Here is a 70,827-nt window from a genome sequence, read left to right as displayed (position 1 = left end):
TTTCCCTCACCCCAAAAATGTCCCTCATGCCCTTAGTTATCATTCCCTCCACTCCCCAGCCCCTGAAAACCAGGAACCAACTCTGCCCCTTTGGATCTACCAGTTCTGGACGTTTCTCCTAAGTGGGTTCTTACCCTGTGTGTTCTTCTGTGTCTGACTTCTCCCGCTGAGCATCGTGTTCCCAGGGTGCATCCACGTGGCCGCGAATGTGTGGGCTTCATACCTTTGCATGGCTGAGCGCCGGAAAATGCACAAACGAAAAGAAAGGCACGTTGCCTGCGACTCTGGTGACAGACGGTGATGAGAACCAGAGGCTAGGCTCCTGGGCCAGGAGCACTGTGCCCTGTGAGGTCCTGAGGCTGCTGTCACTCTCAGTGGAAGCTCAGCAAGTCCCATTGACTTACCCACGGAGTGGACCCCAGCTGAGCGTCTGAGCCCAGGACCCAGTGGTAGTTCAGTCTTCCTGCGGTCAGCCATTCTTCCTGAGATCAGCCCTCCGTCCTGAGCGAGTTGCTCTCACAGGCTGCACCGGCGAGCGTGGGGACAGTATACTGAGCTGTGCAGCCGTCACTACTGCCCTGTTTTGGAACATTTCCCTCTCCCCTAAAATGTCCCTGACGCCCTTATTTATCATTCCCTCCCCTCCCCTGCCCATGACAACCAAGAACCCACTCTGACTCTGTGGTTCTACCTGTTCTGGACGTTTCCCTTCAGTGGGGTGACACCCTGTGTGTCCTTCTGTGTCTGACTTCTCTCACTGAGCATCGTGTTCTCAGGGTGCATCCACGTGGCAGCGAGTGTCAGGGCTTCACACCTTAGCATGGCTGAGGGCCGGAAAAAAGTCAAATGAAAAGATAGGCACGTTGCCAGCAACTCTGGTGACAGCCTGTGATAAGAACGAGAGAGTAGGCTCTGGGGGCCGGGAGAGCCGTGCCCTGTGAGGCCCTGGGGCTGCTGCCAGTCTCGGTGGAGGCTCAGCATTCTGACTGACTTATCCACAGGGGGGTCCCCAGTTGAGCATCTGGTCCCGGGACCCAGTACTCATTAAGTCTTCCTGTGGTCAGCCCTGCATCCTGAGAAAGCTGCTATCACAGGCTGACCCGGACAGCGTGGGGACACTTTACTGAGCTGTGCAGCCGTCACTACTAACCTGTTTTGGAACATTTCCCTCACCCCAAGAATGTCCCTCAGGCCCTTAGTTATCATTCCCTCCCCTCCCCTGCCCTGAAAACCAGGAACCAACTCTGACTCTGTGGATCTACCTGTTCTGGACGTTTTCCCCTCAGTGGGTTCACACCCTGTGTGTCCTTCTGTGTCTGACTTCTCCCGCTGAGCATCGTGTTCTCAGGGTGCATCCACGAGGCAGTGAATGTTAGAGCTTCATTCCTTTGCGTGGTGGAGCGTTGGAAAACATACAAACGAAAAGAAAGGCACGTTGCCTGCGACTCTGGTGTCAGCCGGTGATGAGAACCGGAGACTAGGCTCTGCGGCCGGGAGCGCTGCACCCTACGAGGCCCTGGGGCTGTTGCCAGCCTCAGTGGAGGATCAGCAAGTCCCAGTGACATACCCACGGAAGGGTCCCCAGCTGAGCATCTGGGCCCAGGACCCAATGCTACTTCAGTCTTCCTGTGGTCAGCCCTTCATCCTGAGAACGATCCTCTCACAGGCTGCCCCGCAGCTCGTGGGGACACTTTACTGAGCTATGCAGCCGTCAGTACTGCCCTGTCTTGGAACATTTCCCTCACCCAAAAAATGTCCCTCAGGCCCTTAGTTATCACTCCCTCCCGTCCACTGCCCCTGACAACAAGGAACCCAGCGTGACTCTGTGGATGTACCTCTTCTCGACGTTTCCCCTCAATGGGGTCACACCCTGTGTGTCCTTCTGTGTCTGACTTCTCTCATTGAGCATCGTGTTCTCAGAGTGCATCCACGTGGCAGCGACTGTCAGGGTTTCAAACCTTTGCGTGTCTGAGGGCCGGATAAAAGTCAAATGAAAGGAAACCCATGTTGACTGTGAATCTGGTGACAGCCTGTAATGAGAACGAGAGGGTAGGCTCCAGGGCCGGGAGACCCTCATCCTGTGAGGCCCTGGGGCTACTGCCAGTCTCAGTGGAGGCTCAGCAAGTCCCAGTGACTTACCCATGGAGGGGACACACCTGAGCGTCTGGGCCAAAGACCCAGTGCTCGTTCAGTCTTCTTGCGGTCAGCCCTTCATCGTGACAGCGATGTTCTCACAGGCTGCACCGTTGCACGAGGGGACACTTTACTGAGCTGTGCACCCGTCAATACTGCCGGGTTTTGGAACATTTCCCTCACCCCAAAAATGTCCCTCATGCCCTTAGTTATCATTCCCTCCACTCCCCAGCCCCTGAAAACCAGGAACCAACTCTGCCCCTTTGGATCTACCAGTTCTGGACGTTTCTCCTAAGTGGGTTCTTACCCTGTGTGTTCTTCTGTGTCTGACTTCTCCCGCTGAGCATCGTGTTCCCAGGGTGCATCCACGTGGCCGCGAATGTGTGGGCTTCATACCTTTGCATGGCTGAGCGCCGGAAAATGCACAAACGAAAAGAAAGGCACGTTGCCTGCGACTCTGGTGACAGACGGTGATGAGAACCAGAGGCTAGGCTCCTGGGCCAGGAGCACTGTGCCCTGTGAGGTCCTGAGGCTGCTGTCACTCTCAGTGGAAGCTCAGCAAGTCCCATTGACTTACCCACGGAGTGGACCCCAGCTGAGCGTCTGAGCCCAGGACCCAGTGGTAGTTCAGTCTTCCTGCGGTCAGCCATTCTTCCTGAGATCAGCCCTCCGTCCTGAGCGAGTTGCTCTCACAGGCTGCACCGGCGAGCGTGGGGACAGTATACTGAGCTGTGCAGCTGTCACTACTGCCCTGTTTTGGAACATTTCCCTCTCCCCTAAAATGTCCCTGACGCCCTTATTTATCATTCCCTCCCCTCCCCTGCCCATGACAACCAAGAACCCACTCTGACTCTGTGGTTCTACCTGTTCTGGACGTTTCCCTTCAGTGGGGTGACACCCTGTGTGTCCTTCTGTGTCTGACTTCTCTCACTGAGCATCGTGTTCTCAGGGTGCATCCACGTGGCAGCGAGTGTCAGGGCTTCACACCTTAGCATGGCTGAGGGCCGGAAAAAAGTCAAATGAAAAGATAGGCACGTTGCCAGCAACTCTGGTGACAGCCTGTGATAAGAACGAGAGAGTAGGCTCTGGGGGCCGGGAGAGCCGTGCCCTGTGAGGCCCTGGGGCTGCTGCCAGTCTCGGTGGAGGCTCAGCATTCCGAGTGACTTACCCACGGGGGTTCCGCAGTTGAACATTTGGTCCCGGGACCATGTACTCTTTCAGTCTTCCTGTGGTCAGCACTTCGTCCTGAGAACGATACTATCACAGGCTGCCACGGAGCACGTGGGGGCACTTTACTGAGCTGTCCAGCCGACACTACTAAACTGTTTTGGAACATTCCCCTCACCCCAAAAATGACCCTCATGCCCTTAGTAATCATTCCCTCCCCTCCCCTTCCCCTGAAAACCAGGAACCAACTCTGACTCTGTGGATCTACCTGTTCTGGACGTTTTCCCTCAGTGGGTTCACACCATGTGTGTCCTTCTGTGTCTGACTCCTCCCGCTGAGCATCGTGCTCTCAGGGTGCATCCACGTGGCAGCGAATGTGAGGGCTTCATATCTTAGCGTGGCTGAGCGCCGGAAAAAATACAAACGAAAAGAAAGGCACATTGCCTTCGACTCTGGTGACAGATGGTGATGAGAAACAGAGGCTAGGCCCTGGGGCAGGGAATGCCATGCCCTGTGAGGCCCTGGGGCTGCTGCCAGTCTTGGTGGAGGCTCAGCAATCCGAGTGACTTACCCAAGGTGGGGGTCCCAAGCTTTGCATCTGGGCGCAGGACCCAGTGCTCGTTCAGTCTTCCTGCGGTCAGCCCTTCGTCCCTAGAACAATCCTCTCAAAGGCTGCACCAGAGCTCGTGGGGACACTTTACTGAGCTGTGCAGCCGTCACTACTAACCTGTTTTGGACTATTTCCTTCACCCGAAAAATGTCCCTCACGCCCTTAGTTATCATACCCTCCCCTCTCCTGCCTCTGACAACCAGGAACCCACTCTGACTCTGTGGATCTACCTGTTCTGGTCGTTTCACCTCAGTGGGGTCACACCCTGTGTGTCCTTCTGTGTCTGACATCTCTCAGTGAGCATCGTGTACTCAGGGTGCATCCACATGGCAGCGAGTGTCAGGGCTTCACACCTTAGCGTGGCTGAGGGCCGGAAAAATGTCAAATGAAAAGATAGGCACGTTGCCAGCAACTCCGGTGACAGCCTGTGATAAGAACGAGAGAGTAGGCTCTGGGGGCCGGGAGAGCCGTGCCCTGTGAGGCCCTGGGGCTGCTGCCAGTCTCGGTGGAGGCTCAGCATTCTGACTGACTTATCCACGGGGGGGTCCCCAGTTGAGCATCTGGTCCCGGGACCCAGTACTCATTAAGTCTTCCTGTGGTCAGCCCTGCATCCTGAGAAAGCTGCTATCACAGGCTGACCCGGACAGCGTGGGGACACTTTACTGAGCTGTGCAGCCGTCACTACTAACCTGTTTTGGAACATTTCCCTCACCCCAAGAATGTCCCTCAGGCCCTTAGTTATCATTCCCTCCCCTCCCCTGCCCTGAGAACCAGGAACCAACTCTGACTCTGTGGATCTACCTGTTCTGGACGTTTTCCCCTCAGTGGGTTCACACCCTGTGTGTCCTTCTGTGTCTGACTTCTCCCGCTGAGCATCGTGTTCTCAGGGTGCATCCACGAGGCAGTGAATGTTAGAGCTTCATTCCTTTGCGTGGTGGAGCGTTGGAAAACATACAAACGAAAAGAAAGGCACGTTGCCTGCGACTCTGGTGTCAGCCGGTGATGAGAACCGGAGACTAGGCTCTGCGGCCGGGAGCGCTGCACCCTACGAGGCCCTGGGGCTGCTGCCAGCCTCAGTGGAGGCTCAGCAAGTCCCAGTGACTTACCCATGGAGGGGACACACCTGAGCGTCTGGGCCAAAGACCCAGTGCTCGTTCAGTCTTCTTGCGGTCAGCCCTTCATCGTGACAGCGATGTTCTCACAGGCTGCACCGTTGCACGAGGGGACACTTTACTGAGCTGTGCACCCGTCAATACTGCCCTGTTTTGGAACATTTCCCTCACCCCAAAAATGTCCCTCATGCCCTTAGTTATCATTCCCTCCACTCCCCAGCCCCTGAAAACCAGGAACCAACTCTGCCCCTTTGGATCTACCAGTTCTGGACGTTTCTCCTAAGTGGGTTCTTACCCTGTGTGTTCTTCTGTGTCTGACTTCTCCCGCTGAGCATCGTGTTCCCAGGGTGCATCCACGTGGCCGCGAATGTGTGGGCTTCATACCTTTGCATGGCTGAGCGCCGGAAAATGCACAAACGAAAAGAAAGGCACGTTGCCTGCGACTCTGGTGACAGACGGTGATGAGAACCAGAGGCTAGGCTCCTGGGCCAGGAGCACTGTGCCCTGTGAGGTCCTGAGGCTGCTGTCACTCTCAGTGGAAGCTCAGCAAGTCCCATTGACTTACCCACGGAGTGGACCCCAGCTTAGCGTCTGAGCCCAGGACCCAGTGGTAGTTCAGTCTTCCTGCGGTCAGCCATTCTTCCTGAGATCAGCCCTCCGTCCTGAGCGAGTTGCTCTCACAGGCTGCACCGGCGAGCGTGGGGACAGTATACTGAGCTGTGCAGCCGTCACTACTGCCCTGTTTTGGAACATTTCCCTCTCCCCTAAAATGTCCCTGACGCCCTTATTTATCATTCCCTCCCCTCCCCTGCCCATGACAACCAAGAACCCACTCTGACTCTGTGGTTCTACCTGTTCTGGACGTTTCCCTTCAGTGGGGTGACACCCTGTGTGTCCTTCTGTGTCTGACTTCTCTCACTGAGCATCGTGTTCTCAGGGTGCATCCACGTGGCAGCGAGTGTCAGGGCTTCACACCTTAGCATGGCTGAGGGCCGGAAAAAAGTCAAATGAAAAGATAGGCACGTTGCCAGCAACTCTGGTGACAGCCTGTGATAAGAACGAGAGAGTAGGCTCTGGGGGCCGGGAGAGCCGCGCCCTGTGAGGCCCTGGGGCTGCTGCCAGTCTCGGTGGAGGCTCAGCATTCCGAGTGACTTACCCACGGGGGTTCCGCAGTTGAACATCTGGTCCCGGGACCATGTACTCTTTCAGTCTTCCTGTGGTCAGCACTTCGTCCTGAGAACGATACTATCACAGGCTGCCACGGAGCACGTGGGGGCACTTTACTGAGCTGTCCAGCCGACACTACTAAACTGTTTTGGAACATTCCCCTCACCCCAAAAATGACCCTCATGCCCTTAGTAATCATTCCCTCCCCTCCCCTTCCCCTGAAAACCAGGAACCAACTCTGACTCTGTGGATCTACCTGTTCTGGACGTTTTCCCTCAGTGGGTTCACACCATGTGTGTCCTTCTGTGTCTGACTCCTCCCGCTGAGCATCGTGCTCTCAGGGTGCATCCACGTGGCAGCAAATGTGAGGGCTTCATATCTTAGCGTGGCTGAGCGCCGGAAAAAATACAAACGAAAAGAAAGGCACATTGCCTTCGACTCTGGTGACAGATGGTGATGAGAAACAGAGGCTAGGCCCTGGGGCAGGGAATGCCATGCCCTGTGAGGCCCTGGGGCTGCTGCCAGTCTTGGTGGAGGCTCAGCAATCCGAGTGACTTACCCAAGGTGGGGGTCCCAAGCTTTGCATCTGGGCGCAGGACCCAGTGCTCGTTCAGTCTTCCTGCGGTCAGCCCTTCGTCCCTAGAACAATCCTCTCAAAGGCTGCACCAGAGCTCGTGGGGACACTTTACTGAGCTGTGCAGCCGTCACTACTAACCTGTTTTTGACTATTTCCTTCACCCGAAAAATGTCCCTCACGCCCTTAGTTATCATACCCTCCCCTCTCCTGCCTCTGACAACCAGGAACCCACTCTCACTCTGTGGATCTACCTGTTCTGGTCGTTTCACCTCAGTGGGGTCACACCCTGTGTGTCCTTCTGTGTCTGACATCTCTCACTGAGCATCGTGCTCTCAGGGTGCATCCACATGGCAGCGAGTGTCAGGGCTTCACACCTTAGCGTGGCTGAGGGCCGGAAAAATGTCAAATGAAAAGATAGGCACGTTGCCAGCAACTCTGGTGACAGCCTGTGATAAGAACGAGAGAGTAGGCTCTGGGGGCCGGGAGAGCCGTGCCCTGTGAGGCCCTGGGGCTGCTGCCAGTCTCGGTGGAGGCTCAGCATTCTGACTGACTTATCCACGGGGGGGTCCCCAGTTGAGCATCTGGTCCCGGGACCCAGTACTCATTAAGTCTTCCTGTGGTCAGCCCTGCATCCTGAGAAAGCTGCTATCACAGGCTGACCCGGACAGCGTGGGGACACTTTACTGAGCTGTGCAGCCGTCACTACTAACCTATTTTGGAACATTTCCCTCACCCCAAGAATGTCCCTCAGGCCCTTAGTTATCATTCCCTCCCCTCCCCTGCCCTGAAAACCAGGAACCAACTCTGACTCTGTGGATCTACCTGTTCTGGACGTTTTCCCCTCAGTGGGTTCACACCCTGTGTGTCCTTCTGTGTCTGACTTCTCCCGCTGAGCATCGTGTTCTCAGGGTGCATCCACGAGGCAGTGAATGTTAGAGCTTCATTCCTTTGCGTGGTGGAGCGTTGGAAAACATACAAACGAAAAGAAAGGCACGTTGCCTGCGACTCTGGTGTCAGCCGGTGATGAGAACCGGAGACTAGGCTCTGCGGCCGGGAGCGCTGCACCCTACGAGGCCCTGTGGCTGTTGCCAGCCTCAGTGGAGGACCAGCAAGTCCCAGTGGCATACCCACGGAAGGGTCCCCAGCTGAGCATCTGGGCCCAGGACCCAATGCTACTTCAGTCTTCCTGTGGTCAGCCCTTCATCCTGAGAACGATCCTCTCACAGGCTGCCCCGCAGCTCGTGGGGACACTTTACTGAGCTATGCAGCCGTCAGTACTGCCCTGTCTTGGAACATTTCCCTCACCCAAAAAATGTCCCTCAGGCCCTTAGTTATCACTCCCTCCCGTCCACTGCCCCTGACAACAAGGAACCCAGCGTGACTCTGTGGATGTACCTCTTCTCGACGTTTCCCCTCAATGGGGTCACACCCTGTGTGTCCTTCTGTGTCTGACTTCTCTCATTGAGCATCGTGTTCTCAGAGTGCATCCACGTGGCAGCGAGTGTCAGGGTTTCAAACCTTTGCGTGTCTGAGGGCCGGATAAAAGTCAAATGAAAAGAAACCCATGTTGCCTGTGAATCTGGTGACAGCCTGTAATGAGAACGAGAGGGTAGGCTCCAGGGCCGGGAGAGCCTCACCCTGTGAGGCCCTGGGGCTGCTGCCAGTCTCAGTGGAGGCTCAGCAAGTCCCAGTGACTTACCCATGGAGGGGACCCACCTGAGCGTCTGGGCCAAAGACCCAGTGCTCGTTCAGTCTTCTTGCGGTCAGCCCTTCATCGTGACAGCGATGTTCTCACAGGCTGCACCGTTGCACGAGGGGACACTCTACTGAGCTGTGCACCCGTCAATACTGCCGGGTTTTGGAACATTTCCCTCACCCCAAAAATGTCCCTCATGCCCTTAGTTATCATTCCCTCCACTCCCCAGCCCCTGAAAACCAGGAACCAACTCTGCCCCTTTGGATCTACCAGTTCTGGACGTTTCTCCTAAGTGGGTTCTTACCCTGTGTGTTCTTCTGTGTCTGACTTCTCCCGCTGAGCATCGTGTTCCCAGGGTGCATCCACGTGGCCGCGAATGTGTGGGCTTCATACCTTTGCATGGCTGAGCGCCGGAAAATGCACAAACGAAAAGAAAGGCACGTTGCCTGCGACTCTGGTGACAGACGGTGATGAGAACCAGAGGCTAGGCTCCTGGGCCAGGAGCACTGTGCCCTGTGAGGTCCTGAGGCTGCTGTCACTCTCAGTGGAAGCTCAGCAAGTCCCATTGACTTACCCACGGAGTGGACCCCAGCTGAGCGTCTGAGCCCAGGACCCAGTGGTAGTTCAGTCTTCCTGCGGTCAGCCATTCTTCCTGAGATCAGCCCTCCGTCCTGAGCGAGTTGCTCTCACAGGCTGCACCGGCGAGCGTGGGGACAGTATACTGAGCTGTGCAGCCGTCACTACTGCCCTGTTTTGGAACATTTCCCTCCCCCTAAAAATGTCCCTGACGCCCTTATTTATCATTCCCTCCCCTCCCCTGCCCCTGACAACCAGGAACCCACTCTGACTCTGGATCTACCTGTTCCGGACGTTTCCCTTCAGTAGGGTAACACCCAGTGTCCTTCTGTGTCTGAGTTCTCTCGCTGAGCTTCAGGCTCTCAGGGTGCATCCACGTGGCAGCGAGTGTCAGGGCTTTACACCTTTGCATGGCTGACGGCTGGATAAAAGACAAATGAAAAGAAAGGCACGTTGCCTGAGACTGTGGTGACAGCCAGTGATGAGAAACAGAGGCTAGGCTCTGGGGATGTGAGCGACGCGCCCTGTGAGGCCTTGGGGCTGCTGCCAGTCTCAGTGGAGCCTCAGGATGTCCAAGTGACTTACCCACGTAGGGGTCTCCATCTGAGCGTCTGGCCCCAGGACCCAGTGCTAGTTCAGTCTTCCTGCGGTCAGCCCATGTTCCTGCAGTCAGCCCTTCGTCCTGAGAGCGATGCTCTCACAGGCTGCACTCGAAGGCTTGGGAACACTTTACTGAGCTGTGCAGCCGTCACTACTGCCCTGTTTGGGAACATTTCCCTCTCCCCTAAAATGTCCCTGACGCCCTTATTTATCATTCCCTCCCCTCCCCTGCCCATGACAACCAAGAACCCACTCTGACTCTGTGGTTCTACCTGTTCTGGACGTTTCCCTTCAGTGGGGTGACACCCTGTGTGTCCTTCTGTGTCTGACTTCTCTCACTGAGCATCGTGTTCTCAGGGTGCATCCACGTGGCAGCGAGTGTCAGGGCTTCACACCTTAGCATGGCTGAGGGCCGGAAAAATGTCAAATGAAAAGATAGGCACGTTGCCAGCAACTCTGGTGACAGCCTGTGATAAGAACGAGAGAGTAGGCTCTGGGGGCCGGGAGAGCCGCGCCCTGTGAGGCCCTGGGGCTGCTGCCAGTCTCGGTGGAGGCTCAGCATTCCGAGTGACTTACCCACGGGGGTTCCGCAGTTGAACATCTGGTCCCGGGACCATGTACTCTTTCAGTCTTCCTGTGGTCAGCACTTCGTCCTGAGAACGATACTATCACAGGCTGCCACGGAGCACGTGGGGGCACTTTACTGAGCTGTCCAGCCGACACTACTAACTGTTTTGGAACATTCCCCTCACCCCAAAAATGACCCTCATGCCCTTAGTAATCATTCCCTCCCCTCCCCTTCCCCTGAAAACCAGGAACCAACTCTGACTCTGTGGATCTACCTGTTCTGGACGTTTTCCCTCAGTGGGTTCACACCATGTGTGTCCTTCTGTGTCTGACTCCTCCCGCTGAGCATCGTGCTCTCAGGGTGCATCCACGTGGCAGCGAATGTGAGGGCTTCATATCTTAGCGTGGCTGAGCGCCGGAAAAAATACAAACGAAAAGAAAGGCACATTGCCTTCGACTCTGGTGACAGATGGTGATGAGAAACAGAGGCTAGGCCCTGGGGCAGGGAATGCCATGCCCTGTGAGGCCCTGGGGCTGCTGCCAGTCTTGGTGGAGGCTCAGCAATCCGAGTGACTTACCCAAGGTGGGGGTCCCAAGCTTTGCATCTGGGCGCAGGACCCAGTGCTCGTTCAGTCTTCCTGCGGTCAGCCCTTCGTCCCTAGAACAATCCTCTCAAAGGCTGCACCAGAGCTCGTGGGGACACTTTACTGAGCTGTGCAGCCGTCACTACTAACCTGTTTTGGACTATTTCCTTCACCCGAAAAATGTCCCTCACGCCCTTAGTTATCATACCCTCCCCTCTCCTGCCTCTGACAACCAGGAACCCACTCTGACTCTGTGGATCTACCTGTTCTGGTCGTTTCACCTCAGTGGGGTCACACCCTGTGTGTCCTTCTGTGTCTGACATCTCTCACTGAGCATCGTGTACTCAGGGTGCATCCACATGGCAGCGAGTGTCAGGGCTTCACACCTTAGCGTGGCTGAGGGCCGGAAAAATGTCAAATGAAAAGATAGGCACGTTGCCAGCAACTCTGGTGACAGCCTGTGATAAGAACGAGAGAGTAGGCTCTGGGGGCCGGGAGAGCCGTGCCCTGTGAGGCCCTGGGGCTGCTGCCAGTCTCGGTGGAGGCTCAGCATTCTGACTGACTTATCCACGGGGGGGTCCCCAGTTGAGCATCTGGTCCCGGGACCCAGTACTCATTAAGTCTTCCTGTGGTCAGCCCTGCATCCTGAGAAAGCTGCTATCACAGGCTGACCCGGACAGCGTGGGGACACTTTACTGAGCTGTGCAGCCGTCACTACTAACCTGTTTTGGAACATTTCCCTCACCCCAAGAATGTCCCTCAGGCCCTTAGTTATCATTCCCTCCCCTCCCCTGCCCTGAAAACCAGGAACCAACTCTGACTCTGTGGATCTACCTGTTCTGGACGTTTTCCCCTCAGTGGGTTCACACCCTGTGTGTCCTTCTGTGTCTGACTTCTCCCGCTGAGCATCGTGTTCTCAGGGTGCATCCACGAGGCAGTGAATGTTAGAGCTTCATTCCTTTGCGTGGTGGAGCGTTGGAAAACATACAAACGAAAAGAAAGGCACGTTGCCTGCGACTCTGGTGTCAGCCGGTGATGAGAACCGGAGACTAGGCTCTGCGGCCGGGAGCGCTGCACCCTACGAGGCCCTGGGGCTGTTGCCAGCCTCAGTGGAGGACCAGCAAGTCCCAGTGGCATACCCACGGAAGGGTCCCCAGCTGAGCATCTGGGCCCAGGACCCAATGCTACTTCAGTCTTCCTGTGGTCAGCCCTTCATCCTGAGAACGATCCTCTCACAGGCTGCCCCGCAGCTCGTGGGGACACTTTACTGAGCTATGCAGCCGTCAGTACTGCCCTGTCTTGGAACATTTCCCTCACCCAAAAAATGTCCCTCAGGCCCTTAGTTATCACTCCCTCCCGTCCACTGCCCCTGACAACAAGGAACCCAGCGTGACTCTGTGGATGTACCTCTTCTCGACGTTTCCCCTCAATGGGGTCACACCCTGTGTGTCCTTCTGTGTCTGACTTCTCTCATTGAGCATCGTGTTCTCAGAGTGCATCCACGTGGCAGCGACTGTCAGGGTTTCAAACCTTTGCGTGTCTGAGGGCCGGATAAAAGTCAAATGAAAGGAATCCCATGTTGACTGTGAATCTGGTGACAGCCTGTAATGAGAACGAGAGGGTAGGCTCCAGGGCCGGGAGACCCTCATCCTGTGAGGCCCTGGGGCTACTGCCAGTCTCAGTGGAGGCTCAGCAAGTCCCAGTGACTTACCCATGGAGGGGACACACCTGAGCGTCTGGGCCAAAGACCCAGTGCTCGTTCAGTCTTCTTGCGGTCAGCCCTTCATCGTGACAGCGATGTTCTCACAGGCTGCACCGTTGCACGAGGGGACACTTTACTGAGCTGTGCACCCGTCAATACTGCCCTGTTTTGGAACATTTCCCTCACCCCAAAAATGTCCCTCATGCCCTTAGTTATCATTCCCTCCACTCCCCAGCCCCTGAAAACCAGGAACCAACTGTGCCCCTTTGGATCTACCAGTTCTGGACGTTTCTCCTAAGTGGGTTCTTACCCTGTGTGTTCTTCTGTGTCTGACTTCTCCCGCTGAGCATCGTGTTCCCAGGGTGCATCCACGTGGCCGCGAATGTGGGGCTTCATACCTTTGCATGGCTGAGCGCCGGAAAATGCACAAACGAAAAGAAAGGCACGTTGCCTGCGACTCTGGTGACAGACGGTGATGAGAACCAGAGGCTAGGCTCCTGGGCCAGGAGCACTGTGCCCTGTGAGGTCCTGAGGCTGCTGTCACTCTCAGTGGAAGCTCAGCAAGTCCCATTGACTTACCCACGGAGTGGACCCCAGCTGAGCGTCTGAGCCCAGGACCCAGTGGTAGTTCAGTCTTCCTGCGGTCAGCCATTCTTCCTGAGATCAGCCCTCCGTCCTGAGCGAGTTGCTCTCACAGGCTGCACCGGCCAGCGTGGGGACAGTATACTGAGCTGTGCAGCCGTCACTACTGCCCTGTTTTGGAACATTTCCCTCTCCCCTAAAATGTCCCTGACGCCCTTATTTATCATTCCCTCCCCTCCCCTGCCCATGACAACCAAGAACCCACTCTGACTCTGTGGTTCTACCTGTTCTGGACGTTTCCCTTCAGTGGGGTAACACCCTGTGTGTCCTTCTGTGTCTGACTTCTCTCACTGAGCATCGTGTTCTCAGGGTGCATCCACGTGGCAGCGAGTGTCAGGGCTTCACACCTTAGCATGGCTGAGGGCCGGAAAAAAGTCAAATGAAAAGATAGGCACGTTGCCAGCAACTCTGGTGACAGCCTGTGATAAGAACGAGAGAGTAGGCTCTGGGGGCCGGGAGAGCCGCGCCCTGTGAGGCCCTGGGGCTGCTGCCAGTCTCGGTGGAGGCTCAGCATTCCGAGTGACTTACCCACGGGGGTTCCGCAGTTGAACATCTGGTCCCGGGACCATGTACTCTTTCAGTCTTCCTGTGGTCAGCACTTCGTCCTGAGAACGATACTATCACAGGCTGCCACGGAGCACGTGGGGGCACTTTACTGAGCTGTCCAGCCGACACTACTAAACTGTTTTGGAACATTCCCCTCACCCCAAAAATGACCCTCATGCCCTTAGTAATCATTCCCTCCCCTCCCCTTCCCCTGAAAACCAGGAACCAACTCTGACTCTGTGGATCTACCTGTTCTGGACGTTTTCCCTCAGTGGGTTCACACCATGTGTGTCCTTCTGTGTCTGACTCCTCCCGCTGAGCATCGTGCTCTCAGGGTGCATCCACGTGGCAGCGAATGTGAGGGCTTCATATCTTAGCGTGGCTGAGCGCCGGAAAAAATACAAACGAAAAGAAAGGCACATTGCCTTCGACTCTGGTGACAGATGGTGATGAGAAACAGAGGCTAGGCCCTGGGGCAGGGAATGCCATGCCCTGTGAGGCCCTGGGGCTGCTGCCAGTCTTGGTGGAGGCTCAGCAATCCGAGTGACTTACCCAAGGTGGGGGTCCCAAGCTTTGCATCTGGGCGCAGGACCCAGTGCTCGTTCAGTCTTCCTGCGGTCAGCCCTTCGTCCCTAGAACAATCCTCTCAAAGGCTGCACCAGAGCTCGTGGGGACACTTTACTGAGCTGTGCAGCCGTCACTACTAACCTGTTTTGGACTATTTCCTTCACCCGAAAAATGTCCCTCACGCCCTTAGTTATCATACCCTCCCCTCTCCTGCCTCTGACAACCAGGAACCCACTCTGACTCTGTGGATCTACCTGTTCTGGTCGTTTCACCTCAGTGGGGTCACACCCTGTGTGTCCTTCTGTGTCTGACATCTCTCACTGAGCATCGTGTACTCAGGGTGCATCCACATGGCAGCGAGTGTCAGGGCTTCACACCTTAGCGTGGCTGAGGGCCGGAAAAATGTCAAATGAAAAGATAGGCACGTTGCCAGCAACTCTGGTGACAGCCTGTGATAAGAACGAGAGAGTAGGCTCTGGGGGCCGGGAGAGCCGTGCCCTGTGAGGCCCTGGGGCTGCTGCCAGTCTCGGTGGAGGCTCAGCATTCTGACTGACTTATCCACGGGGGGGTCCCCAGTTGAGCATCTGGTCCCGGGACCCAGTACTCATTAAGTCTTCCTGTGGTCAGCCCTGCATCCTGAGAAAGCTGCTATCACAGGCTGACCCGGACAGCGTGGGGACACTTTACTGAGCTGTGCAGCCGTCACTACTAACCTGTTTTGGAACATTTCCCTCACCCCAAGAATGTCCCTCAGGCCCTTAGTTATCATTCCCTCCCCTCCCCTGCCCTGAAAACCAGGAACCAACTCTGACTCTGTGGATCTACCTGTTCTGGACGTTTTCCCCTCAGTGGGTTCACACCCTGTGTGTCCTTCTGTGTCTGACTTCTCCCGCTGAGCATCGTGTTCTCAGGGTGCATCCACGAGGCAGTGAATGTTAGAGCTTCATTCCTTTGCGTGGTGGAGCGTTGGAAAACATACAAACGAAAAGAAAGGCACGTTGCCTGCGACTCTGGTGTCAGCCGGTGATGAGAACCGGAGACTAGGCTCTGCGGCCGGGAGCGCTGCACCCTACGAGGCCCTGGGGCTGTTGCCAGCCTCAGTGGAGGACCAGCAAGTCCCAGTGGCATACCCACGGAAGGGTCCCCAGCTGAGCATCTGGGCCCAGGACCCAATGCTACTTCAGTCTTCCTGTGGTCAGCCCTTCATCCTGAGAACGATCCTCTCACAGGCTGCCCCGCAGCTCGTGGGGACACTTTACTGAGCTATGCAGCCGTCAGTACTGCCCTGTCTTGGAACATTTCCCTCACCCAAAAAATGTCCCTCAGGCCCTTAGTTATCACTCCCTCCCGTCCACTGCCCCTGACAACAAGGAACCCAGCGTGACTCTGTGGATGTACCTCTTCTCGACGTTTCCCCTCAATGGGGTCACACCCTGTGTGTCCTTCTGTGTCTGACTTCTCTCATTGAGCATCGTGTTCTCAGAGTGCATCCACGTGGCAGCGACTGTCAGGGTTTCAAACCTTTGCGTGTCTGAGGGCCGGATAAAAGTCAAATGAAAGGAATCCCATGTTGACTGTGAATCTGGTGACAGCCTGTAATGAGAACGAGAGGGTAGGCTCCAGGGCCGGGAGACCCTCATCCTGTGAGGCCCTGGGGCTACTGCCAGTCTCAGTGGAGGCTCAGCAAGTCCCAGTGACTTACCCATGGAGGGGACACACCTGAGCGTCTGGGCCAAAGACCCAGTGCTCGTTCAGTCTTCTTGCGGTCAGCCCTTCATCGTGACAGCGATGTTCTCACAGGCTGCACCGTTGCACGAGGGGACACTTTACTGAGCTGTGCACCCGTCAATACTGCCCTGTTTTGGAACATTTCCCTCACCCCAAAAATGTCCCTCATGCCCTTAGTTATCATTCCCTCCACTCCCCAGCCCCTGAAAACCAGGAACCAACTGTGCCCCTTTGGATCTACCAGTTCTGGACGTTTCTCCTAAGTGGGTTCTTACCCTGTGTGTTCTTCTGTGTCTGACTTCTCCCGCTGAGCATCGTGTTCCCAGGGTGCATCCACGTGGCCGCGAATGTGTGGGCTTCATACCTTTGCATGGCTGAGCGCCGGAAAATGCACAAACGAAAAGAAAGGCACGTTGCCTGCGACTCTGGTGACAGACGGTGATGAGAACCAGAGGCTAGGCTCCTGGGCCAGGAGCACTGTGCCCTGTGAGGTCCTGAGGCTGCTGTCACTCTCAGTGGAAGCTCAGCAAGTCCCATTGACTTACCCACGGAGTGGACCCCAGCTGAGCGTCTGAGCCCAGGACCCAGTGGTAGTTCAGTCTTCCTGCGGTCAGCCATTCTTCCTGAGATCAGCCCTCCGTCCTGAGCGAGTTGCTCTCACAGGCTGCACCGGCCAGCGTGGGGACAGTATACTGAGCTGTGCAGCCGTCACTACTGCCCTGTTTTGGAACATTTCCCTCTCCCCTAAAATGTCCCTGACGCCCTTATTTATCATTCCCTCCCCTCCCCTGCCCATGACAACCAAGAACCCACTCTGACTCTGTGGTTCTACCTGTTCTGGACGTTTCCCTTCAGTGGGGTAACACCCTGTGTGTCCTTCTGTGTCTGACTTCTCTCACTGAGCATCGTGTTCTCAGGGTGCATCCACGTGGCAGCGAGTGTCAGGGCTTCACACCTTAGCATGGCTGAGGGCCGGAAAAAAGTCAAATGAAAAGATAGGCACGTTGCCAGCAACTCTGGTGACAGCCTGTGATAAGAACGAGAGAGTAGGCTCTGGGGGCCGGGAGAGCCGCGCCCTGTGAGGCCCTGGGGCTGCTGCCAGTCTCGGTGGAGGCTCAGCATTCCGAGTGACTTACCCACGGGGGTTCCGCAGTTGAACATCTGGTCCCGGGACCATGTACTCTTTCAGTCTTCCTGTGGTCAGCACTTCGTCCTGAGAACGATACTATCACAGGCTGCCACGGAGCACGTGGGGGCACTTTACTGAGCTGTCCAGCCGACACTACTAAACTGTTTTGGAACATTCCCCTCACCCCAAAAATGACCCTCATGCCCTTAGTAATCATTCCCTCCCCTCCCCTTCCCCTGAAAACCAGGAACCAACTCTGACTCTGTGGATCTACCTGTTCTGGACGTTTTCCCTCAGTGGGTTCACACCATGTGTGTCCTTCTGTGTCTGACTCCTCCCGCTGAGCATCGTGCTCTCAGGGTGCATCCACGTGGCAGCGAATGTGAGGGCTTCATATCTTAGCGTGGCTGAGCGCCGGAAAAAATACAAACGAAAAGAAAGGCACATTGCCTTCGACTCTGGTGACAGATGGTGATGAGAAACAGAGGCTAGGCCCTGGGGCAGGGAATGCCATGCCCTGTGAGGCCCTGGGGCTGCTGCCAGTCTTGGTGGAGGCTCAGCAATCCGAGTGACTTACCCAAGGTGGGGGTCCCAAGCTTTGCATCTGGGCGCAGGACCCAGTGCTCGTTCAGTCTTCCTGCGGTCAGCCCTTCGTCCCTAGAACAATCCTCTCAAAGGCTGCACCAGAGCTCGTGGGGACACTTTACTGAGCTGTGCAGCCGTCACTACTAACCTGTTTTGGACTATTTCCTTCACCCGAAAAATGTCCCTCACGCCCTTAGTTATCATACCCTCCCCTCTCCTGCCTCTGACAACCAGGAACCCACTCTGACTCTGTGGATCTACCTGTTCTGGTCGTTTCACCTCAGTGGGGTCACACCCTGTGTGTCCTTCTGTGTCTGACATCTCTCACTGAGCATCGTGTACTCAGGGTGCATCCACATGGCAGCGAGTGTCAGGGCTTCACACCTTAGCGTGGCTGAGGGCCGGAAAAATGTCAAATGAAAAGATAGGCACGTTGCCAGCAACTCTGGTGACAGCCTGTGATAAGAACGAGAGAGTAGGCTCTGGGGGCCGGGAGAGCCGTGCCCTGTGAGGCCCTGGGGCTGCTGCCAGTCTCGGTGGAGGCTCAGCATTCTGACTGACTTATCCACGGGGGGGTCCCCAGTTGAGCATCTGGTCCCGGGACCCAGTACTCATTAAGTCTTCCTGTGGTCAGCCCTGCATCCTGAGAAAGCTGCTATCACAGGCTGACCCGGACAGCGTGGGGACACTTTACTGAGCTGTGCAGCCGTCACTACTAACCTGTTTTGGAACATTTCCCTCACCCCAAGAATGTCCCTCAGGCCCTTAGTTATCATTCCCTCCCCTCCCCTGCCCTGAAAACCAGGAACCAACTCTGACTCTGTGGATCTACCTGTTCTGGACGTTTTCCCCTCAGTGGGTTCACACCCTGTGTGTCCTTCTGTGTCTGACTTCTCCCGCTGAGCATCGTGTTCTCAGGGTGCATCCACGAGGCAGTGAATGTTAGAGCTTCATTCCTTTGCGTGGTGGAGCGTTGGAAAACATACAAACGAAAAGAAAGGCACGTTGCCTGCGACTCTGGTGTCAGCCGGTGATGAGAACCGGAGACTAGGCTCTGCGGCCGGGAGCGCTGCACCCTACGAGGCCCTGGGGCTGTTGCCAGCCTCAGTGGAGGACCAGCAAGTCCCAGTGACATACCCACGGAAGGGTCCCCAGCTGAGCATCTGGGCCCAGGACCCAATGCTACTTCAGTCTTCCTGTGGTCAGCCCTTCATCCTGAGAACGATCCTCTCACAGGCTGCCCCGCAGCTCGTGGGGACACTTTACTGAGCTATGCAGCCGTCAGTACTGCCCTGTCTTGGAACATTTCCCTCACCCAAAAAATGTCCCTCAGGCCCTTAGTTATCACTCCCTCCCGTCCACTGCCCCTGACAACAAGGAACCCAGCGTGACTCTGTGGATGTACCTCTTCTCGACGTTTCCCCTCAATGGGGTCACACCCTGTGTGTCCTTCTGTGTCTGACTTCTCTCATTGAGCATCGTGTTCTCAGAGTGCATCCACGTGGCAGAGACTGTCAGGGTTTCAAACCTTTGCGTGTCTGAGGGCCGGATAAAAGTCAAATGAAAGGAATCCCATGTTGACTGTGAATCTGGTGACAGCCTGTAATGAGAACGAGAGGGTAGGCTCCAGGGCCGGGAGACCCTCATCCTGTGAGGCCCTGGGGCTACTGCCAGTCTCAGTGGAGGCTCAGCAAGTCCCAGTGACTTACCCATGGAGGGGACACACCTGAGCGTCTGGGCCAAAGACCCAGTGCTCGTTCAGTCTTCTTGCGGTCAGCCCTTCATCGTGACAGCGATGTTCTCACAGGCTGCACCGTTGCACGAGGGGACACTTTACTGAGCTGTGCACCCGTCAATACTGCCCTGTTTTGGAACATTTCCCTCACCCCAAAAATGTCCCTCATGCCCTTAGTTATCATTCCCTCCACTCCCCAGCCCCTGAAAACCAGGAACCAACTGTGCCCCTTTGGATCTACCAGTTCTGGACGTTTCTCCTAAGTGGGTTCTTACCCTGTGTGTTCTTCTGTGTCTGACTTCTCCCGCTGAGCATCGTGTTCCCAGGGTGCATCCACGTGGCCGCGAATGTGTGGGCTTCATACCTTTGCATGGCTGAGCGCCGGAAAATGCACAAACGAAAAGAAAGGCACGTTGCCTGCGACTCTGGTGACAGACGGTGATGAGAACCAGAGGCTAGGCTCCTGGGCCAGGAGCACTGTGCCCTGTGAGGTCCTGAGGCTGCTGTCACTCTCAGTGGAAGCTCAGCAAGTCCCATTGACTTACCCACGGAGTGGACCCCAGCTGAGCGTCTGAGCCCAGGACCCAGTGGTAGTTCAGTCTTCCTGCGGTCAGCCATTCTTCCTGAGATCAGCCCTCCGTCCTGAGCGAGTTGCTCTCACAGGCTGCACCGGCCAGCGTGGGGACAGTATACTGAGCTGTGCAGCCGTCACTACTGCCCTGTTTTGGAACATTTCCCTCTCCCCTAAAATGTCCCTGACGCCCTTATTTATCATTCCCTCCCCTCCCCTGCCCATGACAACCAAGAACCCACTCTGACTCTGTGGTTCTACCTGTTCTGGACGTTTCCCTTCAGTGGGGTAACACCCTGTGTGTCCTTCTGTGTCTGACTTCTCTCACTGAGCATCGTGTTCTCAGGGTGCATCCACGTGGCAGCGAGTGTCAGGGCTTCACACCTTAGCATGGCTGAGGGCCGGAAAAAAGTCAAATGAAAAGATAGGCACGTTGCCAGCAACTCTGGTGACAGCCTGTGATAAGAACGAGAGAGTAGGCTCTGGGGGCCGGGAGAGCCGCGCCCTGTGAGGCCCTGGGGCTGCTGCCAGTCTCGGTGGAGGCTCAGCATTCCGAGTGACTTACCCACGGGGGTTCCGCAGTTGAACATCTGGTCCCGGGACCATGTACTCTTTCAGTCTTCCTGTGGTCAGCACTTCGTCCTGAGAACGATACTATCACAGGCTGCCACGGAGCACGTGGGGGCACTTTACTGAGCTGTCCAGCCGACACTACTAAACTGTTTTGGAACATTCCCCTCACCCCAAAAATGACCCTCATGCCCTTAGTAATCATTCCCTCCCCTCCCCTTCCCCTGAAAACCAGGAACCAACTCTGACTCTGTGGATCTACCTGTTCTGGACGTTTTCCCTCAGTGGGTTCACACCATGTGTGTCCTTCTGTGTCTGACTCCTCCCGCTGAGCATCGTGCTCTCAGGGTGCATCCACGTGGCAGCGAATGTGAGGGCTTCATATCTTAGCGTGGCTGAGCGCCGGAAAAAATACAAACGAAAAGAAAGGCACATTGCCTTCGACTCTGGTGACAGATGGTGATGAGAAACAGAGGCTAGGCCCTGGGGCAGGGAATGCCATGCCCTGTGAGGCCCTGGGGCTGCTGCCAGTCTTGGTGGAGGCTCAGCAATCCGAGTGACTTACCCAAGGTGGGGGTCCCAAGCTTTGCATCTGGGCGCAGGACCCAGTGCTCGTTCAGTCTTCCTGCGGTCAGCCCTTCGTCCCTAGAACAATCCTCTCAAAGGCTGCACCAGAGCTCGTGGGGACACTTTACTGAGCTGTGCAGCCGTCACTACTAACCTGTTTTGGACTATTTCCTTCACCCGAAAAATGTCCCTCACGCCCTTAGTTATCATACCCTCCCCTCTCCTGCCTCTGACAACCAGGAACCCACTCTGACTCTGTGGATCTACCTGTTCTGGTCGTTTCACCTCAGTGGGGTCACACCCTGTGTGTCCTTCTGTGTCTGACATCTCTCACTGAGCATCGTGTACTCAGGGTGCATCCACATGGCAGCGAGTGTCAGGGCTTCACACCTTAGCGTGGCTGAGGGCCGGAAAAATGTCAAATGAAAAGATAGGCACGTTGCCAGCAACTCTGGTGACAGCCTGTGATAAGAACGAGAGAGTAGGCTCTGGGGGCCGGGAGAGCCGTGCCCTGTGAGGCCCTGGGGCTGCTGCCAGTCTCGGTGGAGGCTCAGCATTCTGACTGACTTATCCACGGGGGGGTCCCCAGTTGAGCATCTGGTCCCGGGACCCAGTACTCATTAAGTCTTCCTGTGGTCAGCCCTGCATCCTGAGAAAGCTGCTATCACAGGCTGACCCGGACAGCGTGGGGACACTTTACTGAGCTGTGCAGCCGTCACTACTAACCTGTTTTGGAACATTTCCCTCACCCCAAGAATGTCCCTCAGGCCCTTAGTTATCATTCCCTCCCCTCCCCTGCCCTGAAAACCAGGAACCAACTCTGACTCTGTGGATCTACCTGTTCTGGACGTTTTCCCCTCAGTGGGTTCACACCCTGTGTGTCCTTCTGTGTCTGACTTCTCCCGCTGAGCATCGTGTTCTCAGGGTGCATCCACGAGGCAGTGAATGTTAGAGCTTCATTCCTTTGCGTGGTGGAGCGTTGGAAAACATACAAACGAAAAGAAAGGCACGTTGCCTGCGACTCTGGTGTCAGCCGGTGATGAGAACCGGAGACTAGGCTCTGCGGCCGGGAGCGCTGCACCCTACGAGGCCCTGGGGCTGTTGCCAGCCTCAGTGGAGGACCAGCAAGTCCCAGTGGCATACCCACGGAAGGGTCCCCAGCTGAGCATCTGGGCCCAGGACCCAATGCTACTTCAGTCTTCCTGTGGTCAGCCCTTCATCCTGAGAACGATCCTCTCACAGGCTGCCCCGCAGCTCGTGGGGACACTTTACTGAGCTATGCAGCCGTCAGTACTGCCCTGTCTTGGAACATTTCCCTCACCCAAAAAATGTCCCTCAGGCCCTTAGTTATCACTCCCTCCCGTCCACTGCCCCTGACAACAAGGAACCCAGCGTGACTCTGTGGATGTACCTCTTCTCGACGTTTCCCCTCAATGGGGTCACACCCTGTGTGTCCTTCTGTGTCTGACTTCTCTCATTGAGCATCGTGTTCTCAGAGTGCATCCACGTGGCAGCGACTGTCAGGGTTTCAAACCTTTGCGTGTCTGAGGGCCGGATAAAATTCAAATGAAAGGAATCCCATGTTGACTGTGAATCTGGTGACAGCCTGTAATGAGAACGAGAGGGTAGGCTCCAGGGCCGGGAGACCCTCATCCTGTGAGGCCCTGGGGCTACTGCCAGTCTCAGTGGAGGCTCAGCAAGTCCCAGTGACTTACCCATGGAGGGGACACACCTGAGCGTCTGGGCCAAAGACCCAGTGCTCGTTCAGTCTTCTTGCGGTCAGCCCTTCATCGTGACAGCGATGTTCTCACAGGCTGCACCGTTGCACGAGGGGACACTTTACTGAGCTGTGCACCCGTCAATACTGCCCTGTTTTGGAACATTTCCCTCACCCCAAAAATGTCCCTCATGCCCTTAGTTATCATTCCCTCCACTCCCCAGCCCCTGAAAACCAGGAACCAACTGTGCCCCTTTGGATCTACCAGTTCTGGACGTTTCTCCTAAGTGGGTTCTTACCCTGTGTGTTCTTCTGTGTCTGACTTCTCCCGCTGAGCATCGTGTTCCCAGGGTGCATCCACGTGGCCGCGAATGTGTGGGCTTCATACCTTTGCATGGCTGAGCGCCGGAAAATGCACAAACGAAAAGAAAGGCACGTTGCCTGCGACTCTGGTGACAGACGGTGATGAGAACCAGAGGCTAGGCTCCTGGGCCAGGAGCACTGTGCCCTGTGAGGTCCTGAGGCTGCTGTCACTCTCAGTGGAAGCTCAGCAAGTCCCATTGACTTACCCACGGAGTGGACCCCAGCTGAGCGTCTGAGCCCAGGACCCAGTGGTAGTTCAGTCTTCCTGCGGTCAGCCATTCTTCCTGAGATCAGCCCTCCGTCCTGAGCGAGTTGCTCTCACAGGCTGCACCGGCCAGCGTGGGGACAGTATACTGAGCTGTGCAGCCGTCACTACTGCCCTGTTTTGGAACATTTCCCTCTCCCCTAAAATGTCCCTGACGCCCTTATTTATCATTCCCTCCCCTCCCCTGCCCATGACAACCAAGAACCCACTCTGACTCTGTGGTTCTACCTGTTCTGGACGTTTCCCTTCAGTGGGGTAACACCCTGTGTGTCCTTCTGTGTCTGACTTCTCTCACTGAGCATCGTGTTCTCAGGGTGCATCCACGTGGCAGCGAGTGTCAGGGCTTCACACCTTAGCATGGCTGAGGGCCGGAAAAAAGTCAAATGAAAAGATAGGCACGTTGCCAGCAACTCTGGTGACAGCCTGTGATAAGAACGAGAGAGTAGGCTCTGGGGGCCGGGAGAGCCGCGCCCTGTGAGGCCCTGGGGCTGCTGCCAGTCTCGGTGGAGGCTCAGCATTCCGAGTGACTTACCCACGGGGGTTCCGCAGTTGAACATCTGGTCCCGGGACCATGTACTCTTTCAGTCTTCCTGTGGTCAGCACTTCGTCCTGAGAACGATACTATCACAGGCTGCCACGGAGCACGTGGGGGCACTTTACTGAGCTGTCCAGCCGACACTACTAAACTGTTTTGGAACATTCCCCTCACCCCAAAAATGACCCTCATGCCCTTAGTAATCATTCCCTCCCCTCCCCTTCCCCTGAAAACCAGGAACCAACTCTGACTCTGTGGATCTACCTGTTCTGGACGTTTTCCCTCAGTGGGTTCACACCATGTGTGTCCTTCTGTGTCTGACTCCTCCCGCTGAGCATCGTGCTCTCAGGGTGCATCCACGTGGCAGCGAATGTGAGGGCTTCATATCTTAGCGTGGCTGAGCGCCGGAAAAAATACAAACGAAAAGAAAGGCACATTGCCTTCGACTCTGGTGACAGATGGTGATGAGAAACAGAGGCTAGGCCCTGGGGCAGGGAATGCCATGCCCTGTGAGGCCCTGGGGCTGCTGCCAGTCTTGGTGGAGGCTCAGCAATCCGAGTGACTTACCCAAGGTGGGGGTCCCAAGCTTTGCATCTGGGCGCAGGACCCAGTGCTCGTTCAGTCTTCCTGCGGTCAGCCCTTCGTCCCTAGAACAATCCTCTCAAAGGCTGCACCAGAGCTCGTGGGGACACTTTACTGAGCTGTGCAGCCGTCACTACTAACCTGTTTTGGACTATTTCCTTCACCCGAAAAATGTCCCTCACGCCCTTAGTTATCATACCCTCCCCTCTCCTGCCTCTGACAACCAGGAACCCACTCTGACTCTGTGGATCTACCTGTTCTGGTCGTTTCACCTCAGTGGGGTCACACCCTGTGTGTCCTTCTGTGTCTGACATCTCTCACTGAGCATCGTGTACTCAGGGTGCATCCACATGGCAGCGAGTGTCAGGGCTTCACACCTTAGCGTGGCTGAGGGCCGGAAAAATGTCAAATGAAAAGATAGGCACGTTGCCAGCAACTCTGGTGACAGCCTGTGATAAGAACGAGAGAGTAGGCTCTGGGGGCCGGGAGAGCCGTGCCCTGTGAGGCCCTGGGGCTGCTGCCAGTCTCGGTGGAGGCTCAGCATTCTGACTGACTTATCCACGGGGGGGTCCCCAGTTGAGCATCTGGTCCCGGGACCCAGTACTCATTAAGTCTTCCTGTGGTCAGCCCTGCATCCTGAGAAAGCTGCTATCACAGGCTGACCCGGACAGCGTGGGGACACTTTACTGAGCTGTGCAGCCGTCACTACTAACCTGTTTTGGAACATTTCCCTCACCCCAAGAATGTCCCTCAGGCCCTTAGTTATCATTCCCTCCCCTCCCCTGCCCTGAAAACCAGGAACCAACTCTGACTCTGTGGATCTACCTGTTCTGGACGTTTTCCCCTCAGTGGGTTCACACCCTGTGTGTCCTTCTGTGTCTGACTTCTCCCGCTGAGCATCGTGTTCTCAGGGTGCATCCACGAGGCAGTGAATGTTAGAGCTTCATTCCTTTGCGTGGTGGAGCGTTGGAAAACATACAAACGAAAAGAAAGGCACGTTGCCTGCGACTCTGGTGTCAGCCGGTGATGAGAACCGGAGACTAGGCTCTGCGGCCGGGAGCGCTGCACCCTACGAGGCCCTGGGGCTGTTGCCAGCCTCAGTGGAGGACCAGCAAGTCCCAGTGGCATACCCACGGAAGGGTCCCCAGCTGAGCATCTGGGCCCAGGACCCAATGCTACTTCAGTCTTCCTGTGGTCAGCCCTTCATCCTGAGAACGATCCTCTCACAGGCTGCCCCGCAGCTCGTGGGGACACTTTACTGAGCTATGCAGCCGTCAGTACTGCCCTGTCTTGGAACATTTCCCTCACCCAAAAAATGTCCCTCAGGCCCTTAGTTATCACTCCCTCCCGTCCACTGCCCCTGACAACAAGGAACCCAGCGTGACTCTGTGGATGTACCTCTTCTCGACGTTTCCCCTCAATGGGGTCACACCCTGTGTGTCCTTCTGTGTCTGACTTCTCTCATTGAGCATCGTGTTCTCAGAGTGCATCCACGTGGCAGCGACTGTCAGGGTTTCAAACCTTTGCGTGTCTGAGGGCCGGATAAAAGTCAAATGAAAGGAATCCCATGTTGACTGTGAATCTGGTGACAGCCTGTAATGAGAACGAGAGGGTAGGCTCCAGGGCCGGGAGACCCTCATCCTGTGAGGCCCTGGGGCTACTGCCAGTCTCAGTGGAGGCTCAGCAAGTCCCAGTGACTTACCCATGGAGGGGACACACCTGAGCGTCTGGGCCAAAGACCCAGTGCTCGTTCAGTCTTCTTGCGGTCAGCCCTTCATCGTGACAGCGATGTTCTCACAGGCTGCACCGTTGCACGAGGGGACACTTTACTGAGCTGTGCACCCGTCAATACTGCCCTGTTTTGGAACATTTCCCTCACCCCAAAAATGTCCCTCATGCCCTTAGTTATCATTCCCTCCACTCCCCAGCCCCTGAAAACCAGGAACCAACTGTGCCCCTTTGGATCTACCAGTTCTGGACGTTTCTCCTAAGTGGGTTCTTACCCTGTGTGTTCTTCTGTGTCTGACTTCTCCCGCTGAGCATCGTGTTCCCAGGGTGCATCCACGTGGCCGCGAATGTGTGGGCTTCATACCTTTGCATGGCTGAGCGCCGGAAAATGCACAAACGAAAAGAAAGGCACGTTGCCTGCGACTCTGGTGACAGACGGTGATGAGAACCAGAGGCTAGGCTCCTGGGCCAGGAGCACTGTGCCCTGTGAGGTCCTGAGGCTGCTGTCACTCTCAGTGGAAGCTCAGCAAGTCCCATTGACTTACCCACGGAGTGGACCCCAGCTGAGCGTCTGAGCCCAGGACCCAGTGGTAGTTCAGTCTTCCTGCGGTCAGCCATTCTTCCTGAGATCAGCCCTCCGTCCTGAGCGAGTTGCTCTCACAGGCTGCACCGGCCAGCGTGGGGACAGTATACTGAGCTGTGCAGCCGTCACTACTGCCCTGTTTTGGAACATTTCCCTCTCCCCTAAAATGTCCCTGACGCCCTTATTTATCATTCCCTCCCCTCCCCTGCCCATGACAACCAAGAACCCACTCTGACTCTGTGGTTCTACCTGTTCTGGACGTTTCCCTTCAGTGGGGTAACACCCTGTGTGTCCTTCTGTGTCTGACTTCTCTCACTGAGCATCGTGTTCTCAGGGTGCATCCACGTGGCAGCGAGTGTCAGGGCTTCACACCTTAGCATGGCTGAGGGCCGGAAAAAAGTCAAATGAAAAGATAGGCACGTTGCCAGCAACTCTGGTGACAGCCTGTGATAAGAACGAGAGAGTAGGCTCTGGGGGCCGGGAGAGCCGCGCCCTGTGAGGCCCTGGGGCTGCTGCCAGTCTCGGTGGAGGCTCAGCATTCCGAGTGACTTACCCACGGGGGTTCCGCAGTTGAACATCTGGTCCCGGGACCATGTACTCTTTCAGTCTTCCTGTGGTCAGCACTTCGTCCTGAGAACGATACTATCACAGGCTGCCACGGAGCACGTGGGGGCACTTTACTGAGCTGTCCAGCCGACACTACTAAACTGTTTTGGAACATTCCCCTCACCCCAAAAATGACCCTCATGCCCTTAGTAATCATTCCCTCCCCTCCCCTTCCCCTGAAAACCAGGAACCAACTCTGACTCTGTGGATCTACCTGTTCTGGACGTTTTCCCTCAGTGGGTTCACACCATGTGTGTCCTTCTGTGTCTGACTCCTCCCGCTGAGCATCGTGCTCTCAGGGTGCATCCACGTGGCAGCGAATGTGAGGGCTTCATATCTTAGCGTGGCTGAGCGCCGGAAAAAATACAAACGAAAAGAAAGGCACATTGCCTTCGACTCTGGTGACAGATGGTGATGAGAAACAGAGGCTAGGCCCTGGGGCAGGGAATGCCATGCCCTGTGAGGCCCTGGGGCTGCTGCCAGTCTTGGTGGAGGCTCAGCAATCCGAGTGACTTACCCAAGGTGGGGGTCCCAAGCTTTGCATCTGGGCGCAGGACCCAGTGCTCGTTCAGTCTTCCTGCGGTCAGCCCTTCGTCCCTAGAACAATCCTCTCAAAGGCTGCACCAGAGCTCGTGGGGACACTTTACTGAGCTGTGCAGCCGTCACTACTAACCTGTTTTGGACTATTTCCTTCACCCGAAAAATGTCCCTCACGCCCTTAGTTATCATACCCTCCCCTCTCCTGCCTCTGACAACCAGGAACCCACTCTGACTCTGTGGATCTACCTGTTCTGGTCGTTTCACCTCAGTGGGGTCACACCCTGTGTGTCCTTCTGTGTCTGACATCTCTCACTGAGCATCGTGTACTCAGGGTGCATCCACATGGCAGCGAGTGTCAGGGCTTCACACCTTAGCGTGGCTGAGGGCCGGAAAAATGTCAAATGAAAAGATAGGCACGTTGCCAGCAACTCTGGTGACAGCCTGTGATAAGAACGAGAGAGTAGGCTCTGGGGGCCGGGAGAGCCGTGCCCTGTGAGGCCCTGGGGCTGCTGCCAGTCTCGGTGGAGGCTCAGCATTCTGACTGACTTATCCACGGGGGGGTCCCCAGTTGAGCATCTGGTCCCGGGACCCAGTACTCATTAAGTCTTCCTGTGGTCAGCCCTGCATCCTGAGAAAGCTGCTATCACAGGCTGACCCGGACAGCGTGGGGACACTTTACTGAGCTGTGCAGCCGTCACTACTAACCTGTTTTGGAACATTTCCCTCACCCCAAGAATGTCCCTCAGGCCCTTAGTTATCATTCCCTCCCCTCCCCTGCCCTGAAAACCAGGAACCAACTCTGACTCTGTGGATCTACCTGTTCTGGACGTTTTCCCCTCAGTGGGTTCACACCCTGTGTGTCCTTCTGTGTCTGACTTCTCCCGCTGAGCATCGTGTTCTCAGGGTGCATCCACGAGGCAGTGAATGTTAGAGCTTCATTCCTTTGCGTGGTGGAGCGTTGGAAAACATACAAACGAAAAGAAAGGCACGTTGCCTGCGACTCTGCTGTCAGCCGGTGATGAGAACCGGAGACTAGGCTCTGCGGCCGGGAGCGCTGCACCCTACGAGGCCCTGGGGCTGTTGCCAGCCTCAGTGGAGGACCAGCAAGTCCCAGTGACATACCCACGGAAGGGTCCCCAGCTGAGCATCTGGGCCCAGGACCCAATGCTACTTCAGTCTTCCTGTGGTCAGCCCTTCATCCTGAGAACGATCCTCTCACAGGCTGCCCCGCAGCTCGTGGGGACACTTTACTGAGCTATGCAGCCGTCAGTACTGCCCTGTCTTGGAACATTTCCCTCACCCAAAAAATGTCCCTCAGGCCCTTAGTTATCACTCCCTCCCGTCCACTGCCCCTGACAACAAGGAACCCAGCGTGACTCTGTGGATGTACCTCTTCTCGACGTTTCCCCTCAATGGGGTCACACCCTGTGTGTCCTTCTGTGTCTGACTTCTCTCATTGAGCATCGTGTTCTCAGAGTGCATCCACGTGGCAGCGAGTGTCAGGGTTTCAAACCTTTGCGTGTCTGAGGGCCGGATAAAAGTCAAATGAAAAGAAACCCATGTTGCCTGTGAATCTGGTGACAGCCTGTAATGAGAACGAGAGGGTAGGCTCCAGGGCCAGGAGAGCCTCACCCTGTGAGGCCCTGGGGCTGCTGCCAGTCTCAGTGGAGGCTCAGCAAGTCCCAGTGACTTACCCATGGAGGGGACCCACCTGAGCGTCTGGGCCAAAGACCCAGTGCTCGTTCAGTCTTCTTGCGGTCAGCCCTTCATCGTGACAGCGATGTTCTCACAGGCTGCACCGTTGCACGAGGGGACACTTTACTGAGCTGTGCACCCGTCAATACTGCCCTGTTTTGGAACATTTCCCTCACCCCAAAAATGTCCCTCATGCCCTTAGTTATCATTCCCTCCACTCCCCAGCCCCTGAAAACCAGGAACCAACTCTGCCCCTTTGGATCTACCAGTTCTGGACGTTTCTCCTAAGTGGGTTCTTACCCTGTGTGTTCTTCTGTGTCTGACTTCTCCCGCTGAGCATCGTGTTCCCAGGGTGCATCCACGTGGCCGCGAATGTGTGGGCTTCATACCTTTGCATGGCTGAGCGCCGGAAAATGCACAAACGAAAAGAAAGGCACGTTGCCTGCGACTCTGGTGACAGACGGTGATGAGAACCAGAGGCTAGGCTCCTGGGCCAGGAGCACTGTGCCCTGTGAGGTCCTGAGGCTGCTGTCACTCTCAGTGGAAGCTCAGCAAGTCCCATTGACTTACCCACGGAGTGGACCCCAGCTGAGCGTCTGAGCGCAGGACCCAGTGGTAGTTCAGTCTTCCTGCGGTCAGCCATTCTTCCTGAGATCAGCCCTCCGTCCTGAGCGAGTTGCTCTCACAGGCTGCACCGGCGAGCGTGGGGACAGTATACTGAGCTGTGCAGCCGTCACTACTGCCCTGTTTTGGAACATTTCCCTCCCCCTAAAAATGTCCCTGACGCCCTTATTTATCATTCCCTCCCCTCCCCTGCCCCTGACAACCAGGAACCCACTCTGACTCTGGATCTACCTGTTCTGGACGTTTCCCTTCAGTAGGGTAACACCCAGTGTCCTTCTGTGTCTGAGTTCTCTCGCTGAGCTTCAGGCTCTCAGGGTGCATCCACGTGGCAGCGAGTGTCAGGGCTTTACACCTTTGCATGGCTGAGGGCTGGATAAAAGACAAATGAAAAGAAAGGCACGTTGCCTGAGACTGTGGTGACAGCCAGTGATGAGAAACAGAGGCTAGGCTCTGGGGATGTGAGCGACGCGCCCTGTGAGGCCTTGGGGCTGCTGCCAGTCTCAGTGGAGCCTCAGGATGTCCAAGTGACTTACCCACGTAGGGGTCTCCATCTGAGCGTCTGGCCCCAGGACCCAGTGCTAGTTCAGTCTTCCTGCGGTCAGCCCATGTTCCTGCAGTCAGCCCTTCGTCCTGAGAGCGATGCTCTCACAGGCTGCACTCGAAGGCTTGGGAACACTTTACTGAGCTGTGCAGCCGTCACTACTGCCCTGTTTTGGAACATTTCCCTCTCCCCTAAAATGTCCCTGACGCCCTTATTTATCATTCCCTCCCCTCCCCTGCCCATGACAACCAAGAACCCACTCTGACTCTGTGGTTCTACCTGTTCTGGACGTTTCCCTTCAGTGGGGTGACACCCTGTGTGTCCTTCTGTGTCTGACTTCTCTCACTGAGCATCGTGTTCTCAGGGTGCATCCACGTGGCAGCGAGTGTCAGGGCTTCACACCTTAGCATGGCTGAGGGCCGGAAAAAAGTCAAATGAAAAGATAGGCACGTTGCCAGCAACTCTGGTGACAGCCTGTGAAAAGAACGAGAGAGTAGGCTCTGGGGCCCGGGAGAGCCGCGCCCTGTGAGGCCCTGGGGCTGCTGCCAGTCTCGGTGGAGGCTCAGCATTCCGAGTGACTTACCGACGGGGGTTCCGCAGTTGAACATCTGGTCCCGGGACCATGTACTCTTTCAGTCTTCCTGTGGTCAGCACTTCGTCCTGAGAACGATACTATCACAGGCTGCCACGGAGCACGTGGGGGCACTTTACTGAGCTGTCCAGCCGACACTACTAAACTGTTTTGGAACATTCCCCTCACCCCAAAAATGACCCTCATGCCCTTAGTAATCATTCCCTCCCCTCCCCTTCCCCTGAAAACCAGGAACCAACTCTGACTCTGTGGATCTACCTGTTCTGGACGTTTTCCCTCAGTGGGTTCACACCATGTGTGTCCTTCTGTGTCTGACTCCTCCCGCTGAGCATCGTGCTCTCAGGGTGCATCCACGTGGCAGCGAATGTGAGGGCTTCATACCTTAGCGTGGCTGAGCGCCGGAAAAAATACAAACGAAAAGAAAGGCACATTGCCTTCGACTCTGGTGACAGATGGTGATGAGAAACAGAGGCTAGGCCCTGGGGCAGGGAATGCCATGCCCTGTGAGGCCCTGGGGCTACTGCCAGTCTCAGTGGAGGCTCAGCAAGTCCCAGTGACTTACCCATGGAGGGGACCCACCTGAGCGTCTGGGCCAAAGACCCAGTGCTCGTTCAGTCTTCTTGTGGTCAGCCCTTCATCGTGACAGCGATGTTCTCACAGGCTGCACCGTTGCACGAGGGGACACTTTACTGAGCTGTGCACCCGTCAATACTGCCCTGTTTTGGAACATTTCCCTCACCCCAAAAATGTCCCTCATGCCCTTAGTTATCATTCCCTCCACTCCCCAGCCCCTGAAAACCAGGAACCAACTCTGCCCCTTTGGATCTACCAGTTCTGGACGTTTCTCCTAAGTGGGTTCTTACCCTGTGTGTTCTTCTGTGTCTGACTTCTCCCGCTGAGCATCGTGTTCCCAGGGTGCATCCACGTGGCCGCGAATGTGTGGGCTTCATACCTTTGCATGGCTGAGCGCCGGAAAATGCACAAACGAAAAGAAAGGCACGTTGCCTGCGACTCTGGTGACAGACGGTGATGAGAACCAGAGGCTAGGCTCCTGGGCCAGGAGCACTGTGCCCTGTGAGGTCCTGAGGCTGCTGTCACTCTCAGTGGAAGCTCAGCAAGTCCCATTGACTTACCCACGGAGTGGACCCCAGCTGAGCGTCTGAGCGCAGGACCCAGTGGTAGTTCAGTCTTCCTGCGGTCAGCCATTCTTCCTGAGATCAGCCCTCCGTCCTGAGCGAGTTGCTCTCACAGGCTGCACCGGCGAGCGTGGGGACAGTATACTGAGCTGTGCAGCCGTCACTACTGCCCTGTTTTGGAACATTTCCCTCCCCCTAAAAATGTCCCTGACGCCCTTATTTATCATTCCCTCCCCTCCCCTGCCCCTGACAACCAGGAACCCACTCTGACTCTGGATCTACCTGTTCTGGACGTTTCCCTTCAGTAGGGTAACACCCAGTGTCCTTCTGTGTCTGAGTTCTCTCGCTGAGCTTCAGGCTCTCAGGGTGCATCCACGTGGCAGCGAGTGTCAGGGCTTTACACCTTTGCATGGCTGAGGGCTGGATAAAAGACAAATGAAAAGAAAGGCACGTTGCCTGAGACTGTGGTGACAGCCAGTGATGAGAAACAGAGGCTAGGCTCTGGGGATGTGAGCGACGCGCCCTGTGAGGCCTTGGGGCTGCTGCCAGTCTCAGTGGAGCCTCAGGATGTCCAAGTGACTTACCCACGTAGGGGTCTCCATCTGAGCGTCTGGCCCCAGGACCCAGTGCTAGTTCAGTCTTCCTGCGGTCAGCCCATGTTCCTGCAGTCAGCCCTTCGTCCTGAGAGCGATGCTCTCACAGGCTGCACTCGAAGGCTTGGGAACACTTTACTGAGCTGTGCAGCCGTCACTACTGCCCTGTTTTGGAACATTTCCCTCTCCCCTAAAATGTCCCTGACGCCCTTATTTATCATTCCCTCCCCTCCCCTGCCCATGACAACCAAGAACCCACTCTGACTCTGTGGTTCTACCTGTTCTGGACGTTTCCCTTCAGTGGGGTGACACCCTGTGTGTCCTTCTGTGTCTGACTTCTCTCACTGAGCATCGTGTTCTCAGGGTGCATCCACGTGGCAGCGAGTGTCAGGGCTTCACACCTTAGCATGGCTGAGGGCCGGAAAAAAGTCAAATGAAAAGATAGGCACGTTGCCAGCAACTCTGGTGACAGCCTGTGAAAAGAACGAGAGAGTAGGCTCTGGGGCCCGGGAGAGCCGCGCCCTGTGAGGCCCTGGGGCTGCTGCCAGTCTCGGTGGAGGCTCAGCATTCCGAGTGACTTACCGACGGGGGTTCCGCAGTTGAACATCTGGTCCCGGGACCATGTACTCTTTCAGTCTTCCTGTGGTCAGCACTTCGTCCTGAGAACGATACTATCACAGGCTGCCACGGAGCACGTGGGGGCACTTTACTGAGCTGTCCAGCCGACACTACTAAACTGTTTTGGAACATTCCCCTCACCCCAAAAATGACCCTCATGCCCTTAGTAATCATTCCCTCCCCTCCCCTTCCCCTGAAAACCAGGAACCAACTCTGACTCTGTGGATCTACCTGTTCTGGACGTTTTCCCTCAGTGGGTTCACACCATGTGTGTCCTTCTGTGTCTGACTCCTCCCGCTGAGCATCGTGCTCTCAGGGTGCATCCACGTGGCAGCGAATGTGAGGGCTTCATACCTTAGCGTGGCTGAGCGCCGGAAAAAATACAAACGAAAAGAAAGGCACATTGCCTTCGACTCTGGTGACAGATGGTGATGAGAAACAGAGGCTAGGCCCTGGGGCAGGGAATGCCATGCCCTGTGAGGCCCTGGGGCTACTGCCAGTCTCAGTGGAGGCTCAGCAAGTCCCAGTGACTTACCCATGGAGGGGACCCACCTGAGCGTCTGGGCCAAAGACCCAGTGCTCGTTCAGTCTTCTTGTGGTCAGCCCTTCATCGTGACAGCGATGTTCTCACAGGCTGCACCGTTGCACGAGGGGACACTTTACTGAGCTGTGCACCCGTCAATACTGCCCTGTTTTGGAACATTTCCCTCACCCCAAAAATGTCCCTCATGCCCTTAGTTATCATTCCCTCCACTCCCCAGCCCCTGAAAACCAGGAACCAACTCTGCCCCTTTGGATCTACCAGTTCTGGACGTTTCTCCTAAGTGGGTTCTTACCCTGTGTGTTCTTCTGTGTCTGACTTCTCCCGCTGAGCATCGTGTTCCCAGGGTGCATCCACGTGGCCGCGAATGTGTGGGCTTCATACCTTTGCATGGCTGAGCGCCGGAAAATGCACAAACGAAAAGAAAGGCACGTTGCCTGCGACTCTGGTGACAGACGGTGATGAGAACCAGAGGCTAGGCTCCTGGGCCAGGAGCACTGTGCCCTGTGAGGTCCTGAGGCTGCTGTCACTCTCAGTGGAAGCTCAGCAAGTCCCATTGACTTACCCACGGAGTGGACCCCAGCTGAGCGTCTGAGCGCAGGACCCAGTGGTAGTTCAGTCTTCCTGCGGTCAGCCATTCTTCCTGAGATCAGCCCTCCGTCCTGAGCGAGTTGCTCTCACAGGCTGCACCGGCGAGCGTGGGGACAGTATACTGAGCTGTGCAGCCGTCACTACTGCCCTGTTTTGGAACATTTCCCTCCCCCTAAAAATGTCCCTGACGCCCTTATTTATCATTCCCTCCCCTCCCCTGCCCCTGACAACCAGGAACCCACTCTGACTCTGGATCTACCTGTTCTGGACGTTTCCCTTCAGTAGGGTAACACCCAGTGTCCTTCTGTGTCTGAGTTCTCTCGCTGAGCTTCAGGCTCTCAGGGTGCATCCACGTGGCAGCGAGTGTCAGGGCTTTACACCTTTGCATGGCTGAGGGCTGGATAAAAGACAAATGAAAAGAAAGGCACGTTGCCTGAGACTGTGGTGACAGCCAGTGATGAGAAACAGAGGCTAGGCTCTGGGGATGTGAGCGACGCGCCCTGTGAGGCCTTGGGGCTGCTGCCAGTCTCAGTGGAGCCTCAGGATGTCCAAGTGACTTACCCACGTAGGGGTCTCCATCTGAGCGTCTGGCCCCAGGACCCAGTGCTAGTTCAGTCTTCCTGCGGTCAGCCCATGTTCCTGCAGTCAGCCCTTCGTCCTGAGAGCGATGCTCTCACAGGCTGCACTCGAAGGCTTGGGAACACTTTACTGAGCTGTGCAGCCGTCACTACTGCCCTGTTTTGGAACATTTCCCTCTCCCCTAAAATGTCCCTGACGCCCTTATTTATCATTCCCTCCCCTCCCCTGCCCATGACAACCAAGAACCCACTCTGACTCTGTGGTTCTACCTGTTCTGGACGTTTCCCTTCAGTGGGGTGACACCCTGTGTGTCCTTCTGTGTCTGACTTCTCTCACTGAGCATCGTGTTCTCAGGGTGCATCCACGTGGCAGCGAGTGTCAGGGCTTCACACCTTAGCATGGCTGAGGGCCGGAAAAAAGTCAAATGAAAAGATAGGCACGTTGCCAGCAACTCTGGTGACAGCCTGTGAAAAGAACGAGAGAGTAGGCTCTGGGGGCCGGGAGAGCCGCGCCCTGTGAGGCCCTGGGGCTGCTGCCAGTCTCGGTGGAGGCTCAGCATTCCGAGTGACTTACCGACGGGGGTTCCGCAGTTGAACATCTGGTCCCGGGACCATGTACTCTTTCAGTCTTCCTGTGGTCAGCACTTCGTCCTGAGAACGATACTATCACAGGCTGCCACGGAGCACGTGGGGGCACTTTACTGAGCTGTCCAGCCGACACTACTAAACTGTTTTGGAACATTCCCCTCACCCCAAAAATGACCCTCATGCCCTTAGTAATCATTCCCTCCCCTCCCCTTCCCCTGAAAACCAGGAACCAACTCTGACTCTGTGGATCTACCTGTTCTGGACGTTTTCCCTCAGTGGGTTCACACCATGTGTGTCCTTCTGTGTCTGACTCCTCCCGCTGAGCATCGTGCTCTCAGGGTGCATCCACGTGGCAGCGAATGTGAGGGCTTCATACCTTAGCGTGGCTGAGCGCCGGAAAAAATACAAACGAAAAGAAAGGCACATTGCCTTCGACTCTGGTGACAGATGGTGATGAGAAACAGAGGCTAGGCCCTGGGGCAGGGAATGCCATGCCCTGTGAGGCCCTGGGGCTACTGCCAGTCTCAGTGGAGGCTCAGCAAGTCCCAGTGACTTACCCATGGAGGGGACCCACCTGAGCGTCTGGGCCAAAGACCCAGTGCTCGTTCAGTCTTCTTGTGGTCAGCCCTTCATCGTGACAGCGATGTTCTCACAGGCTGCACCGTTGCACGAGGGGACACTTTACTGAGCTGTGCACCCGTCAATACTGCCCTGTTTTGGAACATTTCCTTCACCCCAAAAATGTCCCTCATGCCCTTAGTTATCATTCCCTCCACTCCCCAGCCCCTGAAAACCAGGAACCAACTCTGCCCCTTTGGATCTACCAGTTCTGGACGTTTCTCCTAAGTGGGTTCTTACCCTGTGTGTTCTTCTGTGTCTGACTTCTCCCGCTGAGCATCGTGTTCCCAGGGTGCATCCACGTGGCCGCGAATGTGTGGGCTTCATACCTTTGCATGGCTGAGCGCCGGAAAATGCACAAACGAAAAGAAAGGCACGTTGCCTGCGACTCTGGTGACAGACGGTGATGAGAACCAGAGGCTAGGCTCCTGGGCCAGAAGCACTGTGCCCTGTGAGGTCCTGAGGCTGCTGTCACTCTCAGTGGAAGCTCAGCAAGTCCCATTGACTTACCCACGGAGTGGACCCCAGCTGAGCGTCTGAGCGCAGGACCCAGTGGTAGTTCAGTCTTCCTGCGGTCAGCCATTCTTCCTGAGATCAGCCCTCCGTCCTGAGCGAGTTGCTCTCACAGGCTGCACCGGCGAGCGTGGGGACAGTATACTGAGCTGTGCAGCCGTCACTACTGCCCTGTTTTGGAACATTTCCCTCCCCCTAAAAATGTCCCTGACGCCCTTATTTATCATTCCCTCCCCTCCCCTGCCCCTGACAACCAGGAACCCACTCTGACTCTGGATCTACCTGTTCTGGACGTTTCCCTTCAGTAGGGTAACACCCAGTGTCCTTCTGTGTCTGAGTTCTCTCGCTGAGCTTCAGGCTCTCAGGGTGCATCCACGTGGCAGCGAGTGTCAGGGCTTTACACCTTTGCATGGCTGAGGGCTGGATAAAAGACAAATGAAAAGAAAGGCACGTTGCCTGAGACTGTGGTGACAGCCAGTGATGAGAAACAGAGGCTAGGCTCTGGGGATGTGAGCGACGCGCCCTGTGAGGCCTTGGGGCTGCTGCCAGTCTCAGTGGAGCCTCAGGATGTCCAAGTGACTTACCCACGTAGGGGTCTCCATCTGAGCGTCTGGCCCCAGGACCCAGTGCTAGTTCAGTCTTCCTGCGGTCAGCCCATGTTCCTGCAGTCAGCCCTTCGTCCTGAGAGCGATGCTCTCACAGGCTGCACTCGAAGGCTTGGGAACACTTTACTGAGCTGTGCAGCCGTCACTACTGCCCTGTTTTGGAACATTTCCCTCTCCCCTAAAATGTCCCTGACGCCCTTATTTATCATTCCCTCCCCTCCCCTGCCCATGACAACCAAGAACCCACTCTGACTCTGTGGTTCTACCTGTTCTGGACGTTTCCCTTCAGTGGGGTGACACCCTGTGTGTCCTTCTGTGTCTGACTTCTCTCACTGAGCATCGTGTTCTCAGGGTGCATCCACGTGGCAGCGAGTGTCAGGGCTTCACACCTTAGCATGGCTGAGGGCCGGAAAAAAGTCAAATGAAAAGATAGGCACGTTGCCAGCAACTCTGGTGACAGCCTGTGAAAAGAACGAGAGAGTAGGCTCTGGGGGCCGGGAGAGCCGCGCCCTGTGAGGCCCTGGGGCTGCTGCCAGTCTCGGTGGAGGCTCAGCATTCCGAGTGACTTACCGACGGAGGTTCCGCAGTTGAACATCTGGTCCCGGGACCATGTACTCTTTCAGTCTTCCTGTGGTCAGCACTTCGTCCTGAGAACGATACTATCACAGGCTGCCACGGAGCACGTGGGGGCACTTTACTGAGCTGTCCAGCCGACACTACTAAACTGTTTTGGAACATTCCCCTCACCCCAAAAATGACCCTCATGCCCTTAGTAATCATTCCCTCCCCTCCCCTTCCCCTGAAAACCAGGAACCAACTCTGACTCTGTGGATCTACCTGTTCTGGACGTTTTCCCTCAGTGGGTTCACACCATGTGTGTCCTTCTGTGTCTGACTCCTCCCGCTGAGCATCGTGCTCTCAGGGTGCATCCACGTGGCAGCGAATGTGAGGGCTTCATACCTTAGCGTGGCTGAGCGCCGGAAAAAATACAAACGAAAAGAAAGGCACATTGCCTTCGACTCTGGTGACAGATGGTGATGAGAAACAGAGGCTAGGCCCTGGGGCAGGGAATGCCATGCCCTGTGAGGCCCTGGGGCTACTGCCAGTCTCAGTGGAGGCTCAGCAAGTCCCAGTGACTTACCCATGGAGGGGACCCACCTGAGCGTCTGGGCCAAAGACCCAGTGCTCGTTCAGTCTTCTTGTGGTCAGCCCTTCATCGTGACAGCGATGTTCTCACAGGCTGCACCGTTGCACGAGGGGACACTTTACTGAGCTGTGCACCCGTCAATACTGCCCTGTTTTGGAACATTTCCTTCACCCCAAAAATGTCCCTCATGCCCTTAGTTATCATTCCCTCCACTCCCCAGCCCCTGAAAACCAGGAACCAACTCTGCCCCTTTGGATCTACCAGTTCTGGACGTTTCTCCTAAGTGGGTTCTTACCCTGTGTGTTCTTCTGTGTCTGACTTCTCCCGCTGAGCATCGTGTTCCCAGGGTGCATCCACGTGGCCGCGAATGTGTGGGCTTCATACCTTTGCATGGCTGAGCGCCGGAAAATGCACAAACGAAAAGAAAGGCACGTTGCCTGCGACTCTGGTGACAGACGGTGATGAGAACCAGAGGCTAGGCTCCTGGGCCAGGAGCACTGTGCCCTGTGAGGTCCTGAGGCTGCTGTCACTCTCAGTGGAAGCTCAGCAAGTCCCATTGACTTACCCACGGAGTGGACCCCAGCTGAGCGTCTGAGCGCAGGACCCAGTGGTAGTTCAGTCTTCCTGCGGTCAGCCATTCTTCCTGAGATCAGCCCTCCGTCCTGAGCGAGTTGCTCTCACAGGCTGCACCGGCGAGCGTGGGGACAGTATACTGAGCTGTGCAGCCGTCACTACTGCCCTGTTTTGGAACATTTCCCTCCCCCTAAAAATGTCCCTGACGCCCTTATTTATCATTCCCTCCCCTCCCCTGCCCCTGACAACCAGGAACCCACTCTGACTCTGGATCTACCTGTTCTGGACGTTTCCCTTCAGTAGGGTAACACCCAGTGTCCTTCTGTGTCTGAGTTCTCTCGCTGAGCTTCAGGCTCTCAGGGTGCATCCACGTGGCAGCGAGTGTCAGGGCTTTACACCTTTGCATGGCTGAGGGCTGGATAAAAGACAAATGAAAAGAAAGGCACGTTGCCTGAGACTGTGGTGACAGCCAGTGATGAGAAACAGAGGCTAGGCTCTGGGGATGTGAGCGACGCGCCCTGTGAGGCCTTGGGGCTGCTGCCAGTCTCAGTGGAGCCTCAGGATGTCCAAGTGACTTACCCACGTAGGGGTCTCCATCTGAGCGTCTGGCCCCAGGACCCAGTGCTAGTTCAGTCTTCCTGCGGTCAGCCCATGTTCCTGCAGTCAGCCCTTCGTCCTGAGAGCGATGCTCTCACAGGCTGCACTCGAAGGCTTGGGAACACTTTACTGAGCTGTGCAGCCGTCACTACTGCCCTGTTTTGGAACATTTCCCTCTCCCCTAAAATGTCCCTGACGCCCTTATTTATCATTCCCTCCCCTCCCCTGCCCATGACAACCAAGAACCCACTCTGACTCTGTGGTTCTACCTGTTCTGGACGTTTCCCTTCAGTGGGGTGACACCCTGTGTGTCCTTCTGTGTCTGACTTCTCTCACTGAGCATCGTGTTCTCAGGGTGCATCCACGTGGCAGCGAGTGTCAGGGCTTCACACCTTAGCATGGCTGAGGGCCGGAAAAAAGTCAAATGAAAAGATAGGCACGTTGCCAGCAACTCTGGTGACAGCCTGTGAAAAGAACGAGAGAGTAGGCTCTGGGGGCCGGGAGAGCCGCGCCCTGTGAGGCCCTGGGGCTGCTGCCAGTCTCGGTGGAGGCTCAGCATTCCGAGTGACTTACCGACGGGGGTTCCGCAGTTGAACATCTGGTCCCGGGACCATGTACTCTTTCAGTCTTCCTGTGGTCAGCACTTCGTCCTGAGAACGATACTATCACAGGCTGCCACGGAGCACGTGGGGGCACTTTACTGAGCTGTCCAGCCGACACTACTAAACTGTTTTGGAACATTCCCCTCACCCCAAAAATGACCCTCATGCCCTTAGTAATCATTCCCTCCCCTCCCCTTCCCCTGAAAACCAGGAACCAACTCTGACTCTGTGGATCTACCTGTTCTGGACGTTTTCCCTCAGTGGGTTCACACCATGTGTGTCCTTCTGTGTCTGACTCCTCCCGCTGAGCATCGTGCTCTCAGGGTGCATCCACGTGGCAGCGAATGTGAGGGCTTCATACCTTAGCGTGGCTGAGCGCCGGAAAAAATACAAACGAAAAGAAAGGCACATTGCCTTCGACTCTGGTGACAGATGGTGATGAGAAACAGAGGCTAGGCCCTGGGGCAGGGAATGCCATGCCCTGTGAGGCCCTGGGGCTACTGCCAGTCTCAGTGGAGGCTCAGCAAGTCCCAGTGACTTACCCATGGAGGGGACCCACCTGAGCGTCTGGGCCAAAGACCCAGTGCTCGTTCAGTCTTCTTGTGGTCAGCCCTTCATCGTGACAGCGATGTTCTCACAGGCTGCACCGTTGCACGAGGGGACACTTTACTGAGCTGTGCACCCGTCAATACTGCCCTGTTTTGGAACATTTCCCTCACCCCAAAAATGTCCCTCATGCCCTTAGTTATCATTCCCTCCACTCCCCAGCCCCTGAAAACCAGGAACCAACTCTGCCCCTTTGGATCTACCAGTTCTGGACGTTTCTCCTAAGTGGGTTCTTACCCTGTGTGTTCTTCTGTGTCTGACTTCTCCCGCTGAGCATCGTGTTCCCAGGGTGCATCCACGTGGCCGCGAATGTGTGGGCTTCATACCTTTGCATGGCTGAGCGCCGGAAAATGCACAAACGAAAAGAAAGGCACGTTGCCTGCGACTCTGGTGACAGACGGTGATGAGAACCAGAGGCTAGGCTCCTGGGCCAGGAGCACTGTGCCCTGTGAGGTCCTGAGGCTGCTGTCACTCTCAGTGGAAGCTCAGCAAGTCCCATTGACTTACCCACGGAGTGGACCCCAGCTGAGCGTCTGAGCGCAGGACCCAGTGGTAGTTCAGTCTTCCTGCGGTCAGCCATTCTTCCTGAGATCAGCCCTCCGTCCTGAGCGAGTTGCTCTCACAGGCTGCACCGGCGAGCGTGGGGACAGTATACTGAGCTGTGCAGCCGTCACTACTGCCCTGTTTTGGAACATTTCCCTCCCCCTAAAAATGTCCCTGACGCCCTTATTTATCATTCCCTCCCCTCCCCTGCCCCTGACAACCAGGAACCCACTCTGACTCTGGATCTACCTGTTCTGGACGTTTCCCTTCAGTAGGGTAACACCCAGTGTCCTTCTGTGTCTGAGTTCTCTCGCTGAGCTTCAGGCTCTCAGGGTGCATCCACGTGGCAGCGAGTGTCAGGGCTTTACACCTTTGCATGGCTGAGGGCTGGATAAAAGACAAATGAAAAGAAAGGCACGTTGCCTGAGACTGTGGTGACAGCCAGTGATGAGAAACAGAGGCTAGGCTCTGGGGATGTGAGCGACGCGCCCTGTGAGGCCTTGGGGCTGCTGCCAGTCTCAGTGGAGCCTCAGGATGTCCAAGTGACTTACCCACGTAGGGGTCTCCATCTGAGCGTCTGGCCCCAGGACCCAGTGCTAGTTCAGTCTTCCTGCGGTCAGCCCATGTTCCTGCAGTCAGCCCTTCGTCCTGAGAGCGATGCTCTCACAGGCTGCACTCGAAGGCTTGGGAACACTTTACTGAGCTGTGCAGCCGTCACTACTGCCCTGTTTTGGAACATTTCCCTCTCCCCTAAAATGTCCCTGACGCCCTTATTTATCATTCCCTCCCCTCCCCTGCCCATGACAACCAAGAACCCACTCTGACTCTGTGGTTCTACCTGTTCTGGACGTTTCCCTTCAGTGGGGTGACACCCTGTGTGTCCTTCTGTGTCTGACTTCTCTCACTGAGCATCGTGTTCTCAGGGTGCATCCACGTGGCAGCGAGTGTCAGGGCTTCACACCTTAGCATGGCTGAGGGCCGGAAAAAAGTCAAATGAAAAGATAGGCACGTTGCCAGCAACTCTGGTGACAGCCTGTGAAAAGAACGAGAGAGTAGGCTCTGGGGGCCGGGAGAGCCGCGCCCTGTGAGGCCCTGGGGCTGCTGCCAGTCTCGGTGGAGGCTCAGCATTCCGAGTGACTTACCGACGGGGGTTCCGCAGTTGAACATCTGGTCCCGGGACCATGTACTCTTTCAGTCTTCCTGTGGTCAGCACTTCGTCCTGAGAACGATACTATCACAGGCTGCCACGGAGCACGTGGGGGCACTTTACTGAGCTGTCCAGCCGACACTACTAAACTGTTTTGGAACATTCCCCTCACCCCAAAAATGACCCTCATGCCCTTAGTAATCATTCCCTCCCCTCCCCTTCCCCTGAAAACCAGGAACCAACTCTGACTCTGTGGATCTACCTGTTCTGGACGTTTTCCCTCAGTGGGTTCACACCATGTGTGTCCTTCTGTGTCTGACTCCTCCCGCTGAGCATCGTGCTCTCAGGGTGCATCCACGTGGCAGCGAATGTGAGGGCTTCATACCTTAGCGTGGCTGAGCGCCGGAAAAAATACAAACGAAAAGAAAGGCACATTGCCTTCGACTCTGGTGACAGATGGTGATGAGAAACAGAGGCTAGGCCCTGGGGCAGGGAATGCCATGCCCTGTGAGGCCCTGGGGCTACTGCCAGTCTCAGTGGAGGCTCAGCAAGTCCCAGTGACTTACCCATGGAGGGGACCCACCTGAGCGTCTGGGCCAAAGACCCAGTGCTCGTTCAGTCTTCTTGTGGTCAGCCCTTCATCGTGACAGCGATGTTCTCACAGGCTGCACCGTTGCACGAGGGGACACTTTACTGAGCTGTGCACCCGTCAATACTGCCCTGTTTTGGAACATTTCCCTCACCCCAAAAATGTCCCTCATGCCCTTAGTTATCATTCCCTCCACTCCCCAGCCCCTGAAAACCAGGAACCAACTCTGCCCCTTTGGATCTACCAGTTCTGGACGTTTCTCCTAAGTGGGTTCTTACCCTGTGTGTTCTTCTGTGTCTGACTTCTCCCGCTGAGCATCGTGTTCCCAGGGTGCATCCACGTGGCCGCGAATGTGTGGGCTTCATACCTTTGCATGGCTGAGCGCCGGAAAATGCACAAACGAAAAGAAAGGCACGTTGCCTGCGACTCTGGTGACAGACGGTGATGAGAACCAGAGGCTAGGCTCCTGGGCCAGGAGCACTGTGCCCTGTGAGGTCCTGAGGCTGCTGTCACTCTCAGTGGAAGCTCAGCAAGTCCCATTGACTTACCCACGGAGTGGACCCCAGCTGAGCGTCTGAGCGCAGGACCCAGTGGTAGTTCAGTCTTCCTGCGGTCAGCCATTCTTCCTGAGATCAGCCCTCCGTCCTGAGCGAGTTGCTCTCACAGGCTGCACCGGCGAGCGTGGGGACAGTATACTGAGCTGTGCAGCCGTCACTACTGCCCTGTTTTGGAACATTTCCCTCCCCCTAAAAATGTCCCTGACGCCCTTATTTATCATTCCCTCCCCTCCCCTGCCCCTGACAACCAGGAACCCACTCTGACTCTGGATCTACCTGTTCTGGACGTTTCCCTTCAGTAGGGTAACACCCAGTGTCCTTCTGTGTCTGAGTTCTCTCGCTGAGCTTCAGGCTCTCAGGGTGCATCCACGTGGCAGCGAGTGTCAGGGCTTTACACCTTTGCATGGCTGAGGGCTGGATAAAAGACAAATGAAAAGAAAGGCACGTTGCCTGAGACTGTGGTGACAGCCAGTGATGAGAAACAGAGGCTAGGCTCTGGGGATGTGAGCGACGCGCCCTGTGAGGCCTTGGGGCTGCTGCCAGTCTCAGTGGAGCCTCAGGATGTCCAAGTGACTTACCCACGTAGGGGTCTCCATCTGAGCGTCTGGCCCCAGGACCCAGTGCTAGTTCAGTCTTCCTGCGGTCAGCCCATGTTCCTGCAGTCAGCCCTTCGTCCTGAGAGCGATGCTCTCACAGGCTGCACTCGAAGGCTTGGGAACACTTTACTGAGCTGTGCAGCCGTCACTACTGCCCTGTTTTGGAACATTTCCCTCTCCCCTAAAATGTCCCTGACGCCCTTATTTATCATTCCCTCCCCTCCCCTGCCCATGACAACCAAGAACCCACTCTGACTCTGTGGTTCTACCTGTTCTGGACGTTTCCCTTCAGTGGGGTGACACCCTGTGTGTCCTTCTGTGTCTGACTTCTCTCACTGAGCATCGTGTTCTCAGGGTGCATCCACGTGGCAGCGAGTGTCAGGGCTTCACACCTTAGCATGGCTGAGGGCCGGAAAAAAGTCAAATGAAAAGATAGGCACGTTGCCAGCAACTCTGGTGACAGCCTGTGAAAAGAACGAGAGAGTAGGCTCTGGGGGCCGGGAGAGCCGCGCCCTGTGAGGCCCTGGGGCTGCTGCCAGTCTCGGTGGAGGCTCAGCATTCCGAGTGACTTACCGACGGGGGTTCCGCAGTTGAACATCTGGTCCCGGGACCATGTACTCTTTCAGTCTTCCTGTGGTCAGCACTTCGTCCTGAGAACGATACTATCACAGGCTGCCACGGAGCACGTGGGGGCACTTTACTGAGCTGTCCAGCCGACACTACTAAACTGTTTTGGAACATTCCCCTCACCCCAAAAATGACCCTCATGCCCTTAGTAATCATTCCCTCCCCTCCCCTTCCCCTGAAAACCAGGAACCAACTCTGACTCTGTGGATCTACCTGTTCTGGACGTTTTCCCTCAGTGGGTTCACACCATGTGTGTCCTTCTGTGTCTGACTCCTCCCGCTGAGCATCGTGCTCTCAGGGTGCATCCACGTGGCAGCGAATGTGAGGGCTTCATACCTTAGCGTGGCTGAGCGCCGGAAAAAATACAAACGAAAAGAAAGGCACATTGCCTTCGACTCTGGTGACAGATGGTGATGAGAAACAGAGGCTAGGCCCTGGGGCAGGGAATGCCATGCCCTGTGAGGCCCTGGGGCTACTGCCAGTCTCAGTGGAGGCTCAGCAAGTCCCAGTGACTTACCCATGGAGGGGACCCACCTGAGCGTCTGGGCCAAAGACCCAGTGCTCGTTCAGTCTTCTTGTGGTCAGCCCTTCATCGTGACAGCGATGTTCTCACAGGCTGCACCGTTGCACGAGGGGACACTTTACTGAGCTGTGCACCCGTCAATACTGCCCTGTTTTGGAACATTTCCTTCACCCCAAAAATGTCCCTCATGCCCTTAGTTATCATTCCCTCCACTCCCCAGCCCCTGAAAACCAGGAACCAACTCTGCCCCTTTGGATCTACCAGTTCTGGACGTTTCTCCTAAGTGGGTTCTTACCCTGTGTGTTCTTCTGTGTCTGACTTCTCCCGCTGAGCATCGTGTTCCCAGGGTGCATCCACGTGGCCGCGAATGTGTGGGCTTCATACCTTTGCATGGCTGAGCGCCGGAAAATGCACAAACGAAAAGAAAGGCACGTTGCCTGCGACTCTGGTGACAGACGGTGATGAGAACCAGAGGCTAGGCTCCTGGGCCAGGAGCACTGTGCCCTGTGAGGTCCTGAGGCTGCTGTCACTCTCAGTGGAAGCTCAGCAAGTCCCATTGACTTACCCACGGAGTGGACCCCAGCTGAGCGTCTGAGCGCAGGACCCAGTGGTAGTTCAGTCTTCCTGCGGTCAGCCATTCTTCCTGAGATCAGCCCTCCGTCCTGAGCGAGTTGCTCTCACAGGCTGCACCGGCGAGCGTGGGGACAGTATACTGAGCTGTGCAGCCGTCACTACTGCCCTGTTTTGGAACATTTCCCTCCCCCTAAAAATGTCCCTGACGCCCTTATTTATCATTCCCTCCCCTCCCCTGCCCCTGACAACCAGGAACCCACTCTGACTCTGGATCTACCTGTTCTGGACGTTTCCCTTCAGTAGGGTAACACCCAGTGTCCTTCTGTGTCTGAGTTCTCTCGCTGAGCTTCAGGCTCTCAGGGTGCATCCACGTGGCAGCGAGTGTCAGGGCTTTACACCTTTGCATGGCTGAGGGCTGGATAAAAGACAAATGAAAAGAAAGGCACGTTGCCTGAGACTGTGGTGACAGCCAGTGATGAGAAACAGAGGCTAGGCTCTGGGGATGTGAGCGACGCGCCCTGTGAGGCCTTGGGGCTGCTGCCAGTCTCAGTGGAGCCTCAGGATGTCCAAGTGACTTACCCACGTAGGGGTCTCCATCTGAGCGTCTGGCCCCAGGACCCAGTGCTAGTTCAGTCTTCCTGCGGTCAGCCCATGTTCCTGCAGTCAGCCCTTCGTCCTGAGAGCGATGCTCTCACAGGCTGCACTCGAAGGCTTGGGAACACTTTACTGAGCTGTGCAGCCGTCACTACTGCCCTGTTTTGGAACATTTCCCTCTCCCCTAAAATGTCCCTGACGCCCTTATTTATCATTCCCTCCCCTCCCCTGCCCATGACAACCAAGAACCCACTCTGACTCTGTGGTTCTACCTGTTCTGGACGTTTCCCTTCAGTGGGGTGACACCCTGTGTGTCCTTCTGTGTCTGACTTCTCTCACTGAGCATCGTGTTCTCAGGGTGCATCCACGTGGCAGCGAGTGTCAGGGCTTCACACCTTAGCATGGCTGAGGGCCGGAAAAAAGTCAAATGAAAAGATAGGCACGTTGCCAGCAACTCTGGTGACAGCCTGTGAAAAGAACGAGAGAGTAGGCTCTGGGGGCCGGGAGAGCCGCGCCCTGTGAGGCCCTGGGGCTGCTGCCAGTCTCGGTGGAGGCTCAGCATTCCGAGTGACTTACCGACGGGGGTTCCGCAGTTGAACATCTGGTCCCGGGACCATGTACTCTTTCAGTCTTCCTGTGGTCAGCACTTCGTCCTGAGAACGATACTATCACAGGCTGCCACGGAGCACGTGGGGGCACTTTACTGAGCTGTCCAGCCGACACTACTAAACTGTTTTGGAACATTCCCCTCACCCCAAAAATGACCCTCATGCCCTTAGTAATCATTCCCTCCCCTCCCCTTCCCCTGAAAACCAGGAACCAACTCTGACTCTGTGGATCTACCTGTTCTGGACGTTTTCCCTCAGTGGGTTCACACCATGTGTGTCCTTCTGTGTCTGACTCCTCCCGCTGAGCATCGTGCTCTCAGGGTGCATCCACGTGGCAGCGAATGTGAGGGCTTCATACCTTAGCGTGGCTGAGCGCCGGAAAAAATACAAACGAAAAGAAAGGCACATTGCCTTCGACTCTGGTGACAGATGGTGATGAGAAACAGAGGCTAGGCCCTGGGGCAGGGAATGCCATGCCCTGTGAGGCCCTGGGGCTACTGCCAGTCTCAGTGGAGGCTCAGCAAGTCCCAGTGACTTACCCATGGAGGGGACCCACCTGAGCGTCTGGGCCAAAGACCCAGTGCTCGTTCAGTCTTCTTGTGGTCAGCCCTTCATCGTGACAGCGATGTTCTCACAGGCTGCACCGTTGCACGAGGGGACACTTTACTGAGCTGTGCACCCGTCAATACTGCCCTGTTTTGGAACATTTCCCTCACCCCAAAAATGTCCCTCATGCCCTTAGTTATCATTCCCTCCACTCCCCAGCCCCTGAAAACCAGGAACCAACTCTGCCCCTTTGGATCTACCAGTTCTGGACGTTTCTCCTAAGTGGGTTCTTACCCTGTGTGTTCTTCTGTGTCTGACTTCTCCCGCTGAGCATCGTGTTCCCAGGGTGCATCCACGTGGCCGCGAATGTGTGGGCTTCATACCTTTGCATGGCTGAGCGCCGGAAAATGCACAAACGAAAAGAAAGGCACGTTGCCTGCGACTCTGGTGACAGACGGTGATGAGAACCAGAGGCTAGGCTCCTGGGCCAGGAGCACTGTGCCCTGTGAGGTCCTGAGGCTGCTGTCACTCTCAGTGGAAGCTCAGCAAGTCCCATTGACTTACCCATGGAGTGGACCCCAGCTGAGCGTCTGAGCGCAGGACCCAGTGGTAGTTCAGTCTTCCTGCGGTCAGCCATTCTTCCTGAGATCAGCCCTCCGTCCTGAGCGAGTTGCTCTCACAGGCTGCACCGGCGAGCGTGGGGACAGTATACTGAGCTGTGCAGCCGTCACTACTGCCCTGTTTTGGAACATTTCCCTCCCCCTAAAAATGTCCCTGACGCCCTTATTTATCATTCCCTCCCCTCCCCTGCCCCTGACAACCAGGAACCCACTCTGACTCTGGATCTACCTGTTCTGGACGTTTCCCTTCAGTAGGGTAACACCCAGTGTCCTTCTGTGTCTGAGTTCTCTCGCTGAGCTTCAGGCTCTCAGGGTGCATCCACGTGGCAGCGAGTGTCAGGGCTTTACACCTTTGCATGGCTGAGGGCTGGATAAAAGACAAATGAAAAGAAAGGCACGTTGCCTGAGACTGTGGTGACAGCCAGTGATGAGAAACAGAGGCTAGGCTCTGGGGATGTGAGCGACGCGCCCTGTGAGGCCTTGGGGCTGCTGCCAGTCTCAGTGGAGCCTCAGGATGTCCAAGTGACTTACCCACGTAGGGGTCTCCATCTGAGCGTCTGGCCCCAGGACCCAGTGCTAGTTCAGTCTTCCTGCGGTCAGCCCATGTTCCTGCAGTCAGCCCTTCGTCCTGAGAGCGATGCTCTCACAGGCTGCACTCGAAGGCTTGGGAACACTTTACTGAGCTGTGCAGCCGTCACTACTGCCCTGTTTTGGAACATTTCCCTCTCCCCTAAAATGTCCCTGACGCCCTTATTTATCATTCCCTCCCCTCCCCTGCCCATGACAACCAAGAACCCACTCTGACTCTGTGGTTCTACCTGTTCTGGACGTTTCCCTTCAGTGGGGTGACACCCTGTGTGTCCTTCTGTGTCTGACTTCTCTCACTGAGCATCGTGTTCTCAGGGTGCATCCACGTGGCAGCGAGTGTCAGGGCTTCACACCTTAGCATGGCTGAGGGCCGGAAAAAAGTCAAATGAAAAGATAGGCACGTTGCCAGCAACTCTGGTGACAGCCTGTGAAAAGAACGAGAGAGTAGGCTCTGGGGGCCGGGAGAGCCGCGCCCTGTGAGGCCCTGGGGCTGCTGCCAGTCTCGGTGGAGGCTCAGCATTCCGAGTGACTTACCGACGGGGGTTCCGCAGTTGAACATCTGGTCCCGGGACCATGTACTCTTTCAGTCTTCCTGTGGTCAGCACTTCGTCCTGAGAACGATACTATCACAGGCTGCCACGGAGCACGTGGGGGCACTTTACTGAGCTGTCCAGCCGACACTACTAAACTGTTTTGGAACATTCCCCTCACCCCAAAAATGACCCTCATGCCCTTAGTAATCATTCCCTCCCCTCCCCTTCCCCTGAAAACCAGGAACCAACTCTGACTCTGTGGATCTACCTGTTCTGGACGTCTTCCCTCAGTGGGTTCACACCATGTGTGTCCTTCTGTGTCTGACTCCTCCCGCTGAGCATCGTGCTCTCAGGGTGCATCCACGTGGCAGCGAATGTGAGGGCTTCATACCTTAGCGTGGCTGAGCGCCGGAAAAAATACAAACGAAAAGAAAGGCACATTGCCTTCGACTCTGGTGACAGATGGTGATGAGAAACAGAGGCTAGGCCCTGGGGCAGGGAATGCCATGCCCTGTGAGGCCCTGGGGCTACTGCCAGTCTCAGTGGAGGCTCAGCAAGTCCCAGTGACTTACCCATGGAGGGGACCCACCTGAGCGTCTGGGCCAAAGACCCAGTGCTCGTTCAGTCTTCTTGTGGTCAGCCCTTCATCGTGACAGCGATGTTCTCACAGGCTGCACCGTTGCACGAGGGGACACTTTACTGAGCTGTGCACCCGTCAATACTGCCCTGTTTTGGAACATTTCCCTCACCCCAAAAATGTCCCTCATGCCCTTAGTTATCATTCCCTCCACTCCCCAGCCCCTGAAAACCAGGAACCAACTCTGCCCCTTTGGATCTACCAGTTCTGGACGTTTCTCCTAAGTGGGTTCTTACCCTGTGTGTTCTTCTGTGTCTGACTTCTCCCGCTGAGCATCGTGTTCCCAGGGTGCATCCACGTGGCCGCGAATGTGTGGGCTTCATACCTTTGCATGGCTGAGCGCCGGAAAATGCACAAACGAAAAGAAAGGCACGTTGCCTGCGACTCTGGTGACAGACGGTGATGAGAACCAGAGGCTAGGCTCCTGGGCCAGGAGCACTGTGCCCTGTGAGGTCCTGAGGCTGCTGTCACTCTCAGTGGAAGCTCAGCAAGTCCCATTGACTTACCCACGGAGTGGACCCCAGCTGAGCGTCTGAGCGCAGGACCCAGTGGTAGTTCAGTCTTCCTGCGGTCAGCCATTCTTCCTGAGATCAGCCCTCCGTCCTGAGCGAGTTGCTCTCACAGGCTGCACCGGCGAGCATGGGGACAGTATACTGAGCTGTGCAGCCGTCACTACTGCCCTGTTTTGGAACATTTCCCTCCCCCTAAAAATGTCCCTGACGCCCTTATTTATCATTCCCTCCCCTCCCCTGCCCCTGACAACCAGGAACCCACTCTGACTCTGGATCTACCTGTTCTGGACGTTTCCCTTCAGTAGGGTAACACCCAGTGTCCTTCTGTGTCTGAGTTCTCTCGCTGAGCTTCAGGCTCTCAGGGTGCATCCACGTGGCAGCGAGTGTCAGGGCTTTACACCTTTGCATGGCTGAGGGCTGGATAAAAGACAAATGAAAAGAAAGGCACGTTGCCTGAGACTGTGGTGACAGCCAGTGATGAGAAACAGAGGCTAGGCTCTGGGGATGTGAGCGACGCGCCCTGTGAGGCCTTGGGGCTGCTGCCAGTCTCAGTGGAGCCTCAGGATGTCCAAGTGACTTACCCACGTAGGGGTCTCCATCTGAGCGTCTGGCCCCAGGACCCAGTGCTAGTTCAGTCTTCCTGCGGTCAGCCCATGTTCCTGCAGTCAGCCCTTCGTCCTGAGAGCGATGCTCTCACAGGCTGCACTCGAAGGCTTGGGAACACTTTACTGAGCTGTGCAGCCGTCACTACTGCCCTGTTTTGGAACATTTCCCTCTCCCCTAAAATGTCCCTGACGCCCTTATTTATCATTCCCTCCCCTCCCCTGCCCATGACAACCAAGAACCCACTCTGACTCTGTGGTTCTACCTGTTCTGGACGTTTCCCTTCAGTGGGGTGACACCCTGTGTGTCCTTCTGTGTCTGACTTCTCTCACTGAGCATCGTGTTCTCAGGGTGCATCCACGTGGCAGCGAGTGTCAGGGCTTCACACCTTAGCATGGCTGAGGGCCGGAAAAAAGTCAAATGAAAAGATAGGCACGTTGCCAGCAACTCTGGTGACAGCCTGTGAAAAGAACGAGAGAGTAGGCTCTGGGGGCCGGGAGAGCCGCGCCCTGTGAGGCCCTGGGGCTGCTGCCAGTCTCGGTGGAGGCTCAGCATTCCGAGTGACTTACCGACGGGGGTTCCGCAGTTGAACATCTGGTCCCGGGACCATGTACTCTTTCAGTCTTCCTGTGGTCAGCACTTCGTCCTGAGAACGATACTATCACAGGCTGCCACGGAGCACGTGGGGGCACTTTACTGAGCTGTCCAGCCGACACTACTAAACTGTTTTGGAACATTCCCCTCACCCCAAAAATGACCCTCATGCCCTTAGTAATCATTCCCTCCCCTCCCCTTCCCCTGAAAACCAGGAACCAACTCTGACTCTGTGGATCTACCTGTTCTGGACGTTTTCCCTCAGTGGGTTCACACCATGTGTGTCCTTCTGTGTCTGACTCCTCCCGCTGAGCATCGTGCTCTCAGGGTGCATCCACGTGGCAGCGAATGTGAGGGCTTCATACCTTAGCGTGGCTGAGCGCCGGAAAAAATACAAACGAAAAGAAAGGCACATTGCCTTCGACTCTGGTGACAGATGGTGATGAGAAACAGAGGCTAGGCCCTGGGGCAGGGAATGCCATGCCCTGTGAGGCCCTGGGGCTACTGCCAGTCTCAGTAAGTCCCAGTGACTTACCCATGGAGGGGACCCACCTGAGCGTCTGGGCCAAAGACCCAGTGCTCGTTCAGTCTTCTTGTGGTCAGCCCTTCATCGTGACAGCGATGTTCTCACAGGCTGCACCGTTGCACGAGGGGACACTTTACTGAGCTGTGCACCCGTCAATACTGCCCTGTTTTGGAACATTTCCCTCACCCCAAAAATGTCCCTCATGCCCTTAGTTATCATTCCCTCCACTCCCCAGCCCCTGAAAACCAGGAACCAACTCTGCCCCTTTGGATCTACCAGTTCTGGACGTTTCTCCTAAGTGGGTTCTTACCCTGTGTGTTCTTCTGTGTCTGACTTCTCCCGCTGAGCATCGTGTTCCCAGGGTGCATCCACGTGGCCGCGAATGTGTGGGCTTCATACCTTTGCATGGCTGAGCGCCGGAAAATGCACAAACGAAAAGAAAGGCACGTTGCCTGCGACTCTGGTGACAGACGGTGATGAGAACCAGAGGCTAGGCTCCTGGGCCAGGAGCACTGTGCCCTGTGAGGTCCTGAGGCTGCTGTCACTCTCAGTGGAAGCTCAGCAAGTCCCATTGACTTACCCACGGAGTGGACCCCAGCTGAGCGTCTGAGCGCAGGACCCAGTGGTAGTTCAGTCTTCCTGCGGTCAGCCATTCTTCCTGAGATCAGCCCTCCGTCCTGAGCGAGTTGCTCTCACAGGCTGCACCGGCGAGCGTGGGGACAGTATACTGAGCTGTGCAGCCGTCACTACTGCCCTGTTTTGGAACATTTCCCTCCCCCTAAAAATGTCCCTGACGCCCTTATTTATCATTCCCTCCCCTCCCCTGCCCCTGACAACCAGGAACCCACTCTGACTCTGGATCTACCTGTTCTGGACGTTTCCCTTCAGTAGGGTAACACCCAGTGTCCTTCTGTGTCTGAGTTCTCTCGCTGAGCTTCAGGCTCTCAGGGTGCATCCACGTGGCAGCGAGTGTCAGGGCTTTACACCTTTGCATGGCTGAGGGCTGGATAAAAGACAAATGAAAAGAAAGGCACGTTGCCTGAGACTGTGGTGACAGCCAGTGATGAGAAACAGAGGCTAGGCTCTGGGGATGTGAGCGACGCGCCCTGTGAGGCCTTGGGGCTGCTGCCAGTCTCAGTGGAGCCTCAGGATGTCCAAGTGACTTACCCACGTAGGGGTCTCCATCTGAGCGTCTGGCCCCAGGACCCAGTGCTAGTTCAGTCTTCCTGCGGTCAGCCCATGTTCCTGCAGTCAGCCCTTCGTCCTGAGAGCGATGCTCTCACAGGCTGCACTCGAAGGCTTGGGAACACTTTACTGAGCTGTGCAGCCGTCACTACTGCCCTGTTTTGGAACATTTCCCTCTCCCCTAAAATGTCCCTGACGCCCTTATTTATCATTCCCTCCCCTCCCCTGCCCATGACAACCAAGAACCCACTCTGACTCTGTGGTTCTACCTCTTCTGGACGTTTCCCTTCAGTGGGGTGACACCCTGTGTGTCCTTCTGTGTCTGACTTCTCTCACTGAGCATCGTGTTCTCAGGGTGCATCCACGTGGCAGCGAGTGTCAGGGCTTCACACCTTAGCATGGCTGAGGGCCGGAAAAAAGTCAAATGAAAAGATAGGCACGTTGCCAGCAACTCTGGTGACAGCCTGTGATAAGAACGAGAGAGTAGGCTCTGGGGGCCGGGAGAGCCACGCCCTGTGAGGCCCTGGGGCTGCTGCCAGTCTCGGTGGAGGCTCAGCATTCCGAGTGACTTACCCATGGGGGTTCCGCAGTTGAACATCTGGTCCCGGGACCATGTACTCTTTCAGTCTTCCTGTGGTCAGCACTTCGTCCTGAGAACGATACTATCACAGGCTGCCACGGAGCACGTGGGGGCACTTTACTGAGCTGTCTAGCCGACATTACTAAACTGTTTTGGAACATTACCCTCACCCCAAAAATGACCCTCATGCCCTTAGTAATCATTCCCTCCCCTCCCCTTCCCCTGAAAACCAGGAACCAACTCTGACTCTGTGGATCTACCTGTTCTGGACGTTTTCCCTCAGTGGGTTCACACCATGTGTGTCCTTCTGTGTCTGACTCCTCCCGCTGAGCATCGTGCTCTCAGGGTGCATCCACGTGGCAGCGAATGTGAGGGCTTCATATCTTAGCGTGGCTGAGCGCCGGAAAAAATAAAAACGAAAAGAAAGGCACATTGCCTTCGACTCTGGTGACAGATGGTGATGAGAAACAGAGGCTAGGCCCTGGGGCAGGGAATGCCATGCCCTGTGAGGCCCTGGGGCTGCTGCCAGTCTTGGTGGAGGCTCAGCAATCCGAGTGACTTACCCAAGGTGGGGGTCCCAAGCTTTGCATCTGGGCGCAGGACCCAGTGCTCGTTCAGTCTTCCTGCGGTCAGCCCTTCGTCCCTAGAACAATCCTCTCAAAGGCTGCACCAGAGCTCGTGGGGACACTTTACTGAGCTGTGCAGCCGTCACTACTAACCTGTTTTGGACTATTTCCTTCACCCGAAAAATGTCCCTCACGCCCTTAGTTATCATACCCTCCCCTCTCCTGCCTCTGACAACCAGGAACCCACTCTGACTCTGTGGATCTACCTGTTCTGGTCGTTTCACCTCAGTGGGGTCACACCCTGTGTGTCCTTCTGTGTCTGACATCTCTCACTGAGCATCGTGTACTCAGGGTGCATCCACATGGCAGCGAGTGTCAGGGCTTCACACCTTAGCGTGGCTGAGGGCCGGAAAAATGTCAAATGAAAAGATAGGCACGTTGCCAGCAACTCTGGTGACAGCCTGTGATAAGAACGAGAGAGTAGGCTCTGGGGGCCGGGAGAGCCGTGCCCTGTGAGGCCCTGGGGCTGCTGCCAGTCTCGGTGGAGGCTCAGCATTCTGACTGACTTATCCACGGGGGGGTCCCCAGTTGAGCATCTGGTCCCGGGACCCAGTACTCATTAAGTCTTCCTGTGGTCAGCCCTGCATCCTGAGAAAGCTGCTATCACAGGCTGACCCGGACAGCGTGGGGACACTTTACTGAGCTGTGCAGCCGTCACTACTAACCTGTTTTGGAACATTTCCCTCACCCCAAGAATGTCCCTCAGGCCCTTAGTTATCATTCCCTCCCCTCCCCTGCCCTGAAAACCAGGAACCAACTCTGACTCTGTGGATCTACCTGTTCTGGACGTTTTCCCCTCAGTGGGTTCACACCCTGTGTGTCCTTCTGTGTCTGACTTCTCCCGCTGAGCATCGTGTTCTCAGGGTGCATCCACGAGGCAGTGAATGTTAGAGCTTCATTCCTTTGCGTGGTGGAGCGTTGGAAAACATACAAACGAAAAGAAAGGCACGTTGCCTGCGACTCTGGTGTCAGCCGGTGATGAGAACCGGAGACTAGGCTCTGCGGCCGGGAGCGCTGCACCCTACGAGGCCCTGGGGCTGTTGCCAGCCTCAGTGGAGGATCAGCAAGTCCCAGTGACATACCCACGGAAGGGTCCCCAGCTGAGCATCTGGGCCCAGGACCCAATGCTACTTCAGTCTTCCTGTGGTCAGCCCTTCATCCTGAGAACGATCCTCTCACAGGCTGCCCCGCAGCTCGTGGGGACACTTTACTGAGCTATGCAGCCGTCAGTACTGCCCTGTCTTGGAACATTTCCCTCACCCAAAAAATGTCCCTCAGGCCCTTAGTTATCACTCCCTCCCGTCCACTGCCCCTGACAACAAGGAACCCAGCGTGACTCTGTGGATGTACCTCTTCTCGACGTTTCCCCTCAATGGGGTCACACCCTGTGTGTCCTTCTGTGTCTGACTTCTCTCATTGAGCATCGTGTTCTCAGAGTGCATCCACGTGGCAGCGACTGTCAGGGTTTCAAACCTTTGCGTGTCTGAGGGCCGGATAAAAGTCAAATGAAAGGAAACCCATGTTGACTGTGAATCTGGTGACAGCCTGTAATGAGAACGAGAGGGTAGGCTCCAGGGCCGGGAGACCCTCATCCTGTGAGGCCCTGGGGCTACTGCCAGTCTCAGTGGAGGCTCAGCAAGTCCCAGTGACTTACCCATGGAGGGGACACACCTGAGCGTCTGGGCCAAAGACCCAGTGCTCGTTCAGTCTTCTTGCGGTCAGCCCTTCATCATGACAGTGATGTTCTCACAGGCTGCACCGTTGCACGAGGGGACACTTTACTGAGCTGTGCACCCGTCAATACTGCCGGGTTTTGGAACATTTCCCTCACCCCAAAAATGTCCCTCATGCCCTTAGTTATCATTCCCTCCACTCCCCAGCCCCTGAAAACCAGGAACCAACTCTGCCCCTTTGGATCTACCAGTTCTGGACGTTTCTCCTAAGTGGGTTCTTACCCTGTGTGTTCTTCTGTGTCTGACTTCTCCCTCTGAGCATCGTGTTCCCAGGGTGCATCCACGTGGCCGCGAATGTGTGGGCTTCATACCTTTGCATGGCTGAGCGCCGGAAAATGCACAAACGAAAAGAAAGGCACGTTGCCTGCGACTCTGGTGACAGACGGTGATGAGAACCAGAGGCTAGGCTCCTGGGCCAGGAGCACTGTGCCCTGTGAGGTCCTGAGGCTGCTGTCACTCTCAGTGGAAGCTCAGCAAGTCCCATTGACTTACCCACGGAGTGGACCCTAGCTGAGCGTCTGAGCCCAGGACCCAGTGGTAGTTCAGTCTTCCTGCGGTCAGCCATTCTTCCTGAGATCAGCCCTCCGTCCTGAGCGAGTTGCTCTCACAGGCTGCACCGGCGAGCGTGGGGACAGTATACTGAGCTGTGCAGCCGTCACTACTGCCCTGTTTTGGAACATTTCCCTCCCCCTAAAAATGTCCCTGAAGCCCTTATTTATCATTCCCTCCCCTCCCCTGCCCCTGACAACCAGGAACCCACTCTGACTCTGGATCTACCTGTTCTGGACGTTTCCCTTCAGTAGGGTAACACCCAGTGTCCTTCTGTGTCTGAGTTCTCTCGCTGAGCTTCAGGCTCTCAGGGTGCATCCACGTGGCAGCGAGTGTCAGGGCTTTACACCTTTGCATGGCTGAGGGCTGGATAAAAGACAAATGAAAAGAAAGGCACGTTGCCTGAGACTGTGGTGACAGCCAGTGATGAGAAACAGAGGCTAGGCTCTGGGGATGTGAGCGACGCGCCCTGTGAGGCCTTGGGGCTGCTGCCAGTCTCAGTGGAGCCTCAGGATGTCCAAGTGACTTACCCACGTAGGGGTCTCCATCTGAGCGTCTGGCCCCAGGACCCAGTGCTAGTTCAGTCTTCCTGCGGTCAGCCCATGTTCCTGCAGTCAGCCCTTCGTCCTGAGAGCGATGCTCTCACAGGCTGCACTCGAAGGCTTGGGAACACTTTACTGAGCTGTGCAGCCGTCACTACTGCCCTGTTTTGGAACATTTCCCTCTCCCCTAAAATGTCCCTGACGCCCTTATTTATCATTCCCTCCCCTCCCCTGCCCATGACAACCAAGAACCCACTCTGACTCTGTGGTTCTACCTCTTCTGGACGTTTCCCTTCAGTGGGGTGACACCCTGTGTGTCCTTCTGTGTCTGACTTCTCTCACTGAGCATCGTGTTCTCAGGGTGCATCCACGTGGCAGCGAGTGTCAGGGCTTCACACCTTAGCATGGCTGAGGGCCGGAAAAATGTCAAATGAAAAGATAGGCACGTTGCCAGCAACTCTGGGGACAGCCTGTGATAAGAACGAGAGAGTAGGCTCTGGAGGCCGGGAGAGCCACGCCCTGTGAGGCCCTGGGGCTGCTGCCAGTCTCGGTGGAGGCTCAGCATTCCGAGTGACTTACCCACGGGGGTTCCGCAGTTGAACATCTGGTCCCGGGACCATGTACTCTTTCAGTCTTCCTGTGGTCAGCACTTCGTCCTGAGAACGATACTATCACAGGCTGCCACGGAGCACGTGGGGGCACTTTACTGAGCTGTCTAGCCGACATTACTAAACTGTTTTGGAACATTCCCCTCACCCCAAAAATGACCCTCATGCCCTTAGTAATCATTCCCTCCCCTCCCCTTCCCCTGAAAACCAGGAACCAACTCTGACTCTGTGGATCTACCTGTTCTGGACGTTTTCCCTCAGTGGGTTCACACCATGTGTGTCCTTCTGTGTCTGACTCCTCCCGCTGAGCATCGTGCTCTCAGGGTGCATCCACGTGGCAGCGAATGTGAGGGCTTCATATCTTAGCGTGGCTGAGCGCCGGAAAAAATAAAAACGAAAAGAAAGGCACATTGCCTTCGACTCTGGTGACAGATGGTGATGAGAAACAGAGGCTAGGCCCTGGGGCAGGGAATGCCATGCCCTGTGAGGCCCTGGGGCTGCTGCCAGTCTTGGTGGAGGCTCAGCAATCCGAGTGACTTACCCAAGGTGGGGGTCCCAAGCTTTGCATCTGGGCGCAGGACCCAGTGCTCGTTCAGTCTTCCTGCGGTCAGCCCTTCGTCCCTAGAACAATCCTCTCAAAGGCTGCACCAGAGCTCGTGGGGACACTTTACTGAGCTGTGCAGCCGTCACTACTAACCTGTTTTGGACTATTTCCTTCACCCGAAAAATGTCCCTCACGCCCTTAGTTATCATACCCTCCCCTCTCCTGCCTCTGACAACCAGGAACCCACTCTGACTCTGTGGATCTACCTGTTCTGGTCGTTTCACCTCAGTGGGGTCACACCCTGTGTGTCCTTCTGTGTCTGACATCTCTCACTGAGCATCGTGTACTCAGGGTGCATCCACATGGCAGCGAGTGTCAGGGCTTCACACCTTAGCGTGGCTGAGGGCCGGAAAAATGTCAAATGAAAAGATAGGCACGTTGCCAGCAACTCTGGTGACAGCCTGTGATAAGAACGAGAGAGTAGGCTCTGGGGGCCGGGAGAGCCGTGCCCTGTGAGGCCCTGGGGCTGCTGCCAGTCTCGGTGGAGGCTCAGCATTCTGACTGACTTATCCACGGGGCGGTCCCCAGTTGAGCATCTGGTCCCGGGACCCAGTACTCATTAAGTCTTCCTGTGGTCAGCCCTGCATCCTGAGAAAGCTGCTATCACAGGCTGACCCGGACAGCGTGGGGACACTTTACTGAGCTGTGCAGCCGTCACTACTAACCTGTTTTGGAACATTTCCCTCACCCCAAGAATGTCCCTCAGGCCCTTAGTTATCATTCCCTCCCCTCCCCTGCCCTGAAAACCAGGAACCAACTCTGACTCTGTGGATCTACCTGTTCTGGACGTTTTCCCCTCAGTGGGTTCACACCCTGTGTGTCCTTCTGTGTCTGACTTCTCCCGCTGAGCATCGTGTTCTCAGGGTGCATCCACGAGGCAGTGAATGTTAGAGCTTCATTCCTTTGCGTGGTGGAGCGTTGGAAAACATACAAACGAAAAGAAAGGCACGTTGCCTGCGACTCTGGTGTCAGCCGGTGATGAGAACCGGAGACTAGGCTCTGCGGCCGGGAGCGCTGCACCCTACGAGGCCCTGGGGCTGTTGCCAGCCTCAGTGGAGGATCAGCAAGTCCCAGTGACATACCCACGGAAGGGTCCCCAGCTGAGCATCTGGGCCCAGGACCCAATGCTACTTCAGTCTTCCTGTGGTCAGCCCTTCATCCTGAGAACGATCCTCTCACAGGCTGCCCCGCAGCTCGTGGGGACACTTTACTGAGCTATGCAGCCGTCAGTACTGCCCTGTCTTGGAACATTTCCCTCACCCAAAAAATGTCCCTCAGGCCCTTAGTTATCACTCCCTCCCGTCCACTGCCCCTGACAACAAGGAACCCAGCGTGACTCTGTGGATGTACCTCTTCTCGACGTTTCCCCTCAATGGGGTCACACCCTGTGTGTCCTTCTGTGTCTGACTTCTCTCATTGAGCATCGTGTTCTCAGAGTGCATCCACGTGGCAGCGACTGTCAGGGTTTCAAACCTTTGCGTGTCTGAGGGCCGGATAAAAGTCAAATGAAAGGAAACCCATGTTGACTGTGAATCTGGTGACAGCCTGTAATGAGAACGAGAGGGTAGGCTCCAGGGCCGGGAGACCCTCATCCTGTGAGGCCCTGGGGCTACTGCCAGTCTCAGTGGAGGCTCAGCAAGTCCCAGTGACTTACCCATGGAGGGGACACACCTGAGCGTCTGGGCCAAAGACCCAGTGCTCGTTCAGTCTTCTTGCGGTCAGCCCTTCATCATGACAGCGATGTTCTCACAGGCTGCACCGTTGCACGAGGGGACACTTTACTGAGCTGTGCACCCGTCAATACTGCCGGGTTTTGGAACATTTCCCTCACCCCAAAAATGTCCCTCATGCCCTTAGTTATCATTCCCTCCACTCCCCAGCCCCTGAAAACCAGGAACCAACTCTGCCCCTTTGGATCTACCAGTTCTGGACGTTTCTCCTAAGTGGGTTCTTACCCTGTGTGTTCTTCTGTGTCTGACTTCTCCCTCTGAGCATCGTGTTCCCAGGGTGCATCCACGTGGCCGCGAATGTGTGGGCTTCATACCTTTGCATGGCTGAGCGCCGGAAAATGCACAAACGAAAAGAAAGGCACGTTGCCTGCGACTCTGGTGACAGACGGTGATGAGAACCAGAGGCTAGGCTCCTGGGCCAGGAGCACTGTGCCCTGTGAGGTCCTGAGGCTGCTGTCACTCTCAGTGGAAGCTCAGCAAGTCCCATTGACTTACCCACGGAGTGGACCCCAGCTGAGCGTCTGAGCCCAGGACCCAGTGGTAGTTCAGTCTTCCTGCGGTCAGCCATTCTTCCTGAGATCAGCCCTCCGTCCTGAGCGAGTTGCTCTCACAGGCTGCACCGGCGAGCGTGGGGACAGTATACTGAGCTGTGCAGCCGTCACTACTGCCCTGTTTTGGAACATTTCCCTCTCCCCTAAAATGTCCCTGACGCCCTTATTTATCATTCCCTCCCCTCCCCTGCCCATGACAACCAAGAACCCACTCTGACTCTGTGGTTCTACCTGTTCTGGACGTTTCCCTTCAGTGGGGTGACACCCTGTGTGTCCTTCTGTGTCTGACTTCTCTCACTGAGCATCGTGTTCTCAGGGTGCATCCACGTGGCAGCGAGTGTCAGGGCTTCACACCTTAGCATGGCTGAGGCCCGGAAAAAAGTCAAATGAAAAGATAGGCACGTTGCCAGCAACTCTGGTGACAGCCTGTGATAAGAACGAGAGAGTAGGCTCTGGGGGCCGGGAGAGCCGCGCCCTGTGAGGCCCTGGGGCTGCTGCCAGTCTCGGTGGAGGCTCAGCATTCCGAGTGACTTACCCACGGGGGTTCCGCAGTTGAACATCTGGTCCCGGGACCATGTACTCTTTCAGTCTTCCTGTGGTCAGCACTTCGTCCTGAGAACGATACTATCACAGGCTGCCACGGAGCACGTGGGGGCACTTTACTGAGCTGTCCAGCCGACACTACTAAACTGTTTTGGAACATTCCCCTCACCCCAAAAATGACCCTCATGCCCTTAGTAATCATTCCCTCCCCTCCCCTGCCCCTGACAACCAGGAACCCACTCTGACTCTGGATCTACCTGTTCTGGACGTTTCCCTTCAGTAGGGTAACACCCAGTGTCCTTCTGTGTCTGAGTTCTCTCGCTGAGCTTCAGGCTCTCAGGGTGCATCCACGTGGCAGTGAGTGTCAGGGCTTTACACCTTTGCATGGCTGAGGGCTGCATAAAAGACAAATGAAAAGAAAGGCACGTTGCCTGAGACTGTGGTGACAGCCAGTGATGAGAAACAGAGGCTAGGCTCTGGGGATGTGAGCGACGCGCCCTGTGAGGCCTTGGGGCTGCTGCCAGTCTCAGTGGAGCCTCAGGATGTCCAAGTGACTTACCCACGTAGGGGTCTCCATCTGAGCGTCTGGCCCCAGGACCCAGTGCTAGTTCAGTCTTCCTGCGGTCAGCCCATGTTCCTGCAGTCAGCCCTTCGTCCTGAGAGCGATGCTCTCACAGGCTGCACTCGAAGGCTTGGGAACACTTTACTGAGCTGTGCAGCCGTCACTACTGCCCTGTTTGGGAACATTTCCCTCTCCCCTAAAATGTCCCTGACGCCCTTATTTATCATTCCCTCCCCTCCCCTGCCCATGACAACCAAGAACCCACTCTGACTCTGTGGTTCTACCTGTTCTGGACGTTTCCCTTCAGTGGGGTGACACCCTGTGTGTCCTTCTGTGTCTGACTTCTCTCACTGAGCATCGTGTTCTCAGGGTGCATCCACGTGGCAGCGAGTGTCAGGGCTTCACACCTTAGCATGGCTGAGGGCCGGAAAAAATACAAACGAAAAGAAAGGCACATTGCCTTCGACTCTGGTGACAGATGGTGATGAGAAACAGAGGCTAGGCCCTGGGGCAGGGAATGCCATGCCCTGTGAGGCCCTGGGGCTGCTGCCTGTCTTGGTGGAGGCTCAGCAATCCGAGTGACTTACCCAAGGTGGGGGTCCCAAGCTTTGCATCTGGGCGCAGGACCCAGTGCTCGTTCAGTCTTCCTGCGGTCAGCCCTTCGTCCCTAGAACAATCCTCTCAAAGGCTGCACCAGAGCTCGTGGGGACACTTTACTGAGCTGTGCAGCCGTCACTACTAACCTGTTTTGGACTATTTCCTTCACCCGAAAAATGTCCTTCACGCCCTTAGTTATCATACCCTCCCCTCTCCTGCCTCTGACAACCAGGAACCCACTCTGACTCTGTGGATCTACCTGTTCTGGTCGTTTCACCTCAGTGGGGTCACACCCTGTGTGTCCTTCTGTGTCTGACATCTCTCACTGAGCATCGTGTACTCAGGGTGCATCCACATGGCAGCGAGTGTCAGGGCTTCACACCTTAGCGTGGCTGAGGGCCGGAAAAATGTCAAATGAAAAGATAGGCACGTTGCCAGCAACTCTGGTGACAGCCTGTGATAAGAACGAGAGAGTAGGCTCTGGGGGCCGGGAGAGCCGTGCCCTGTGAGGCCCTGGGGCTGCTGCCAGTCTCGGTGGAGGCTCAGCATTCTGACTGACTTATCCACGGGGGGGTCCCCAGTTGAGCATCTGGTCCCGGGACCCAGTACTCATTAAGTCTTCCTGTGGTCAGCCCTGCATCCTGAGAAAGCTGCTATCACAGGCTGACCCGGACAGCGTGGGGACACTTTACTGAGCTGTGCAGCCGTCACTACTAACCTGTTTTGGAACATTTCCCTCACCCCAAGAATGTCCCTCAGGCCCTTAGTTATCATTCCCTCCCCTCCCCTGCCCTGAAAACCAGGAACCAACTCTGACTCTGTGGATCTACCTGTTCTGGACGTTTTCCCCTCAGTGGGTTCACACCCTGTGTGTCCTTCTGTGTCTGACTTCTCCCGCTGAGCATCGTGTTCTCAGGGTGCATCCACGAGGCAGTGAATGTTAGAGCTTCATTCCTTTGCGTGGTGGAGCGTTGGAAAACATACAAACGAAAAGAAAGGCACGTTGCCTGCGACTCTGGTGTCAGCCGGTGATGAGAACCGGAGACTAGGCTCTGCGGCCGGGAGCGCTGCACCCTACGAGGCCCTGGGGCTGTTGCCAGCCTCAGTGGAGGACCAGCAAGTCCCAGTGGCATACCCACGGAAGGGTCCCCAGCTGAGCATCTGGGCCCAGGACCCAATGCTACTTCAGTCTTCCTGTGGTCAGCCCTTCATCCTGAGAACGATCCTCTCACAGGCTGCCCCGCAGCTCGTGGGGACACTTTACTGAGCTATGCAGCCGTCAGTACTGCCCTGTCTTGGAACATTTCCCTCACCCAAAAAATGTCCCTCAGGCCCTTAGTTATCACTCCCTCCCGTCCACTGCCCCTGACAACAAGGAACCCAGCGTGACTCTGTGGATGTACCTCTTCTCGACGTTTCCCCTCAATGGGGTCACACCCTGTGTGTCCTTCTGTGTCTGACTTCTCTCATTGAGCATCGTGTTCTCAGAGTGCATCCACGTGGCAGCGAGTGTCAGGGTTTCAAACCTTTGCGTGTCTGAGGGCCGGATAAAAGTCAAATGAAAAGAAACCCATGTTGCCTGTGAATCTGGTGACAGCCTGTAATGAGAACGAGAGGGTAGGCTCCAGGGCCGGGAGAGCCTCACCCTGTGAGGCCCTGGGGCTGCTGCCAGTCTCAGTGGAGGCTCAGCAAGTCCCAGTGACTTACCCATGGAGGGGACCCACCTGAGCGTCTGGGCCAAAGACCCAGTGCTCGTTCAGTCTTCTTGCGGTCAGCCCTTCATCGTGACAGCGATGTTCTCACAGGCTGCACCGTTGCACGAGGGGACACTTTACTGAGCTGTGCACCCGTCAATACTGCCCTGTTTTGGAACATTTCCCTCACCCCAAAAATGTCCCTCATGCCCTTAGTTATCATTCCCTCCACTCCCCAGCCCCTGAAAACCAGGAACCAACTCTGCCCCTTTGGATCTACCAGTTCTGGACGTTTCTCCTAAGTGGGTTCTTACCCTGTGTGTTCTTCTGTGTCTGACTTCTCCCGCTGAGCATCGTGTTCCCAGGGTGCATCCACGTGGCCGCGAATGTGTGGGCTTCATACCTTTGCATGGCTGAGCGCCGGAAAATGCACAAACGAAAAGAAAGGCACGTTGCCTGCGACTCTGGTGACAGACGGTGATGAGAACCAGAGGCTAGGCTCCTGGGCCAGGAGCACTGTGCCCTGTGAGGTCCTGAGGCTGCTGTCACTCTCAGTGGAAGCTCAGCAAGTCCCATTGACTTACCCACGGAGTGGACCCCAGCTGAGCGTCTGAGCGCAGGACCCAGTGGTAGTTCAGTCTTCCTGCGGTCAGCCATTCTTCCTGAGATCAGCCCTCCGTCCTGAGCGAGTTGCTCTCACAGGCTGCACCGGCGAGCGTGGGGACAGTATACTGAGCTGTGCAGCCGTCACTACTGCCCTGTTTTGGAACATTTCCCTCCCCCTAAAAATGTCCCTGACGCCCTTATTTATCATTCCCTCCCCTCCCCTGCCCCTGACAACCAGGAACCCACTCTGACTCTGGATCTACCTGTTCTGGACGTTTCCCTTCAGTAGGGTAACACCCAGTGTCCTTCTGTGTCTGAGTTCTCTCGCTGAGCTTCAGGCTCTCAGGGTGCATCCACGTGGCAGCGAGTGTCAGGGCTTTACACCTTTGCATGGCTGAGGGCTGGATAAAAGACAAATGAAAAGAAAGGCACGTTGCCTGAGACTGTGGTGACAGCCAGTGATGAGAAACAGAGGCTAGGCTCTGGGGATGTGAGCGACGCGCCCTGTGAGGCCTTGGGGCTGCTGCCAGTCTCAGTGGAGCCTCAGGATGTCCAAGTGACTTACCCACGTAGGGGTCTCCATCTGAGCGTCTGGCCCCAGGACCCAGTGCTAGTTCAGTCTTCCTGCGGTCAGCCCATGTTCCTGCAGTCAGCCCTTCGTCCTGAGAGCGATGCTCTCACAGGCTGCACTCGAAGGCTTGGGAACACTTTACTGAGCTGTGCAGCCGTCACTACTGCCCTGTTTTGGAACATTTCCCTCTCCCCTAAAATGTCCCTGACGCCCTTATTTATCATTCCCTCCCCTCCCCTGCCCATGACAACCAAGAACCCACTCTGACTCTGTGGTTCTACCTCTTCTGGACGTTTCCCTTCAGTGGGGTGACACCCTGTGTGTCCTTCTGTGTCTGACTTCTCTCACTGAGCATCGTGTACTCAGGGTGCATCCACGTGGCAGCGAGTGTCAGGGCTTCACACCTTAGCATGGCTGAGGGCCGGAAAAAAGTCAAATGAAAAGATAGGCACGTTGCCAGCAACTCTGGTGACAGCCTGTGATAAGAACGAGAGAGTAGGCTCTGGGGGCCGGGAGAGCCACGCCCTGTGAGGCCCTGGGGCTGCTGCCAGTCTCGGTGGAGGCTCAGCATTCCGAGTGACTTACCCACGGGGGTTCCGCAGTTGAACATCTGGTCCCGGGACCATGTACTCTTTCAGTCTTCCTGTGGTCAGCACTTCGTCCTGAGAACGATACTATCACAGGCTGCCACGGAGCACGTGGGGGCACTTTACTGAGCTGTCTAGCCGACATTACTAAACTGTTTTGGAACATTACCCTCACCCCAAAAATGACCCTCATGCCCTTAGTAATCATTCCCTCCCCTCCCCTTCCCCTGAAAACCAGGAACCAACTCTGACTCTGTGGATCTACCTGTTCTGGACGTTTTCCCTCAGTGGGTTCACACCATGTGTGTCCTTCTGTGTCTGACTCCTCCCGCTGAGCATCGTGCTCTCAGGGTGCATCCACGTGGCAGCGAATGTGAGGGCTTCATATCTTAGCGTGGCTGAGCGCCGGAAAAAATACAAACGAAAAGAAAGGCACATTGCCTTCGACTCTGGTGACAGATGGTGATGAGAAACAGAGGCTAGGCCCTGGGGCAGGGAATGCCATGCCCTGTGAGGCCCTGGGGCTGCTGCCAGTCTTGGTGGAGGCTCAGCAATCCGAGTGACTTACCCAAGGTGGGGGTCCCAAGCTTTGCATCTGGGCGCAGGACCCAGTGCTCGTTCAGTCTTCCTGCGGTCAGCCCTTCGTCCCTAGAACAATCCTCTCAAAGGCTGCACCAGAGCTCGTGGGGACACTTTACTGAGCTGTGCAGCCGTCACTACTAACCTGTTTTGGACTATTTCCTTCACCCGAAAAATGTCCCTCACGCCCTTAGTTATCATACCCTCCCCTCTCCTGCCTCTGACAACCAGGAACCCACTCTGACTCTGTGGATCTACCTGTTCTGGTCGTTTCACCTCAGTGGGGTCACACCCTGTGTGTCCTTCTGTGTCTGACATCTCTCACTGAGCATCGTGTACTCAGGGTGCATCCACATGGCAGCGAGTGTCAGGGCTTCACACCTTAGCGTGGCTGAGGGCCGGAAAAATGTCAAATGAAAAGATAGGCACGTTGCCAGCAACTCTGGTGACAGCCTGTGATAAGAACGAGAGAGTAGGCTCTGGGGGCCGGGAGAGCCGTGCCCTGTGAGGCCCTGGGGCTGCTGCCAGTCTCGGTGGAGGCTCAGCATTCTGACTGACTTATCCACGGGGGGGTCCCCAGTTGAGCATCTGGTCCCGGGACCCAGTACTCATTAAGTCTTCCTGTGGTCAGCCCTGCATCCTGAGAAAGCTGCTATCACAGGCTGACCCGGACAGCGTGGGGACACTTTACTGAGCTGTGCAGCCGTCACTACTAACCTGTTTTGGAACATTTCCCTCACCCCAAGAATGTCCCTCAGGCCCTTAGTTATCATTCCCTCCCCTCCCCTGCCCTGAAAACCAGGAACCAACTCTGACTCTGTGGATCTACCTGTTCTGGACGTTTTCCCCTCAGTGGGTTCACACCCTGTGTGTCCTTCTGTGTCTGACTTCTCCCGCTGAGCATCGTGTTCTCAGGGTGCATCCACGAGGCAGTGAATGTTAGAGCTTCATTCCTTTGCGTGGTGGAGCGTTGGAAAACATACAAACGAAAAGAAAGGCACGTTGCCTGCGACTCTGGTGTCAGCCGGTGATGAGAACCGGAGACTAGGCTCTGCGGCCGGGAGCGCTGCACCCTACGAGGCCCTGGGGCTGTTGCCAGCCTCAGTGGAGGATCAGCAAGTCCCAGTGACATACCCACGGAAGGGTCCCCAGCTGAGCATCTGGGCCCAGGACCCAATGCTACTTCAGTCTTCCTGTGGTCAGCCCTTCATCCTGAGAACGATCCTCTCACAGGCTGCCCCGCAGCTCGTGGGGACACTTTACTGAGCTATGCAGCCGTCAGTACTGCCCTGTCTTGGAACATTTCCCTCACCCAAAAAATGTCCCTCAGGCCCTTAGTTATCACTCCCTCCCGTCCACTGCCCCTGACAACAAGGAACCCAGCGTGACTCTGTGGATGTACCTCTTCTCGACGTTTCCCCTCAATGGGGTCACACCCTGTGTGTCCTTCTGTGTCTGACTTCTCTCATTGAGCATCGTGTTCTCAGAGTGCATCCACGTGGCAGCGACTGTCAGGGTTTCAAACCTTTGCGTGTCTGAGGGCCGGATAAAAGTCAAATGAAAGGAAACCCATGTTGACTGTGAATCTGGTGACAGCCTGTAATGAGAACGAGAGGGTAGGCTCCAGGGCCGGGAGACCCTCATCCTGTGAGGCCCTGGGGCTACTGCCAGTCTCAGTGGAGGCTCAGCAAGTCCCAGTGACTTACCCATGGAGGGGACACACCTGAGCGTCTGGGCCAAAGACCCAGTGCTCGTTCAGTCTTCTTGCGGTCAGCCCTTCATCATGACAGTGATGTTCTCACAGGCTGCACCGTTGCACGAGGGGACACTTTACTGAGCTGTGCACCCGTCAATACTGCCGGGTTTTGGAACATTTCCCTCACCCCAAAAATGTCCCTCATGCCCTTAGTTATCATTCCCTCCACTCCCCAGCCCCTGAAAACCAGGAACCAACTCTGCCCCTTTGGATCTACCAGTTCTGGACGTTTCTCCTAAGTGGGTTCTTACCCTGTGTGTTCTTCTGTGTCTGACTTCTCCCTCTGAGCATCGTGTTCCCAGGGTGCATCCACGTGGCCGCGAATGTGTGGGCTTCATACCTTTGCATGGCTGAGCGCCGGAAAATGCACAAACGAAAAGAAAGGCACGTTGCCTGCGACTCTGGTGACAGACGGTGATGAGAACCAGAGGCTAGGCTCCTGGGCCAGGAGCACTGTGCCCTGTGAGGTCCTGAGGCTGCTGTCACTCTCAGTGGAAGCTCAGCAAGTCCCATTGACTTACCCACGGAGTGGACCCTAGCTGAAGGTCTGAGCCCAGGACCCAGTGGTAGTTCAGTCTTCCTGCGGTCAGCCATTCTTCCTGAGATCAGCCCTCCGTCCTGAGCGAGTTGCTCTCACAGGCTGCACCGGCGAGCGTGGGGACAGTATACTGAGCTGTGCAGCCGTCACTACTGCCCTGTTTTGGAACATTTCCCTCCCCCTAAAAATGTCCCTGAAGCCCTTATTTATCATTCCCTCCCCTCCCCTGCCCCTGACAACCAGGAACCCACTCTGACTCTGGATCTACCTGTTCTGGACGTTTCCCTTCAGTAGGGTAACACCCAGTGTCCTTCTGTGTCTGAGTTCTCTCGCTGAGCTTCAGGCTCTCAGGGTGCATCCACGTGGCAGCGAGTGTCAGGGCTTTACACCTTTGCATGGCTGAGGGCTGGATAAAAGACAAATGAAAAGAAAGGCACGTTGCCTGAGACTGTGGTGACAGCCAGTGATGAGTAACAGAGGCTAGGCTCTGGGGATGTGAGCGACGCGCCCTGTGAGGCCTTGGGGCTGCTGCCAGTCTCAGTGGAGCCTCAGGATGTCCAAGTGACTTACCCACGTAGGGGTCTCCATCTGAGCGTCTGGCCCCAGGACCCAGTGCTAGTTCAGTCTTCCTGCGGTCAGCCCATGTTCCTGCAGTCAGCCCTTCGTCCTGAGAGCGATGCTCTCACAGGCTGCACTCGAAGGCTTGGGAACACTTTACTGAGCTGTGCAGCCGTCACTACTGCCCTGTTTTGGAACATTTCCCTCTCCCCTAAAATGTCCCTGACGCCCTTATTTATCATTCCCTCCCCTCCCCTGCCCATGACAACCAAGAACCCACTCTGACTCTGTGGTTCTACCTCTTCTGGACGTTTCCCTTCAGTGGGGTGACACCCTGTGTGTCCTTCTGTGTCTGACTTCTCTCACTGAGCATCGTGTTCTCAGGGTGCATCCACGTGGCAGCGAGTGTCAGGGCTTCACACCTTAGCATGGCTGAGGGCCGGAAAAATGTCAAATGAAAAGATAGGCACGTTGCCAGCAACTCTGGGGACAGCCTGTGATAAGAACGAGAGAGTAGGCTCTGGAGGCCGGGAGAGCCACGCCCTGTGAGGCCCTGGGGCTGCTGCCAGTCTCGGTGGAGGCTCAGCATTCCGAGTGACTTACC

The sequence above is a fragment of the Balaenoptera physalus genome, assembly GCF_965194825.1.
Source record: "Balaenoptera physalus genome assembly, chromosome: 1".
Taxonomy (NCBI): domain Eukaryota; kingdom Metazoa; phylum Chordata; class Mammalia; order Artiodactyla; family Balaenopteridae; genus Balaenoptera; species Balaenoptera physalus.
This window is presented reverse-complemented; position numbering follows the sequence as displayed.